The sequence below is a fragment of the Apteryx mantelli genome, chromosome 2, assembly GCF_036417845.1.
Source record: "Apteryx mantelli isolate bAptMan1 chromosome 2, bAptMan1.hap1, whole genome shotgun sequence".
NCBI lineage: Eukaryota > Metazoa > Chordata > Aves > Apterygiformes > Apterygidae > Apteryx > Apteryx mantelli.
Window position 1 is genome coordinate 63,080,961 of NC_089979.1, and position 72,089 is coordinate 63,153,049.

The 72,089-nt window shown below is 37.4% G+C and overlaps 1 protein-coding gene across 1 annotated transcript; it reads right to left on the reverse strand.

The window, feature by feature from the left end:
* Positions 1-4,664: 4,664 nt before the first annotated feature.
* On the reverse strand, positions 4,665-55,540 carry NETO1 (neuropilin and tolloid like 1). The gene is made up of 8 exons (XM_067292363.1): positions 55,364-55,540; positions 30,196-30,237; positions 29,962-30,089; positions 17,794-18,022; positions 10,045-10,158; positions 7,261-7,819; positions 6,006-6,080; positions 4,665-4,748 (listed from the first exon to the last, which is right to left on the reverse strand). Exons 1-7 carry the CDS (start codon positions 55,458-55,460, stop codon positions 6,020-6,022), a joined length of 1,230 nt encoding a protein of 409 aa, XP_067148464.1. The 5' UTR covers positions 55,461-55,540; the 3' UTR covers positions 4,665-4,748; positions 6,006-6,019.
* Between the last annotated feature and the right edge of the window lie 16,549 nt (positions 55,541-72,089).

Here is a 72,089-nt window from a genome sequence, read left to right on the forward strand (position 1 = left end):
TTCCTCTTCCTAGGAAAGAAAACGGAGGGAAAGCAGTGGCTCCTACTTCCCCTGGAAACTGATGCTCTCGCCTTGCCCAAGACAGCTGTGCCTAGCCATGGCAGGTGTTTGCCAGGCTAAACAGCACAAATGTGTCTTAAAAAGGGGTGTGAAGGGAGATAAGAAAGTGATTTACATTGTGTGAAAGGAGGTGCTAATACAAGTATAGCATAGGAGAAAACACAGAAGTGCTTGAAGTAAAACTTGGTTTAACGATGATGCAGGTATCACTAGGAAAAGGGAAGCAGTGGACATGAATTTCTCTTTGCAGCGCTTTGAGGTATGACTATAGCAGAGGATAGCCCAGAGGTAGATGGCACAGACAACCCTGACGCACAGTCATTAAGATACAAATCCAGTATCCCTAATAAGCCTGCACTCCACTCCGTGCCAATACATCTCCATAGTCTTGTTGTGCTATATAAGTTTAAGGTAACTGAGATGTGCTGCAATCACATATTTTCAGTCTGCTGTTTATAGACAAGGTAAGGTTAAATTGCTCTGAAGTGATCTATAAAGAAGAGTGGGGGGGTGCAAGAAGAAGAAACGGGAACATAAGGCCAGTGAGCTGATTTCAGCATTTTCAATGAATTTGTGGGAGAGAGGGGAACAGGGAAAAAATCACTGTGAATAGAAATGAAAGGTTGCAGAAAGAAAGACAGAGAATGATCATCAGAGGGTAGAGCTGATGCTAAAGTAACGATGAGAAGAGTCATGAGTCCAGGACTTCACATCAAATGCTGAGTCAGGAGTGAGGAGATAAGAGACTCCAGGATCAGATACAACGTTCAGTGTTAAAAGAGTTCAGATTTGTGCAGTTTTCTCTCTTTATGTCATTTAGCTCTGCAGTTCTGCTCCCTCAGCTGGAATATTCCTGCATGGTAGCAGGGAGTTTCCATGTAAGGAAAGCAGAGGACAAGCAGATACAGAGAGCCAGTTTCCTGTTTGCAGGACAGTGTTCCCATAAGGCAGAGGAAATACAATTCTCTTTTGGAGCTGGACAGGGACAGTACATTTTTATTTGGCAGCTGAAGAATGTATCTGTCCCAAAGATGTCTACAAATTTATGAATGGATATGAGAAACCATCCTCTTATTTTAATTAGCATACCTCACTTCTGTTTCTCTTCTTTGTCTCTGCCTTGCTTTGGTGTTAGTAATTTCTTCGGAGCAGGAAACCTTTCTACTTTCTCTTATTCCCTTCTCTTGACACAGCAGTGAGCTCTGAAATAGTTATTTTACTGTTTGTTACATCCTTTCCAGGTTTGAGAGTTAGTATCTCTGGCAGAAAAATGGAGAAAATAGAAGGATGAGGTATTAACATTTCTCAGAGTCATTTCTTTTCTTCAAGAAGTTTTCAGGATTGGGGAAAGACTGAGAGGCTTACATTGGGATGGATTAGAAATGGACTTCCTGGGATTTTTAAATGATGCTGCAGACCAGACTTCACAAACTGAAAAGGCCATATTCCCCAGAGGGGAGAAAGATGGGAAGTGCCATTTGTTCACACTATCGTCTAAAAAGTAAATACATAACTTAACAGCCATGGGAGAAAGGGGAAAAAGAAAAAGAAAAAGAAAAAGAAAAAGAAAAAGAAAAGAAAAGAAAAGAAAAGAAAAGAAAAGAAAAGAAAAGAAAAGAAAAGAAAAGAAAAACTCCGAACAATATGGCAATGCATTGCGATAACAAACACCCATCTTTAAAAAATATACTTGTTTAAGAATTAAGCATACTGAGAACATGGCTATACATCTCACACATTGCACCAATCAAACCAAAATGCTCCAGTAACTGCCATTCTCAGCCTTAGCTTAAGACAAACATGAGGTAAAATGCATGAAGCTAACAGTTGCAGCTCAGCTAATCCACACTAACTTACTCATATAAGAAATACATGTTAACTCAGCTAGCCACAGCTCCTTTCCATAAAATGGAAAGTGCATAATATGATAGGGAAATTTTCACTTGTACTCTGTATGCAAGTATAGCTAATTGAAAAACTTGCTTGAATGGTTTTCTGTTTTTAAAAATGGGGCTTCATAATAATAAAAAATACTCATAGTAAAATCAAAACATTTACTTTCAGCAAGAGTTCAATTCCTTTTAATTTTAATATTTTGAGTTTTATAGATCATGTTAAGATAGCCTACAATTTCGTGACATCACATACCAGTTATATTTACTGTTTGTAACATTGTGGACTAGGTTATTACTTACACTGACTACATATGGTTTATAGTTTCTTAAAATTAAACCTTTCAATTATAATATTTTAACTAGTTTTGAATTCATTTTTTCTTTAATAGATAATTTTATAATTTTATCATATTATCCCAGAATAGAGATATTTTGTTGTTTATAATTGTATTTTTGTTTAAGGGTATACCTAGCTCTTAGAAAACATTTTTATCAAGGAGTTTTCAAGATCTAGTAAACAAGTAAGCATTATCATTCTCAGTTTACAGATGTTTTTATGTCTCACTGATTTCCCCTGATGAAATTAGTCCATGTTTAAGAAAGCAAGGATGTGAATGCAACACAGATATTCATACCCATGTTTACTCCAGTTTAGTTATTTTAGTCAATGCTTCACTGGAAAAATCATAAAATGGATTTCAGTGTGCATGTCTAGTAGAAAGTAGACCCCTCTATATTTCAGTGGAATTTAGGCACTTAAATACATAGCAGCTTTGAAATTCAAGGCTTCAGCGTTTGTCTTTAGCATTTGATCAATATAATTCCCTCAAAGCTGAATTCCCATGTTTAGATTTCACCTTATATATTTATTTATACACTATTTCTATTAGCAAATATTTATAAATATCTGTGTGTGTGTGTGTGTGTGTGTGCACGTGCATGTGTGTGTGCACGCACACATGGAGGTGTGTGTGCATACCTTTTTTTCAGCATGTCTTTCATTCTCCCTTACTTCATTTTATAATAGAAAGCATTTGAGCATGGGCGTGGCAAAAATCTGATCATAATGCGTGTAAGAATTGATCTTAAAATAGGACTGGGAAAGATCAGGAAAAAAAACAGTAATAAAGTATCTGAACTTGGAAACAGACTGATTTAGAAATGACCTGTTAGCACATGTGGAAAATCCATGGAACTGAAAGATGTTCTCAGTGACTGCAAAGGAGGTAGGGCTGGGTTTCACAGCTAATAAGTGATAATAAAAAAAATAATCAAGCTAAAATTAGATTATGTAAAATACATTGCAAATATAGTGAACCAAAAGGAGACAAAGCACCTGAAACCCTTTTACTTATCATGTCATTCCTAAGTCATGTTTGTAGATACTGTTTTGTAGAAATCAGGTTTCCTGTATTTGTAATTATGTAAATTTTGTACCATATATTTAAAGAGATTATATAAATGACCTTATTTTTTATGTCAGGCTTTCATGTTTTGTCTTTTTTCAATCTATTTAAACTTTGGGAAGATCCATCGAATTCTTCCCACCTTTTCAATAAAACATAGCAGTAATACAGAAAAAAGTAATGAAAAAACATGAATGACACAATTCGTTTAAGAAGGAATTGAGATTTGTCTGAGACAATTTAGAAGATAACACTCTAAACTGGTAATCAAACTATGATTTTATGCATGGTTATTGAGGTCTTAAATAGAGCATTTTTTTAACTTTAAGTAATCTTGTGGCATTCCAGCCTACAATATTTTCTTCATAAACTAACCACTCAGGTTTAATTTAAATGTTGGTTACTAACATGTATGGCTGGAATTATAAACAGTACTTTATCTTGCAAGTGAAAGAGTATTGTGTATCTGCACCTCTAAACTTGAAGTTTAGCCACAACCTTTTTATAACTGATAACAATCTAATTTTATACTACACTGCAGCAAAGTTCCTAACAACTGCTATGAAAATAAATTAGTTAAGAGTGAAGAATTAACATGAAGGTTATCACACACCTTTTTAAATCAATTTCACTGAAATTAGGTGATCATCTTTATGTATTATGAATTCATTTAAATCTTAAGAAATTCATGTATTTTGTTAGTAAGTGAGGGATGGAAGAACTCATTCTCGGGAATCTGAGGTATCTAGGTTTTAAGCTCCTAAAATCTAAACTTTGAGTTTAAAATTGTGAATTATACCACAGGTTTTGTTTATTTAGTAAAAGAAAACATTGCCATTAAACTCAAGGTAAGAAATTATTATACATTGTTTTATGTATCTTTATATAAAAAGTTACAAGTAGCAAGCATATGACACAGAAATGGAACAGTAACAGCAATAATTGTGAATGCATGCTTTTTACAATGTGTTTAATCAAGGGATTTTTGCCAACTCAAATATTCAGTAACATGCATGCAGATTATTTTCTCAATGTCAAGTTCAGTCATATTGCTAGATGCTTATCCAACAAACATTTCTATTGAAGTGATTATGGATGGCTAAATACCTGATTTCAATAAATTGTTCCTGAAATTGGGAATTTTACTTGCAACCAAAAGAAGGAAGAGAGAAAAAAGAAAATGAGAAATGACTGATAAGCATAATAACCAAAGTCTTATTGCCTTCTAGTAATTTTACTCAACACTGTTTGCTGAATTTTGTCATGATATGAGAATAGCTGGTCAGAGAGTCCATAAAACCTCTAGCTGGTGTTTCCAAGGTCGATAGTTTCACATTTCATTGTAGCATGTTCAAAATCACCCAGGAGCGCACTATTCTCAAGCAGTCTATATAATGAAAACAATGTACATACAACAAAAGTTCAATGTAAATCTTCTTTCACATATCACGCAACATACAAGTAGATAACAAAGACATAAAACATATCAACTGAAATGAAACTAAGATAACAGCAACAACAAAAAGCTGGGACAGTCTCAGTCAGGAACTAATTTCTTCTTCAAGTTTCCAGCAAATCTCAAAATGTATTTAAAAACTAAGGAGCACTTGGTGGCCAGCAACCAAATTACAAAAGAAATATATTATTGTGCAATGGGAATAAGTTGTTGAGGAAGTAAAAAATGTCTGCAATTCTTAGGTTTGGATAAAGGCAGTGGAATGAATTTAGAAACATGTCCACTCTCTCTTTCAAACAGCTGAAATAGTTCACTATAGATTTTTCCATTCACAGTTCCCGTGATTGTATAAAAAGTTCTTCTCTGAAAGCAAAACAAAGTTAAAATGTTTTCCCTATTAAAAAAAAGACAGATATTTATCTAAACTACCTAGAAACAATAAAAGCATCTATATATTTTCTCCCAGTAAAATTGGTGTATACATATATACACATATAAACTTGTATGTACACATATAAACATGTATATACACATACCTATGCTTATACAGAGATAGAAATAAATTGTCAGACTCGGCTATCTGTAACTCCATTATAAAAAATTGGAGATTATATTTATTCAGATTAAATTTTGTTGATTATTTTGTACAAATTATGCAAAAATAAAGACCCTAGGAAAAGATCCAATGAAAATGAAGTGTAATTTGCAAATATTAACATTAGTACTACGGAGTCACTGAAGATAACAGTACTCCCACACACCCTTCCCCAACACTTCACAATGTTGAATGAACAAAATGAACTGAAAACAGATAGTTCTACATCTTTAAAACTTGGGTTAGATTTCCAAGTTTTACTTACATTTTCACATGCTGGGACTCTAAATTTTATTTTCATAAATAAAAAATAAATGAAACACCAGAGCCATGCAAAGCATCTGTCTTTATGATGTGTTTAGAATGCAGATTATATTTAGCTATGGGATGGTTACTGTCAGGAATAAGAATTTAATAGATTTTGCTTAGTTTATAATGTTAAAGTGGTCATGTGTATTCAAACCTGCCTCTCTCCATGCAAAGACTTATACAGAGTAGCATATAACTTGAGAACTAACAGACATTTTAACAATATAACAGATAAAATGGAATGCAACAGATGGTTCATTTGTTGTTTAGGTATCGTTACTTACCTCAGGTTTGTCTCTTAGACCCTAGTTGTGTTGTACTCAGACTCATGTTTGCTTAGAGACCCAATGAGGCAGAACCTGGAATGTTATGGCTATTTCATTCAACATAATAATGTTTGCATAGAAAAAAAGAAATATATGCATATAGATACTTAATAAACAGTACACCTTGATAATCTGATCGATATTCATGAAGTAATTCACACTGGCATGCAATTGGATTAAAATAATTAAATAACTACTTTTTTAAGAGACAGAAATGCCTTAACATGCAAAGAAAATATGGAGGGCATGTAAACAGTCACAAGAAGTGCATTAATAATGCATGCAAGACAAAACACAAATATATCTAAAGAGTTTCTGAGTATTCTTTTTCAAATAAATGGTTCATAATAGTTTCTGGTTTTCTTTTTCTTTTACTTGCAAACTTTTAATCATTCTTATTTACAGGCGTTCAAAGTGCAATATACAGTAGAAATAGCTCTTGTATTAAAAATATCATGGCAGTCTATCATTGATTAGAAAGATTTATTGTAACTGCATTCTTGTATGTAAATATATGAGTATTCTCTATTCACGATGCTTTCTCATAGTCTAAGTGATACATATATATATATTTTATATTTATATATATGCATGTTAATATGACAAGCTGAGATATTATGGTTAATAATAGAACAGATACAATAAAGTTTTGCAAATATTGCCATTCATTATGTAGAAAATAATGTTTTATAGGAAAAGGAGTTTCCTTATCCCAGGATAATGTTCCTCATTATTGTGCCATGCATCAAAATGGATAAATGTATTTTTTATTGATGTGTTGATTTAGATATGCTGGACCAATAGTGAATGGTACTCAAGGCCACCTCTTAGCTACAAGGAAACCACGTGCACATAGCTCTTTCAAAAACTAGATTTGCAGGAAATCTTCTTTGGTTTTTAAAATTTTTACCTGCTCTCTGTTGAACTGTGTGTGCATGTGCAGGGGTATGTGTATAAAATAGTAAAAGAAAAAGAAAGATATAAAGTAGAAAGGTAAAAACTGAGATACAAAAATTTTCAGGAAACTAGGGAAGAGATGGGTGAAAGGGGCAAAGGAAGAGAGATAATATAATGGTATGTGCTATCGGGAAATAGAAACTTAAACCATAAACGAAGAAGAAAGAGAATATGTCTATACTGAATAAAGAGTGATTATGTTTGAGCAATCAAGTCCTTACACAATAGTCTTCATCAAAAATCTATTGATACTGACCGCTGGACAGCTTTATCATGTCTTGACAGCCTGTGACTTGTGGTTGGTACCTCTTCAATTTCATCTATCTCACACGCATCTGCAGCATCTTGTGAGTAGCTATGCTTCATGACAAGGATATTTCTCCTGTTCATGGGCTGAATGAGGGGTTTTACAGGCTGTGGTTGTATTTCTGTCAAGACAGAAGCATCTCTTGTGCTGAGGTTACTACGGCTGCCCTTAGTGCTAGACAGTTGTGATCCACAGTGATGGTCATGAATGCATTTTGAAGATGATCTCCGCAGTTTATGATAATTTTCAAAGTCATCTGCAACATCAGCAAGGTCAGCGGTAGGCCCTGTCCCTCTAAGGGTGCATAACTCATAATGAGGAGGCTCAAACACCTCCTGGAACACTGTTTGATCAAAGTCTGTTTTCCTTTGGACAAATTTTTTACGAGGTTGCTTGATCTGTACTATAACAGAGATAACAATGAGGATGATCACAATGCAAGAGGTCACCCCAATTATAGTCCCACTGGTATTGGTAAGTTGGTCCAATAGGTTAGCTTTTCTTTTTTCTGTGTGACAGAAAAAAAAGCAGAGCATTAATTGCCGATTCAAGAGTGAACACAACCACGACAGGTTCACAGCTTACTGCAAAGTCGTGTCTAGTCTATGTCTGAGTTCACCTAATCAGTCTCACTGGGGAAAAAATCAGCTGGTCAGGAAAACCAAATAAACAACACATAATTGCCCCAGCCTTTTCTTTTGGAAGAATCACTTGATTTATTCAGGATGTATTATAAGCTTAATTAGATGAAAGGATTACTTAGGTTCCTTCAAAAAGCAATCGCCATAACAAACAGATGACTTTAATGTCACCTCTCAACTCCATTTGCCTGCTAAAGCCCCCAAGACTGTTATATGAGTTTTCTTCTTTACTTTCTGCCTCTTCCAGTAAATATATGCAGCTAGGAAAATAGAATCAATGATAGAGTTTACAAGAGTTTACAGGATTTAAAAAGAAATTTTTCTTTGCATTGGGAACTCCTCTGAACTCCTAATATCAACTGACTGGGGCCATTGGCAGTATTCAATAAAAAAGCTAAATCAGGAAAAAATAGAAAAGTTGTTCTAATTGAGATTTCACAAAGGAAAAGAAATCATGTGCAATTTGGATTAAGACCTATTAATTACCAGAACATTTCAAAATACCCATAGTCAAAATCCAAAAGCTGATCCTATGCCCTATCCTTTACCCAAGGGCTGGTAGGAAGTTAACCAACAAATTCAGTGTTGAGAAAGAAGAAAAATGGAATATACACAGTAAAATACTACAAAAGGAATGCAGTTTCACTCTACTGTTCTGCATATTTTTCTGTGGTTTGCTCTCAAATGGCTGCAGATACATGAGATGGTGACTGAGCCTTGCAGAAAACCAAGCTGAAAGCACTGGCATCAGTCAAGACTGGCACCTCCGATTAAATTTCAGCTCCCAGTTTAGCATAATTTTTCCTGGCAACCTAAAACATACCAAAGGACTTAATAAAAAGCCCTTGAAGTGAAATTTATTTGCACCAAAACAGTGACATCCATCTCTCTGTAATCTAGATACCAAAAGTGAACTTTTCAGTACTCCTCATTGCGTATGCTGGTAGATTCATTTGGAGTTTCTCTAACTGTCTGACAAAGACTCTGGGGGAGTATCTGATTTAGAAAAAGCAGCAGAGCAGCCAACAGCCTTTTTGTGGGACCCAGCAAACGTGATTATTTTTAATAAGAAATATAAGAAGAGGTAAATGCACAGGACTCAATAGGAAACCCAAATGAAAGATGGAAATTAAAGAGAGGGGAAGGGTTTCTGTTTTCCTCTTTGCTGAAGAAGAAGTGGAGATCAGATAATTCTTTCCCAATTGTATGCTTAGCTTTTTGAAGAATATTATTCCATGTCACAGTTTTGTTTTGTTCTTTTGAAATATGATTTCATTTCTGTTTTACTCTATTGCATTGCTTGTCAGGATTTTACAGGCTTCAGCAGACTTAGGGGCTGACTGCTAATCCACCTCATTCTGAATTTTTTCTTGATTGGTTCCTAAATTTGGCATATCCCATGTTTCCAGGAACAAATCTGCAGTAGCAGGGAGGGGGGAAAAAAAAGCTAACAGTCTCCCTAGCCTGTAATGCAAGTTAGTTAAGCTCTTTTTCTCTGAAAACAACACAGATGCTAATTTTTTTCAGAAATACAGAGCAATATTTGGAAACCACTGTCAACATCTGGTTGGGAACATCAATGCCTACCTATGAAATAGACGTTATGCCTGATTTCCTGTGCTTCTTCTTTGCACTTCAGCTTCACTGGAGGATTATAGGTGGATTTGGCTGCTTTTTATAGTGTCACTTCACCTGTGTTTTTTAGTGGTGTTATTATAGGCATGGCATGCAGCTAAAAGACACCTGCTACCCACATGCTATTCCACTACAAAGTTAATATGACAAAGGAACCAAAAGATGATTTTTAATTACATTTTAGATTGTACAGAAAACAGAAACCAAGTGATCAGAAAACCTGCCAGAAGGATATAACCAAGTCAAATTAACACCAAGCAAAACAAACGCAAACTGAAAGCAAAATCCGTCACTATTCCCACCTTTCTTCATTTTCTCCATTGCTTGATGTACACTGCCCCAAATTTACTCTTTCTTCGCTTTGACCCATCTGGCACATATCTAACAAGACACTAAGGATAATGATTCTGTATCCCATGCAGCCTGATAACTTGACAGTTGCAATTCTACACATTACCTTTGCAGTGGTTTTCATCCCAAGGATACACACAATTCTGGAGTCCGTTGCAGACCAATGTATTATTAATACACATATTACTGTGGCAAAAGAATGTGTTGGCTCCACAAGGGGCTGAAAACAAGAGAAAGAAAGCTGATATTAAGTAGTAAATCATTCAACTCTCCCCATCAAACACAGCTAAAAATGATCATGTAATCTTTAAGAGGAGAAAGCTATACAACAGAGATTCCTTCAGCGTATTTATTATTCCACATGTTGCACTGACAGCACTCGAGTCACACACTGTTTATTATTCTGTGGCATGGAATTTTCAATTGTGTCTAAGGTGGATGGACCTCCTTCTACTAGTTTGATTCTAATGGCAAAGAGTTCATTTTAAAGTTTGTTGCTGATATTCCAGTTTTATTTGACTACTTGTCATGTCATGACTGAATGAAGGTGTACTTTAGTGCCCATATCAATGGTGTCTGAGCATTTATACCCAGAGGAAATAAAATTGTTTTAAAAAAAATTTGATCTTAAGAGAGGCACCAGTAAAAAAGGTACCCTTTTGATTACAGGAGTAGAGATTAAAAACAGCAACAGTGTTCGTAGTGTCCCTGAAGCCCATGGTCTAGGAGAATCATGTCCCTAACGCTACCAAAGCTGCAGGATGAAAGTTTTACGGAAGGCCACATGTGAAGAAGCATCTTGGATGCCATCAGTAGGAATTGTACATGTTTCTAAACTATGCTACTCAAGTATTGTGAGATCTTTAGGTGTTCGGCTTGTAAAGATACCACTCCAAAATTGTATAACAATTTTTAATTTTATGGGTCAGGATTAGTGGGCAAACCAACACGGGCAACGTTGCAGTGAGTGTCTGCTACTGACCACCTGATCAGGCAGAAGAAGTAGATGAGGCTTTCTACAGACAACTGGAAGAAGCCTCACATTCACAGGCCCTAATCCTCACAGGGACTTTAACCAGTCTGATATTTGTTGGAGGCACAAGCAGTTCAGAAGGTTTCTACAGTGCATTGATGATAACTTTGTGACACTGGTGATCAAGGAACCGAGGAGGAGAAGGGCTCTGCTGGGCCTCATACTTGCAATCAGGAAAAAAATGGTTAGGGATGTGAAGATCAGGGGCAACCTTGGCTGCAGTGAGAGATGAGAGGTGGAGTTCAGGATCCTGAGAAGGAGGGAGAAAGGCAAAAAGCATGATCACAGCCCCGGGCTTCTGGAGAGCAGACTTTGGCCTCTTCAGGGATCTGCTTGGAAGAATCCCATGGGACATGGTCTGAGAAAGATGAGGGGTTGAGGAGAGCTGGTTAATTTTCAAGGATCACCTGCTCTAAGCTCAAGAAGGGTCCATCGTGACATGCAGGAAATCAAGCAAAGGTGGCAGGACATCTGCATGAATGAACAAGGATCTCCTGACTAAATTCGAACATAAAAAGGAAGCATAGAAGAGGTGGAAGTAGGGTCAGATGATGCAGCAAGAATATAGGGACACTGTCCAGTTGTGCAGGGAAGGGGTTAGGAAAGCCAAAGCCCACCTTCAGGTCAAGGGAGGTGACCCTCTATTTAACACTGGTGAGACCACTTCTGGAATGCTGGGTCCTGCTCTGGGCTTCCCAGTACAAAAGAGACACAGACATACTGAACGGAGTGCAGTGGAGGGTCACAAAAATGATGAAGGGACTGGAGCATCTCTCATACAAGGAGAGGCTGAGAGAGCTGGGACTGTTCAGCCTCAAGCAGAAAAGGCTTGAGGGAACCTATCAATGTGTATAAATACCAGGGTGGGAGAGTAAAGAAAAGGAAGCCAGACTCTTCTCTGTAGTGCCAGTGACAGGACAAGAAGCAATGGGCACAAACTGAAACACAGGAATTTCCTCTTAAATGCAAGAAAACCCTTTTTCACTGTGAGGGTGGTCAAAGACTAGAGCAGGTTCCCCAGAGAGGTTACGGAAATATTCAAAATCCAACTGGACATGGTCCTGGGCAACCTGTTCTAGCTGACCCTGCTTGAGCAGAGGATTGAACTAGGCAATATCCAGAGGTCCCTGCCAACTTCAATGATTCTTGGATTTTGTGAAAAGGTGACTTCACAATTTGATCAAAAGTTGCAGTTGGGATCATATGGTGATATTGTTTCTACTGTGCAGCTTGAATTAAGAGCTGCCAAGACATTAAATGGCCTAGACGTTAATGAGGTAACATTTTCAGCACAATGAACAATTCATAATGATTATAGCACAAAGGAGCAAATTATAATTATTCATATAATTCTACCTGATATTTTGATAACAGTCTTCCATAAATTATTGGATTTTTACAGCATGAAAATACTGTAATTTAAATTAAAGCACCAATTAAAGAAAAATTTTATCACCAAAAGGTCTATTTTGAGTTTGTATCTGAACCATTTAACATTTTCATAGAAAACTATAGTTTACATAACATATTTACAAAAAGAATAAGATTAACTGACTTTAAACAATCCCCTTTTACATTATTTTTAATTACAGTATTTCCTTTTGTAAAATGTATGTGGTGTGTGTAAGGATAATTTGTATCTTAATATACAAACGGATTTTATACTTATTGAACTAATTATATATGCAATGTCTTCTGCTTTGCAACAATTATGGATATTGAACACAAGGTGGAGCACTTATCCCAGAGGATATATAAGAGGATATATACTATAAAATAACATTATAATATTTATACAGAGATATGATATTGCTCTTCTAGCACTATAGCAACTAAACAATCTGTGCATTATTAATAGTTCTTATGCTGTTGCAATGTTATGACGTTAGCAATATAGTACATTGCCTTTGTGTGTGTAGAGCATAATTTTGCAGGGTTATACGATGGGTATAAAATGCAAGCATGGCCAGATCAAAATATTTGTATATGGTAAAGTCAAAAGCTGACTTTTTATGTACCTTTTTTGTGAAGCCTGGCTGTTCTGCTTCAAGGCAGAACTTTTCCCAGTGTTTTTATACTGTTCCTCAGCACTATGTAAAGTAAACATAACTCCATTGCTTCTGGGATGTGAACTAGCTCTAAGCAAGCTAGTTGGGATATCTATGTGATAGTTCATTGAACGTTGGGGACTTACCCTTGTAGCCTGTTTCAAGATAGGGATTTCCATCTGAGTCTCCCTAATCTTAGATGAATGCCCTGCCCTAACTGCTATTCTCAGGTTTCTCTCTCTTCCTCCCTTCTGTTCTTGTCACAATATTTTTGAGAAGTCTTGGTTTGTGCTTAGCATGAATGGGAAAAATCTGAAATCTTAATAACTGCTAAATGTGAGAAACATTTTCTGCTGAACTCATTACGTGTTTCATACAGACTCCTCATGTACTCAGTAGCTCACTGCATCATGCTCTGCACATTAATACTTTAAGTAGAGATCACCTGGAATTTCCCACTGTTCCTTACTGAAAAATATATCTTTCCTTTTTCTACAAGAGAAAGAAAAATGAAATTCCTCAGGCGTTCTTCACATCATCCTTGAAACAGAGGAAGAAGTTTTCTCTCAGCCTCCCTAGGGAAAAGTCCATCAGACATGCTGACAGACTGTTTCACTTACTTTATTAAAATTATAAAATTATTTAAACAGTTTAAGTAGTGTATACTACTATAAGTATGTGATTTAAAATAAAATTACTTATCTTTCCCTTTGCCACTAACCAAAAAAAAGCCTATTAAAAATTCAGCTCTCAGAAGTTTGGTAATAAACATTCTTAATATTGAATTTTCTTTCTCAGCCACATTCAAACAACTCTGTTCAAGATGAAAGTAACTTTGACTGATATTAATATGAGATAAACATTAATAGTCTAATCTTAAAAAAAACATATGTAGGTGGTTTGATAATTTTTTTAAATATGAACTCAACAGAGAATGGCCGCTTAGGAGCAAGTGTTTAAGGCACATGTTCAAAGCTCCATGCTGGATTGAGTATATGCGCTCTAAGCAGCACAGACAGTTATTTTGTTCAGGGACAGAGTGGCACTGGGATGCTTAGACCATCGGGGTGTTTTGCCTACAGATAGCTTTAAACAGCACAGAGGGGCAGAAAATCACAGATGAGTGCTGACAAGTAAGGAGGCAATCCCAATGTTGTTTTTATATATATATATATATATATATATATATATATGTATATATATATATATATAATGTGGAAACAGGGAGCAAAGACAGCAAGACCTTCATCTTCTTAGACTCCTAAGTCCTTCCAAGTGGAAACTCTCTCTTATTTGCCTATGTTGCACTTACCACACTGTTGTTCCCTTTCTCCCTTGTTCCCTTTGAACTACCACAATAAACATAGTTATTAATACTGAGTGCCTACAGTGACTTCTCTCCATTAGAGACTTGCCCTCACATTTGGATGATTATCATCAGGAAAGCTGGCTGTAAACAAGGACTTTGCTGTCACTTCATAAAGCTATGCATTGCTCCACTAAACATGGCCCTACATTTCCACTGGAAATGTAGGTTTGGGTTTATAAAAAGGAAATAGGAAGAAAGCTGCAGGCGACAAGGCTTTACAAACAGGCTCGGAGCTCAAAGTGGTGAGGAAATAAGAGGTGAAGGAGTGATATTTTCTAATGTGGGTTGGCTGAGAGGGATTCCCTTGCCACCGGGAATGTTTGGAGGGTGCAGGATTACAGATAGAGAGGACAGCAGTAGCACCAAATAGCTCTCAGAGGTGAGGGGATGAACATCATTTCTGCTGTGCATACAGAGAGGTTTTCTGTCATCCCATATGCCCAGGTTCAACGAATCTGCTTTTAGGTTAAAATGTAGGCGTGTCTGCTCAGAAGCAGCTCTTTGAAGAAGCTGTAGGTGTAGCATGTCTATCATTAATCAGGTTGGAGATCACTGTCAAAATCATGGAAAAAGAAATGAACTGTTAGGCAGTGGGTGAAAAAACATTCATTTTTCAAGTCTTTTTAACAGATGAGCAAACATCTTTTGACGATACCAGCTTTTTTTTTTTCTCACATCATTCTGATTCTTAAATTAGTTGATTAGATATTCAAAATCTGTTGTAGGCAGTGACTACCACACACAAAAATATGAAGTAGATATATATGCTTAGAAAACATATAAAACACTGAAAAGGCAAGGGCTTAAATGGACAAAACTCACAATGACATTTGGAATAGCTAATAATGCTCATCACAAAATACCTGATCATTCCTATAGATTATCAGCTATTAAGAATTAATTGATTATTAAATGCTACTTAGCTCTACTACTATTCTGATCATGTGAGAATCATCACTGATTTTCTGGAGTAATAAATTTAGCAACTTTCTGCATTGTATGCCTATTTTTTCTTCAGACATATGTATAGCACTGCTGTTCTGTAAAGCTTCACTGCTGAAGGTCTGGAAACTTGTAAGACAACTTTTTAAAGGCCAAAAAGGCAGACATGGCCATATTTCAAATGTAATTTGTTTCTTTTTATATATATAACAGTGCTGGAACATGCTGATCATGCTAACTAACCTGTTTCCACAAAAAATGCTTCCAATTCACAGAAGCTTGCATGATGAAAGACTGAAGGTATCAAGAACTTAATTCTGCAGACCGTGATGACACATGAAGAAAAGGAAGCCGGGAAGCTATACCTAGCGGTACCTCCTGATCATTCCTCCCACAGCAAGAGTAAACACAAGCATTTTACTTTGTCACTCTTTCACATGCACATAACCAAAACATAAATGACTTCTAGTTTTTTTTCTTTCTCAGCTCTAAGTGAACAAAACAGCTTTTTCTCTTTCTTTGTCCCTAAGTTGAGACACAGGTGTCCGTTCCCTAATGCCCACCTCTCTAAATGATGTCTGACTAGGAAAACTCACATCCCTTCCCTTCCATGCAGATGAGTTAACTATTCCCATATGCTGCCAAAAGACTTCACAATTTACGTGCTACATGCTGGGTGTACTTTGGAGATCTGCTCTCACTGACTTCTGACAGGCAGCACCAGTTTGCAGCAGTTAGAGATAACTGAAGGTACAACCAACATCACCTTTAAATCTTTAGAGTCAAGTTCCAGCTTTAAATACACAGATGCAGTTTCCACTAAAATTTATGAACAGGTTGTGTATGCGTGTCTCAAAGCACCATTTAGCCCTTAATAAATTTTTGTCTTTTAGCATGCAATAACCATTCAGCAGAAATTTACAGAAAACCCGACACATTAAGATTTTCAACCTCCCAGTCAGAATATTGTGTAATATAAACTATCAGCTGTTTACAAGAACAGGGCAGCTCGTCTGTTATAGTATGTCAGGTAAACGTATTACAAATACTGTAGGAGAAAAATAGTAACCATTATTTTTCCTTGCTTTCCTTTGAAATATGAAAGCCTTGCAAACATACACTTATTCAAACACTCATTTCAAGTTAGTCATCATAGTGCTTCACTCGCCAGTTCTTTATATGCTGTGAACCTCCAGTGTCTGTGCAGTTGTTTCTAAGGTAACAGATCAGGATGCCTTGTGAAAAAAAATGAATCAGATCTTGAATATTCAAGGCATCTCCAGTTTCAGAAATGAGAAAAGGGTACTAGCATCTCAACTAAGGGTTCTCACTACCTGTTAGACCCTGGCCTGTTTTATAGGCAAGAAAAATACAATCCATGCTAAGGCTACAGGGGGGACAATAGTGGCATATACAGTTTCAGGCATGTAGACTGTCAGAAATTTTTAATCAGAGCCATAATTAAGGAATAACAGAAGCTGATCTCAACAGAGTGTCATTGCATCGTTGCAGGGTACGCACAGAATACAGATGAAGAAGATGTTTGTGAGATTGCCCCTTCACTCCAACCACCAACAGCCACACAGAAATCTTCCTGACAGATGTTTGATGCACAAACCAAAGAATGCATTAAAAATGAGCATGAATCAGCATGCGTAAATAAATGCATATGTTCCTTCCTTAAGGGACCAAACGTGCATTATTTCTATTAAAAAAAACACACCGATGTCTTTCACAGCTGATTAACTGAATCAATCATTTTCAGCAGATGGGATTATTGTTTTTTAATACATCTGGAAATGACTACCTTTGTTTCTTTCAAAGGCTACTTTGCCTATTATCTGAGTCCAGGAAATGTGTAAACACATGAATGCAGGCAAGGTGCATAGTGTGAATATTAAGTTTGGAAACCAAAATATCCTGTAAAGTTTTCAGATAACTTCCATTACCACAAAAAAATAATCTAAATTCCTTGCTTAACAAGATCTGGCATATATATTTATAGATATATGCATTTTGGAACATGCACAAACACATCCATCATCCACGATAAAATAATCATAAGGGACTTTTTAAGTGCCCATCACACTAAGATCTCAAAAAATGAATTCATAGTAAAGGATTAGGTTTGATAAAAAAAAAATTCTAAGCTGCATTGTCTTCCACATTGTGTAAGGAAAAACTGAGACACAGAGTGGCCCCAAAGCTTGGGGAGCAGCTAAAGGTCCAGGTCATTGTGCATATTGATATCCTGCCTTCCTGCCTCCAAATCCTGTGGTCTATCTACTGCATTACAAATTATTGCAGACTATAAAAATGCATGGAATAAAAACTGCTCTGATGATTTACATAGCTTGTTCAGGAACATCCTTCTGTGCTTACTCTGCAAGAAAAAAGCATTAACAGTTTATGGGACTTGTACCATTTAGCAAACTGAAAGGTGGATACAGTGCTTAGTCTTACGTTCTTGGAAAGATGTGAAGAGCATCTGGAATCGGCTGCTTCGACTGCCTTCATCTGCCCACATGCGGATCACACCGAGACCCGTCCGCAGCATTACATCATTAGCAACAGTGCTGCAAAACTTTGCTTTCAAATCCTCCACTGAGCTACTTCCATCATAGACAGCCACAAAATTCCTTTTGCATTCATTGGAATTTTGCATCTCATAGTCCAAGAATCGTAAATATATCTATAAAACAAACAAACAAAAAGGCAACATGTACAGATATTCGAGAATGACTAAATAAACATTAAGCAATATTGCTCTGTCTTGTGGGAGAAAGACTATGCTATATCCCCATCAAAACAGTTTTGCTGGAGCTGATGATCCACAGGCCATTTCCATGGATGGGCATTAATACAGAAACTGAGCATTGTTTATACTTCCTCATATTTTCCCTCATTTCAAAGCTGAATCCAGAAGAAGATCTAGACTTTTTTTTCATTCTTTGCAGTAAGGCCCTTATTTTCAGATATGTACCCATCCATGAGAAGTATGCACAACAATCCTTCAAGCTGAAGGGCAGACAAGCTAGGAATTTCTTCTTTCACTGGCACAATATTGCTCTCTTACTTGCCTGACATGGAAAATAATATAGCAAATAATTGCTGCTCCCTCCTCAGAGTCAACATGTGCCATCTTTGTGTTGTGTCTCAGCCACTCTGATTCAGGAAGTGAGAATCTGCGAGGCAGGCAGAACTCAATCATTCATCTTTTTATGTTTCTTCAAGCAATTTGGCCACCATCTCTGTTTTTCTAAACAAAACCCTTATGGTATAAATCTTCATAACTTAATAGGGACAAAATCAAGAGTATTTCATAGAGACTACTAGAAACTTAGAAAGCTTCTTAGGAAATGATGCTTGCGTGGAAGCTAAGTTTCCTAGTTAATCTAATAGACGTCTGGCCCTTTGCAAAGAACTTCTTAAGCTTACCCAAAAAAGTGGGGGTGAGGAGAAAATGCTATTATTTGCTACTGAACTCTATATGGACCTTATTAGGGAAACACTCGTTTTCAAAGCAACATCAAATATTCTAGTAACAGAGAAAGTAAGTAGTGCTTTCAACAGACACACAATACGTAACCAAACTGCTAAGCATACCCAGGAGACTTCAGGGGAATAATACAGAAAGCCAAAGTAGGGCAGAAATAGCATCAAAAAGCCAGTGAACATACGCAGCATCCAGCTGCATGCATCTTTACTTGAAACAATAAGCAAAAAGAAACTCCAGCTGTATTAGACATCAGATATACTTCTGCACAAACAATCTTATTAACTTCAAATAGTTCTTTACATGCACAGAACAACTGCTTAAAGGGTTTTTCTAGATTTGCATAAAGTACTCAAACACAACATATCCTAGCAGCATAGAGGACACAGCACTTCACCTCACTGATATACTAAAACTCTTACGGTTTGAGAATTGTGGCATTATTAAGCAGCCTGCCACTGCTTAATAATAGCTCAGACTTTTAAAAGAGGGTTTTTTACATATTGTAATATAGTACTTTTTCGTTCCTTGTTATGCTCTGCAACTGGTCTCTCTGAGGACAATATTTGTAAGAGGATTTTTACTAGTAAAGAAATTTGGTGTATTAGTTTTCATTTTGCTTGTCTGACCTTTTTCAAATATGTTATTTATTACAGCATATTTTACTTATTATGCATATTATTTTCATAGCCATTTTGATTCCCAGTTCCAAACATAAATTTCAAACATTATTAATGGGGTCCTTTAACATGTTTGCACATGTTAATTTCTCTTTTTTAAATAAGGAAATTGAAAGTGATCACAGGACAAAACCGGTAGTGTACTAGTGACTGTGTCAATATTGAGAACTCTCAGTAAGCAATTACCAGCTACATTTCTATTACAGTGTTCCCATCCTGGAGAAGAACTGGGAGCAGTATATTTCAGTAGGATTGCTGCTAAGTGAATTCTACTTTCCCCATCTACTCAAAAAAATGCTATAATACTATACTTATATACAATATAAAAGGAAACTAGTTGCATTGATCTCTAAAAAATGGAATGTTTTACATTAATACACGAAGTAAACTTTGGATGGCAAAATCTTATATCATGGAATACTTTTTATAGTTTTTTTCATTTCATTGACCACTTGCTCCACCCATGAAGTGGACTGAAAAATTACTAGAGTTCTTTCTTCTGGGGTAGCTGAATTTTTCTCACAGTATCGACCACTTTTTTATACATGTATTGTCCTGAGAGCCATTTCCTCTCCTATTGGGGCTCATGTAACTTCAGTTCCTGCCAAAACAGAGCATCTACTTGCTTGGAAAAGTCACATTTAGAAGCTCCTTTGAACTCTGAAATTCTGCTTAATGCAGGAAATGTATTTCTAAAGTTCCCTTGCACTGCCTATATTCCTTTACAAGCTTTTCTTTCATTCTCTGCTCTGTCCTTCCCTTCTTTCTCTGACCAGTCTCATTGGTCTTTACCAGGTGCTCAGGCACCTCATCCTTCCTTTTCTCCTTCTCATGCTCCAAATCCTTGTTCTTGTTGTTGTCCAGCTATTCAGAGCATTTCTGTCTTGCTGATGCCTGACTACTTTAGTCCCTCAGGTAGTCCTAGTTTTCAGTGTGGCTTCTGCTCTTTTCCACTTATATAGGATCAGCCTCTTCCACTGTCATCAGGAGGATGGCTGACCTTTGCTTCTAGTTACTTCCCAGAAACTGTTTGATCTCTGATAGGAAGTGCATGAAAAGCTGGAGAAACAGGTGAAAAGAGCAGCAGAAGGCCAGCGAGGGAGCTGCAGACAAGCGTTTTGGACCAGTGAGAGTCTCAAATGCAGCCATGCAGAGTTGGGATGGGCAACCTGAGATGGACTCTTACCCCTCACTCCCCCATGTTTTGATGACATATTCTCATATCAGGGGTCCCTACATTACAGCTGGCATAGGCATGCCATCGTCCTGCCGGAGCAAGATTTTGCAAGAGGGAGGGATATATGGGAAGAGGCAGAGCCATGATACCCATGCTCAGAAACTAGCCATATGTGGGACACTCTGGAGAGCTGTCTCCTCTGCCCTAGGGACCACTCATTCCCTAAATAAGAGCATAACAGACTCATGAAACCCTGACACAGTCTCCTCTGTGAAGCTCCTCAGACAGTCCATCTCTACATAATATTTCACTTATAAGGGGGAGTTAAATGTGCATCTTACTTTCCTTTCCTCCACTAGCAGAAGTAGCTTGCCTCAGATGGGCACTTCAGTGCTTGCCAGATTTGTCACAGATAATGCAATAAAATTCTACTGCAGTTGATTACATGCAATATTGTATACACATGACTGTTTTCCAGGAAACGAAGCAAGTCTACATAACTAATCTCGAAGCAACATACCCTATAGGAAAGAACAGAAGGCTTCCAACATATTAGTATCATGAATAATTATGCTTATGCCATATATGTCTGTCATATGTAAGCCATTATTATTATATATATGCTATACTATATATTTATTTTACCATATAAATTCCTTATTTATATCTTATTCCACTATTCATGAAAACTCTCATCTACTCCAGAAAAAATTACCTTTAGCTGACTGCAGAAATATAGCAAAACTATCATTCATCTAACAGGGAAAGGAAGTCTCATACTTGCTCGCTTGTTCTCTCTCCCGTGCCTTCTGTCTTGTATAAAAACATATATGTGTGTGTACATATATATATAAGCACACATATTTGCACACTGCGTTCCCTTTCAGTATTTAGATGTAATTCATATCAGTTTTCATTCCAACAAGAAATGTGAGCTAATTCTCACTAATATTATAAAATACCAGCTCTCACAGCAATTTCCAGTACTCATCAGTCATTCCTGCTCTGTTAAATATAACATTCATATAACAGTACAGCCATAGTCTTATTCATATAAGCTTGTCATTTGACATTCTCTAGTTTCTTGTGTCATGCTAGCCTCATAAAACAGTAAAATATTTCTTGGAGTAGGCAGTTATATATGCTAGGAAGGAACCAAGAGGACAATAACTTAGCATTTCACTTTCATTCTTTCAGTCAAAAAGCCAATACTTTAAGTTCTTCCCAGGTCTGAATTCTGCTGTCAGTCACACCAGTTCATCTCTGTGTGTGATAAATTCAATTGGGATCAAAAATTGTTATAGGAAATACAGATTTGAAGAGTACCAGGACTATCAGAAAGAAATATTTGCCTTCAAAATCTATGTCAATCCTTCAGAAGGAAGATGGCAGCTTCTACAATGGCATGAAGTTTCATAAATTAGATATAATAAATTCCTGATATTCTGAGGTGACCTGGAATTTCATTCTCATAATCTTCCTTGGAGCTGTCTATGCCCAGAACTTTGTAAAAATAATGAAGACTTGATCCAAAGCTCACTGAAACCAAGGGGTATCTTTCCATTAACTTAAGTTGATTTGGATCAGACCCATGGATTAAGACTGGAGTGATTTAGTACATTTTTAAAAACTGGAAACAGATTACACAGACTGACAACCTGATATAGAATCAGATTTTATTTTGAAGAGCTGAAAGTAATTTAATTGCATCTGCACGCCTCTGCCAATTTTTATAGTTTTATTACACTATTTTTGCCATTGTCCCTGCCATTGGGTGTAAGACCCGCACTGGCAGAGAAAAATGACTAATAAATTGAGGTCCCCATGGAAAGACTAAAACTGATTATCTGACAAACATTTAGCTAATGACAAACAGTTATCCAATGCACAATGTTCCTGATACATAGTTTTCTGAAATCAGTGGCAAAATTCTCATTACTTTCGCTGGTGTGAAGATCTTGCTAAAAGAAATTAAGCAGAAAGCGAGAGAAAATTTTTCAATATTTCTGATAATTTCATGTAGTTTGATCTTAGTCATTACTTCTACTAGCAGTAGATAAGAAACTGTGACATCCAACAAGCAAACAAACAAAAAAGAGATTACTTAAACTCAACAGCCATTTTCTGCCTTCACTAAGTCTCTGAGAATTTTGCCATTGATTCCAATGGGAGCACTGGCAATCATAATATTTCTGTAAGAACTGACACATTCATATTAGCATAATCACGACTTTCTTGTTTCAGAGAACATCTTACTGGAAAATAGAAGCACAACTGCTGTATCTTCTTCACATTTCTGTTGTAAAGTTTTAAGAAGACCCTTTCCCCAAATCATCAGTTTGACATTACTTTGAGAAAAAGAACAAACTGCTAATGCACAGGTACTAGCTTTTACTGAGTTTTGAGATGTCACTGCAAATGCCATTAACAACAAAAGTGACAAAGCTTCACTGCAACTGTGGCATATATAATTTACATTTTAGTTTAAATAATTGTCTTGTCACCTTAAGGTTTGTATTGTCATCATAATAATGGAAAAGGAAATGCTGGCTAAGTTGTACTATTTTTTATTTAAATTTGAAAGCAACAGAAACCCCTGACTGCACATATTAGAAAAACAGAATGGTTGCAAACTATGAATAATATATCACTTCAGTAAAATGGTCAGATTATAATCTCTTCATAGTGAATCACTTTTGATGAGTTCTGCTTTTTAATCAATCACTGAAGGTTAGGGCTGACAACATGATTGATCAGGCCAGTCAAGAAAAGCTTCAAACCATATCCCAGCATATCAGACTTAATATATGTGCACAAACATTCAGTCCCTTATAATACATCAAAACAAAACAAAACAAAAAAAAAAGGCAGCAAAAAAGTGCTCATTCAACTGCCAAAAATAATTTGGATATAGGACAAAAACCTGCTCTTATCAGGGCCTAGCTTCCAGATTTTGCACATTCAGCTTCTAGGTTCAGCTGATTCCCCTGTAAGCACAGGCCTTGCGGTCCTCTGCCCTTCTCCATTGATCTGTGACCAGGTATAATCCGTGCTTTATTCTGCATCTGATCCAGCCATGTGTGATCAGCATTAGACCTTCAAGATAGTATTGTATGATAGTATGCCAGTATTTTGATCTGAGAAGTCCACTTTTTAAAAACAGATTGTGCTATACGAACAAGAAAAGACCAACATATACACATTACAGAAGTACACCAGCCTGAAAAGCCAGCTTACTAACAATACTGAATTTCTTTATGAAGCAGCCTATCCTGTTGCTTAGACCCTAACAGTTTCCTTGGAAAATCAGTATTACTTCAGCTGGGAAGCGTTAACAGTACGTGATTGGGGATGGGGGCGTTGACATTTTTGGGCTCCCAAATCTCAGTCTGCCTCAGCCTGCTGTTTCCTGTCGGAGACCACGCTGTGCAAACAGAGAACTCCATACTTCTTTTTTTTCTCTCTACTGAGGCCTGGAGAATATTGTCTAAGGTAACAGCCTTATATGGTACTTCTAAAACCACTGTGATTCGGAGCCAGTTTTAGACATCAAAATGCCATTCTCCTGGTCAGATGAAACTCTTTAGACTTTTCTGCTTTGTCCTCTATGTTTCTTCAGACTTCTGTGAGTCCCCAGCAACTGAAATTTATTCTAACCACTGAGACATTCTCATTTTTCTCTTGAATGGTGGCAAAACGCTGGCAAGCGACAACCTTTACAGGTCCTCAGTGCTGTTCTGCTTTTTAACACTGATAACTGTAGATCCCATTCTGATTCTGCTGTTCTCTTTGGTATGTGTTTTACTACTTTTTATCAGTAGCTTTTTTAATGCATTTCCTAACAACTGGTTGGACTGATGATGTTGAGATTGGTTGTATTTCTAAACCTGAATGGCATAGCTTCACACTACCTTAACACTGGTTTGTTGTCAGTGTTACTCTGTCATGTATATTATATATCTGCTAGAAGAGATTCTACATACACAATAGCTTGGCTTGAGGCATCATTTAACAAAACTGTTTCAAAGAAGTGATTTTAACAGCCTAACTTAAGTAAACAGTATTTCCTACCTGTTTAAAAACAATTTGTCCTGCCTGTTCCCAAGAACCAACTTTGAATATGCTATTAAAATGTTTTTTTAAATTCATATTATTTACATTATTTGCATGTGAGCAAACTTCAATAGCTTCTTCAAAGACAGAGTTCGTTTGAAGCCAGTGCAAAATGTCTCTGGTTCTTAGGTGCTTCAGTCTCTAAATTACTCCTATTTCCCTGTAACATTGAAGGAATCATCACCTAAATGCCTCCCATTACATTTTAGCATACTCCTTAAAGCTTCTCTTCTGCATCGGATTAAGAAGCCTCCAAAAACTAGAGATATGCTACTCTGCTAGTGAGACAGTTTAAACTGTTTTTCTTGTAGGTATCATTCCAGAACATGAGACTTCACTTTCCACATGAGAACAGAAAATGTTTTATTTTAATCAGATTGGTTTATACAGAATTGTAGCTCTGGAATTTGCTTCGCTATACGGTTTTTCCCTAACAGTCTAGGAAATGCATGTGCAACCACCAAATCTCTCTCAAGATTACATTCAATCTGAAAATCAGGCGTTTGTAATTGAAAACATCGTCTCTATATTTGGTTGGATAAGACGATACAGGGTCTGTTTTGAGAATGGTGATAAGTGATTTATAGCCCCTAGCAGCTAGTAGCATGGCCATTTGTAAATAAATACTTAAGTGTCTTTGTTATACCTTCTTTCTCTACTTGAGCACAGCAATACTGGCTTTTGCTAGCATGTCTGATAAATTAAGCAACGGTGTCCAACTTTGATTGCTCTTGTCAGGGTCCTGAGTGCAAGGGCAAGCTCTGCAAACTTTTTCCTCCCAGGGCTTCAGCTGCTTGTCCTGAAATTCGGCTCTGATTCAGCACAGCGGTGCATCCTTGGCTCAGACTGCTGGGAAAACAGCTCAGTTGTGAGAAAAGGATGTGAGGAGCCTCAGCCGGCGTGTTTCAGCTCGGACCCGTGGCCAGTCCTGGCCCACATGCTGCTGCAGGGCCACCTGCACCCAGCCTGGCGCCTTGCTGGCTCTGACCTCACCTTGTCGAGTTGACTTCATGGCTTGACCTCATCACTGCAGACTTGCTGGGTGACAATTGCACTCTTGGCCAACCCTGGTTGCTGTCACCCATCCTGCTCTGCTCTTCCTGGGGTGCTGCAGAGCTGCACCCCTTGCCAGCAAGCTCCCTGCCCTGCCTGCCCTTAATGATATATGTCAGAATTAGGGCCTTGTTAATCAATCTTTCTGTTTCTTAAACTTTTTATTGTCTTGCATCCTACAACCAAGAGATATCTTTGCCTAGTGGCATGCTCAGACGAGGTGACAAAATTAGGCATGATTTTACCTACTTAGCTTACAACTTCATTATAATTCTTGTGGTAAGCATACTGAGAACGGCCTCAGTATTTGCCCGTTTGAAATATACTTCTTGCTTGTTCCACCTGAATAGATGCCTTCCACTGGACAGAATTCAAAATAATACTTGTCCATCTGTAATCTGGCAGCTCTTGCTCTTTCCCAAGCTGCCCAGAACTTCTGATTATAAGCTTTCTTATTTTTCCCCGAAATCAGAATATCATCTCTGTAAGTGTTTTAGTGCTTGTACCGTCAAATTCGGATGTCTTTTTTTTCTATGAAACTTCTCAGTGGTCACATATGATACAATGGTAGCTTGTTGGAACAATTTTCTATCAAAAGGAGCATTAAATGAGCACAGACATGTATTCTGTTTTCCTAAGGGTCCTTGTCAGAACTCTGTTGACACATCCAAAATAGAAAAATGCTTATTGTTGGTCTTTTTCTTCTGTAGGACTTCACCCTCTGTAGATAGTGAGAAAACACCAACATTCTTTTTAATTCCTTTCTGTCTATCCACAAATGAAGGATACTTTCTTCTTCCACTACTGTAATCAATGATATCTCTGAAGTTATTCAAATTCCAGTGCAATAAGCTTATCCAGTTCCTCTTTTGGGCTTTGTTTTACAATGAAGGGCCCTGAATTTTGGAACAGCCCTTCCGGGTAGCTCTTTACTGCACTGGTAGGTTGGCATTCCCAGATTCAGTCAGCAGCTCTCTTCTTCATTTTCGATGCTTATTCTGTACTGATGGAAATCCATTTCGACGTGAAGTGCAGATCCCCCAGTACTTTTGAACTCCAGATTCACAGCTACCTTACTCAGCAGGAATTGAATTGGAACAATTAAATGAATCACACACTTCATAACCAGTCACTGTCAAAAATAAGGCTGCAGGGTTGCATACAGAGTGCAGTAATGTTTAAGCTGCCTTCTGTGGTCTACTGCACTTCAGAAAGTTTCAGTTCTGCCTGCAATTTCAGCATTTTACTTCTTGCATATAGGATAGTTGGTGATGACTCAGCATTTAAAGTGCGTGCAAGGAATTTTCCCTTCTCTGTCCCATTCCAAATTGCTGAGCTTAGCAGTAGTGTTACACCCAGACTGTCAGGTTCAAGCTCAGGCTTACAGCTCTCAAATGCAGACTCCTTGACTGATCTCTTTGCTTATATGTTGAGCTCAGACTTGGCTTGAATCTGCAATTGCAAAGCATGGAGGGGACTTGCTTCTGCAGAAGTTTAGATTGGATGAGCTAAAGCCAAATGAAATTGCACAGTCTAATTAAGAAACTAAAGATGCAAAGATCCAACCCAAACTCTGTCTGAGAAACTCAGGCCTTTTAGGCATAGTTCCCAGTAATGAATTGTGCAGCCCAAAGCAGAGGAACATGTGGAGATAAAGACGGCTGTTGAGTTCTTACTGTTCTTAGCTGGGGAGTAGCCTGTTCTCATAGGTGCAAGCTGCCATAAATTAGAATGATGTCACTGATTTATTACAATGAATATGCCAGCAGTTCAAGGTTAGATACGTACAAAAGAAGTCAGCTGTAAAATATGGACTCTAGAATCCAGTGCAATAGAATCAGGCCCATAAACATTCTCTCTGTAGCTCCTACTTCATAGAAGGTTTCTCTAAATTTTATCCACTAATTCCTTCCTTAATATCTGGAAACTTTTTCACCTTTCACAGTATGGCAATAGCAAAACTGTATACATATAAAATATATATGAAAACCACACTATGAATGTTCAAGTGCATAAATTGAAGCTACACGTCTAAGCTGAATCCTAGATTTCCTCACTGGTGGCTTTTCCTCCGTATGTTAGGAAACACTGATTTATATGCCTTTGTATTGCCCTGTCTCTCTGTCCAGATAATTGTGTAACAAGGAAGCAGGAGGATTCCTCAAGACATGATGCAGCCCACTCCTCTGCCTAAAGGTAGGATCAGCTTAATTTCTCTCATTCTTCACAGCTGTTTGTCAAACCTGCTCTTAAAGACTGTTAACAATGCTGACTGAACAAACTTCCTTAACCAGTCATTTATAATGCTCTCCTTGTTGTTTGAAATTTTCTTCCTTTAATACCTAAACTGAATCTTCCTGTTGCAATGCAAGACCATGACTTATCCTATAGAAATGGACATCAGAACACTGCTTTCTAAGAGGTTTTATTATACTAAGTCTGGCAACAGGCTTATCTTCTACATCACATTAAATAATTGCCGGTCTTTCATCATGTTTTCCAGAACTGTCTCATTGCTCTCCTTTCCAGATGTTCTTCAGTTGGTCCATACTTTTTGAAATGAAACATAGCTAAATCCAGGTATAGAAGTTCATAAAGAACCAAAAGATCTTTAACCCTCTATTAACAGTGACAGTGTGGGCATTCTTTTGCTACATGTTGTGGTTATGGTCATATAGCTGCACAGTTTGTATTTTTACATCAAGACTAAAGTCTGGATGAATCCTACAGGTAAACAAATATGGGATTTCTAGCAGGACTTTGAGTCATGTAGAACTTCAGAGTTAGATCTGATAAGAACATTACAACGACATTATCTGGCAAACTAAGTATGAACTGAAATTAAGACTATAAGGCAACTGCATTAACGTATTTAGTTGTGCTGATAGTAAGATTTTTACGTGTTTATGTGTTTTCTCACCTACTAACTTTCCTCACCTGTGTACTTACACAGTGTAGTGCAATAATCATTCATGAGTTCAACCATTTCACATCTATAACTACTTACTCTAGCAGAATGGAAACCTCACCTATTTAATTGAAAACTTCTATAAATATTGCATTTATCCAAAAGTAAAAAGTATGAGATTAAAGTATATTCTGAAAATAATCTGTATCTGTATTCTTTATGAGCCAGCTATTCAACTCCTCTCCTAAATTTTCACCATAGAAAAATGCTGAAGCAAATGAACAGTTTAGTTTTTCTTTTCTGGAAACCCTTCCTCCTGTAACAGTCAGATGTATTCAGTACAGTCTGCTCCGGGATTACACAAAAAAACATCTCCTTAAAGGTTGCAGAGATGGATGGATATATAAGTTCTAGTTTGTAAAACCTTTCTTGTCGAACAGAAGACAGCTAGTAAAAATACACTGTGGAGTTGCCTTTAGTGGAGTGAATGAAAGTAGGTGGGAGGCACAAAGCTGTTCCAATTGCAAAGGAGGAGAAATGGTAGTGTAGCCAGCAAAAATTAATCCAAACAATAACTGATAAACTGTGGATAAAAGAGGAACTCAAATAGAATCCAAGAAAAGAATCATTAAATTCATTGGAGCCCTCTCCTTCTGTTTGTTAAAAAGACACGGCTTGCTGACTGCTGTGGGAGAAAAACAAGAACAAACTGCTTCTTTTTGTCAGTGGCTCTAAAACAAAGGAACCAAAGGCCTCATTCAAAGGAATGTGAATTTACCTTGGCTCCATTTTTGCAGTTCACAAATGAGAAATAAGGATGACCTTAGGGAGCCAGCAATGTTCCCTAAGTAGTCTCTCTGTTAGATATTTGAAATATATTGAAAAGTAAAGTGATAAGCTTACCTCTCAGGTAACTAGACATGCTGATTCTTTTAAAATATGAGTAAAATTAAAGATGAGTTCCAGCAAATTACTTATGGCACAAAAACCACATTAATGCTGCCCACATCATTATTTATAGAGAAAGAGGTTATTTTGGCTGAGGTGAAAAATTACCCTTCAACAGCAGAAGGAAAAAATAGTTTACAAGTTCAAGCCTTAAAGTTATTAAGCAAGATCTGTCTGTACTAAGAAATGCACACAATATTAGAAAAGTCAATTTCTTAAATTAAGTGGCAAATCAGCAAGTGGATGAAGGACTGACCTTGGATCGGGGTGGTGCTCGGATGTACCATTTACAGTCTACTGCTTCAGTTTCAGAAGCTTTTCCTTCTTTGACAATTTGCACAGATTCCACAATTCCTTCAGGTCCTCCCATCTCAAACTCACAAACTGAATAACAAAATACCAGAAAAATGAAACCTGAACAGCAAACAAAACTATTTTCTACAGCAGAGCGCAAAGGCCTCCAAATTTTATGAAAAACCACCATACCAACCTGGCAAGGGTTTCAAAACGCCAAGGTCCTTAAAATCTGGATCTTAAAAATTGAGAAAGAGAAAATCAGTTTTGTTCAATATCCTGGTTATAACATCAGTTTGCTACAATTTGACAATGCACTTCAATGATAATAATTACACATGTATGTGGGGGGAATGTGCCTTGCTTTTAAGACATGTTTAAATAAACTATGGCAATACACATTAATGCAGAAAGTATTGATGCTGTCATACAAAGCTCTTTTTATTTTCCATTATGAAAACCTCCTTTGGTCACAATTTCCTGTGTCTCATTCTCTCTTTCAGAAGAGTTCAAAAATATTCCTGCACACACCAGCAGGCAAGAAGGTTACACAGCTACCCACTTGATATTTTAATACATCAGTTTAATGAAGGAGGATATATTTACAGATCCATTCAGGATCACTTTGCCTATTTTACATTTCCCAGTATGATTATAACACTGAACTCAACTAGAGAAATCTAGACTTCATTCTGTGCTTATGAATACTCTGCCATCCCCCATTGACTGTGAGGAGCCACTTTCTTTGTCAGAATACCCATTTATTCTTCCAAGAATAAATACCATAAGGATTTACCATAGAATTTATTGGGTTAACAAAGTTACTAAGTGCAATACATATTTTTGACCAGACAAACATGATTATTTTTACTGTCTAAGATGCTTTGTGTTATGCTTTTATAGCCAAGTTCATCACTTACATAAAATGAGTTTGGTCTTAGATCTATGCCCCAATAGACAAGTATCCATAGACCAATCAGCATTTAACAAAATTTGGCCCAGGTTGAAGATGCTGCCTAAAAACAAAAATGTGAAAAAGACTAAATTATTTGAAGAGAAGATGATCTCTTCAAAATAAAGTAGTCTTGTTTTGGAGTTTTTGTCTCTTGTACTGCCATTCTTCCTAGCATGTATACTCTGTACTTTCTTTCACCTTCAGGATAAAGAAAACAAGAAATAAAATTGCTGGCCTCTACATTTTTTGTGGAAATTTGATAGGATCTGGTCTTCTAAAATCGGTGAAAAACATTTATAAACAAACACTGCATTAAGCTTCTCCTGGGTTACTTTCTGCTCAAGCCTCAAAAGGATTTCACAAGAAGAAAACCAGAGTAGAGTGTGAGCCATGCAGTCTACTCATGGAACTGATTTCATTGCTCCAGGTTTGGGTCAGTGTATCAAAAGCTATAAATAAAACAATGAACAGAAATTTGGGAATTAAGAAATATATGAAATGGAGAAAAAAAATTCTGCTGTTCCCCTCTTGCCTCAGTCTATTCCATACAGTGAGAATCATAACCAAATGATATCATGAGAAACAGAAAGTTTAATGCTGTATGAGGAAGATCAGCCTTTTTAACCTGACCAGTGAGAATACACTGACTTCAAAACTGGAAGTGTAAAAACATCCTTTTAAACTGTCTCTCTCTATAGCCGGGCAGCCTTTGCTCTTCCCAGCTATCTTTTATGGTTGCACAATATAAATCTTAAGTAAATACTCCTGAACCTAAGGGACTGAAAATATAACTGAGCAGGCAATTAGCATTAATTGTTAAGCAGTTTAATAGATTGGAAGATAGATATAATAACCAACAACATGTAATGTAATTAAATATTTCAGTTAATGTACTCAGATGTTCATACCTACTGCTGAAAGCAAGACACTTAAAGGAAATCTACTTTAACTACTAGTTCAAATTAATGTCCAAACCATATATAATGTAGCCCCTGCATGTCTTCTGATTGCTGGCCTAGAGTTTGCGTAGGATGGCTCTGATCTACTGAAAGTACCACATCAGCAGAGTAGAGAGAGAGAAGGAAGGAGGACAAGACCCTGATAGGATTTCTCCTATACGAAGAAGTTTTCACATAAAGGAGTGTTGGTAGAGAGACTCCACATGCCTTGCTGCTTCAGCTGACATTACCATTCAAGAAGTATAGGATGGTGGGGGAGAGGATTGGAGACAAGCTGTGTGTCAGAAAGGGAAGGTGAATGACTTTCTCCTTTGAAGTTTCTGAGTCTGAGCTACGCTCTAATGAGCGCACATCAGCTCTTCACCAAGGTGTGCAGGCTCCCAGAGGTATGGGCATGGGAGACAGACCTGGCTCACTGTGCAGTGCTCGGGATACAGTCTAGATACAGAGTCCCTGAGCACTTGTGGTTGTCCCCCCACGCTCCCTGTGTGGCTGGGATGCTTTGTGGTAGGAGTGGCAACAAGGTCCCCTCTCTGTTTTTGATAAAGTGGGTTTGGAAGTCTAATTCTTTATGATCTACACAAATTTTTTGTTCAAAAAATTAATATTAACATTTTGGCCACTGGAGGCAATGCAAGCCCTTTTCTAAATTAAGTTTGAGACAGTGTTCATATCTAAACATATGTTCTTGTGAAGTGTTTGCAAGCTGTAGCTGCTTCCACAGCTGGGGGAAGGGTACTGAGGACAAAGCCTCTGCCCAGGTCCTCAGAGTCTCTGGGCAGCTCCCACACCAGAGGGAAGCAGCGACTGGGAAAGCAGTGGCAGCCTTTCACCATAATAGTATATAGAGTGAAGGAACAGAAAATTCACTGAGCTGAACCTGAGAAAGAGGTCTCAGTTAGTGAGTGCCTGACAGAAGCAGAGTGGGAAGTATTCCACTCTGTAAATAAAGACTGTTATCCTGGTAAGGATATAAAATATGGATATTTTGGTAATAAAAAATACTATCTTTTTTAAAAATGTATTAAACTGGAGGAAAACAACATTGGTCCAACTCTATTTAAAAAAAAAAAAAAGGAACAACTTTGTTTTCTAGATGCAAAACTCATTCTACCTGCTATTTCACTATATACTGTTTATTTGCAAAATGTCTTCCCTCAGAATACTTAATATGGCTGAAGTATAATCCAGGTCACATAATTTGACCTACAAAAAGCTGAAAGTATGTTCTCATTTGTTAACAATACAAGCCTAACAAAACCACATACAAGTGCAGAGCCCAATAAAGCCCTAGAAATACAGTAGACTACCTTGGCCACATAAATGCTCAGCTTTGAAAAATGATTCTTTTGCAGCTTTTCAGCGTTATGAGAGTAATAGTCAAATAAAATGTATGACACCTGAGGTGCCCATATATTGAGGCAACGCATTTCATTAAACATTAATAATATACCAATATTATTATAACAAAAACAACAATCTGGAAGTAAGGCATTATCAGAGATGCTGAAATTTCAACCATTTTTGAGCATACTTACCGACCAAATGTTTGTTTTTTAAATAATCTACTATAAAATGATTATTCTTTAGCAGCTCTTCTTTATGTAATTCAATCAAACAGTTATTATCAGTCTGTCTGAGTCAGAACCCTTTAAAGATTTATAAACACTGACTGGTTAAATCTTCTAATAGACAGATAGTCCTTTTTTTGCAGCTGATGAAAACCAAGGGAAAATTAGGGAAATCTTTCTGAGGAAAATCAGATTGATCACCACAATGAGAGAGAAAAATAGGAGACTTAGGGGACTGCAACACATGAAGACTTTTTAAAGGAGGGGGTCTCCCTAATGGGAAAGTGAAATGTGGAAAGAGGAAATGGAGAATTTACACGAGAAATCTGAAAATGTGTATAAGTTATGTAAATAGAAGACCTTGCCAGCCAAAGTAAGTTCTGTGGCTCTTTGCTGAAGCTTTGAATGTCTGGAAAAAATGAAGGTATCTCAAAATTTCCTTTAGTGACATATTACAACCCATTTCACAAATAATATATTCCTGAAATATTAAGTTAACATTTTCTGTAAAGTCTCTGTAAAGCACAGAATTGCATTTGAAGCTTCTTATGAAACAGAAAAATTTGTGCCAGGTTATTTAATTATTGGAAAACAAGCAGAATGAAGAACTTCTGAGTGGTCCAAGGAGAAAATGGTGATAATCTGTAGATTTCCTTAACCAGTAAAAGATAACCAAACACTGGAACTGCCTGATAGTGAAACTGCTATTCAAAAAATAAATCTAAGGTAATTGCAGAGGTTAGACAAATCTCTAACAGGATGCAGACCTGGTTTGATGGATTTTGCTGTGAGACATGGAAATATACATGTCCAAAAAGGAAAAATCTGTAGTATTTAGGACTAGTTTCAAATGAATCCACTAGGTCTTCATGAAGGCTTCTGAAGGTGTTTTGGATGCAGACTGTGAGATCTGTTCTACACCCAACTCATGGAAACCACGTTGCTTTCTTTATTTTTACAGTTCAAGTAAGTCTGTTTTTTCTAAGCTGCTGGCAGGTGTGAAATTTAAATGCAGGGAAAGTTATAAAACAAGAGGATAATTGTCATGAGTTAGGAGGCCTGATTGCTCAAACAGCTTATGAAATAAAGTAGGAAAATTATAAATTACAAAGGGATTGTAGATTGACTGGATTAACTCTTCCAAAAGTGTATAAATAATTTTGTTTTCCATAAAGTGCAGCCTCTTATGTGGCTGCCCATCTGTGGCATATCCACCCAGAGACATACTTACCCGCCTTTGCATGCATTTATGTACACAGTTTCTCACTCTACTCCACTGACGCTCACTCCAGACTGGCCAGCTACCCCTGCCTAACATTTTATTCCATTTTCCTAAAAATAATACCTGGTTCACTTTTTCTCTTTAATAACAGCAAAAACCAAAGGTAAACTCTCCGTGAATGTTGATTGTCCTTATCGCTCTCAGACTTCAGTAAACACCAAACAAACATACAACGGTCAAGCTTGCATTACAAGTCAACAAATAATTAGGTTTCATTTCAACACAGTTTAGGTGTGATGATATAAGCAGAGAGGTTATGGCAGAAAACACTGTTAATTAGAAATTGTTTCAATTCACACACGGCAAGAAGTCCAAAAAAAGTGCAATTACCACACTTTAAAAACATTCATGCAACAAAAATTCTGTAATGTGCACTAAATTATTTCTAGCCTCTGTTCATCACCAGCATGATTCTGCAGACTTGAAAAAGTAATTGCACAAAACATGCCTAACATATATTCTTCAGTGAGCGTACACGCACAGATATCTTTTCCTCTTGCACTTAATATCAGTCATACAATATACAGGCCATGACGCAGGAGATGTTGGTTATCACAATATTGCATGACAATTTGAAAAGCAAATTCATATCACCATAGCGCACAGACTTCATAAACGTCCTAAACTTAACCTAACATTTTATTCTATTCCAGAACTTGTGTCGCTCCACAAGGGATTCATTTCACCCAATGTTAGAGGTTCAGTCCAAGTTAGCTGCCTATGTTCTCTGTACATTCAACAGTCATAGTAGATGGATGCCTTTGGAAAACAACACATTCCAACTTCAGATATTTGCCAAAAGCAGGATGAACAGCTTTCTGGATCTCTTGCTCCATTGACTGTAGAAGTAGGTATAGATTCATTTGAATAAATACCTACATGTTAGAATTAGGTATGATAAATCCTACTGTACATGTTCTGTGCTAGTAATTTATTTAGAGTATGTGTTGAGTGTTTTTTTCTGCACCTAAAAGTGCAACATGTTTCAGAATATTTGAGAATCAGTGTTGTATTGTCTATCTTCATTCTTATCATTCTTACCAAAAAGGAGGGGGATACATCTAACTCTTTAAATAGTTGGAAAACATGAACTACAAGTAAAAATAGTTATCTGAGAAAAAAATCAGATTTGTAATTGTAAATTACATGTGTGATACAGAATTACTATCTTAGGAAATAAGATCCAGTTCATTTTTCTTAATATATATAGCCAAAAGTAAAGTCAAATTCTTTAAAATTCTGTTACCTCAGTGATGTCAATAACAGCCAGGTAGATAGTGTCTAATAGAAACAGGGCAAAATGCATAAAGTTCAAGCTAACTACTTGCAACAAGATGTTATGCTGGAAAGCTTTAATATGGATCTATTTAAAAAGGCAGATCAAATTTTGAAAAAATCCACAGTTATCAAAATTATTTAATCTGTGCTCAAATACAGAATCTGCAAGGCATTTAAAGTAATCATAAGTCATACAGAAAAAATATAGTATATCCTTTCTTACATATACACAAATTTGTGAGTAAACCTCTCATATTTTATTCATCTGTCTTTAACTTTTCACGCAAAGTTCATATGCAACCTTTCTTACACTGCCAATGTCTAACCTGTTACTTGTACTGATATCAAAAAAACCTTGACACCTGACACCTGGAAGTCAAATCATTTAAGTCAATAGATGTTTCAATATCTTTTTCTAAATATGGAATATTAACCTGGAATTTTTCTTACCATATCTGGCCTACAATCTAGTCAATTACAAATAACTGTTGATATCTGAAGTATGTACAGCCAAAAATATGAGCAACTACTGTGTGGTCGTAAGTCAAGATGAAGGAAATATGTGTGCAGACATGAGACCTGATTTGCAAATAACTTGTGAGACATTTTGCTTTCTGTTGTTCTGTAAAAAAAAATGAAGGAGATATTCAAACAGGTTATACATGGTAAAGGCTCAATGTTTGAAACATAAAGAAGTTTTGGGTTGGTTTGAGGCTCAGGAATACAAAAAAATTAAACAGTTTGTTTCCAGTTTTTTAATGGATGCATACACAAAGCAGTCACAACATGTAGAAACCATATGTTCCTAACGATGAATAAGGAAACTGTTCAATTTTACTCATTGAACAGACAGATAAAGCTATGCCTTTTCATTTTGCTGTCTTTGTACAACTAGAAATAAGCATTCAAGCTTCAACCAATGCATACGTGTACTTCTCTGTCATAGAACTATCAGAGACCTGCTTTTAGATACAAATGTGCATGGAAAGTAAACAGAAATGCAGTATTCAGAGAACCACCACTTATTTTCAAGTTTATGGAGTCAGATGTCTTTTGCAAAGATTTCTAGGAGCCTAAAGCAGTGCTGCATTCTTGAGGCATTTATCATCATTCTGCTCTACAAAAGCAGAGCTTGCACAACTCAGCACAGAATAGCAGGTTGTCTCTTAATAATGATGATATAGTGAAAATATTGGAAGATAATGAGTGAAAGATTTTAAAAGAAAAATAAAAATATCCTCAAGCATCACAAAGTAAAATAAAAGTTTCTATAAATAAACATTCTTTTCAGGTGTACAAAAAAGAGAACTTAGCTATTCTGCTGGGGAGAGTGAGGGAAAAGTGCTAATTAAAAAATACTAAGAGAAATGGATATGTAAAAATATATGCAAGTTATTGTCTTGTTAGCTGAAAAGGAAATTTGTTCTGATTAATCTTTTCAACTCCATAGCCATGCTGAAACTTCAATAAATATGTCTTTGTAAAAAAAAAAGCAAAGTATATAGTTTGCTAGACACCCTGAAAAAAAGGTTCTATAATTATTACAGCTGGTAATAGTATGCACTGCATTTACTCTTTGTTTTCTGTGTACTGTCTTTTAAGAACAACAGTGTGAGCAAGGGCAGCTATTCTGGAGGCTACATATTTATAATCTAAAGCAATGCTTCTCAAACTGTTCACTAGCAAGGGCAGGAAAGAATTCAAAGGTGGTAAGTGCAAATGCAAAAGTGACTCTTAGTATTTCACCTTTAAGTTCTATCTGATATTTAGATCACCAAGAAGTCACATGAAGACAAATAAGCCAAAATGGGTTTGTATGCTGGAGAAGTTTGAGAAACATTGGTTTGGAAGATGCAGTTCCATAAGGAGACACACCTTTGTCTTGCTTTTGGTGTTGTGACTCACAATAAAACTACACAGTTGCTATTTGTGTTAGGAAGAAATTTGATAAATGGATCCTGCAAGTATAAAGGGAAGTAAAATCATTGAACACATCATATAACGCTCATAGTCACAGAAAAAAGAAATGAAATCAACATACATTAGTTTACATTTTAGCCAGATTTCTTCTAATATTGTTAAAATAGTACAAACTACCTCTCAGAAGTATGATTTCTAAAAGTAGATTTTTTAGGGTTTTTTATGTCACATTTACTAATCTCAGTTTATATTCACAAAGTTTCCCTATACTGTAATTAGTTTATTATACCACATAAGTGTGCGTATGTATATATATGTAGAGCATATTATAATACTATCCCCTCTTTCTCCCTGACTTACAAACTACACAACTATGATGGCCTCAGTAAGATGGGCTATATTGCAAATATTAGCAATAGCTAGGCATTTATATACCAAAAGTTAGTTCTTGTTTCTTTGATATAATTTTGGGAATGAAAAGGCAATATCATTAGAAAAAGAAAATTCAAATCCTTGTCTTCATGTCTTTACATAATTTCTTAGCTCTATTTGGCATAAATCTTAAATAAATAAATAAATAAATAAAACTGTGCAATAGGTAGACTTTATCCTAACCTGTTACTAAGACTGGTCAAATTGAGTAGGCAAGAAGTGACCTGAATGAATTCCACTGGGAAAAAGCACTTGGATACAGATGTTGCATCTAGATTTCTCTTTTCATGCACACAATGGCATGCTTTGAGATCTTAGCCTGCTTCACTCACTTGTCTATTCTGTCACATATTTAGCATAGGCTATTTCGCCAATGTAAATTTTGTATAGGCAGGAACCACATCAGAAAGTAAGAGGACTCTTGCTAGCCTGGGTCTCATCCTCATATTGGACATTATTTTGGACATATTTGGACATTATTATTTGAGACGTGCACCTAAATCACAGAAGTGAGAAGTGCTTCTTGGTACTGCATTACAGACGCAGTCAGAGAGGAGAGCAAGAATTGGCAACAGTGTCATTTTCTAAGACTGGTGAGCAAAAAAAAAGAAGTCTGGGAGCCTTCTTGATGATCTGGGTGGAATTATTTGGCCGACAATTTTTGTTATATCAAATATTTATACTAGCAACTGGATGCCCAAATTAGGAACCAGATTCCCCCCTTGTGCAGCATGCTGTGTGTGTGCAAACACAAGACCACCCCCTTTGAGCTCTCCAGCCAAGGAACCTCTGCTAGGACCATGCAGCTGACCTAACCGCTGGGACTGTCTGTCTGTCTGTCTGTCTGTCATCACAGGCAGTATCTCTTACGCATCTTCCCAAGACAATATCCCGGCAGCTTCTTGTGTTTGACTAATGGTCTCTGAACCTGACTAGGAAGAAAGATGTCTAACATAAGAGCACTATGGAGCTTTTCCTGAATGATGCTAAATACTAAGTAGGGCCTAGTTATGGAATTTCAGCATCATACTACTGAGGCTTGGGATTTGTCTCATTGATTTGTTAGAGATGCTCCTAGCCCAGCCTAAGGAAATAATACTTCTGGTTCACTGCAGAAGTAGTGGGGAAAATAATTCAGAGTGTTTAGCCACAACTGCTTGCTAGGCATTACTTCTCCAGATTGAATCAATTTATATATGGTTTCTGCTTGCTACAGTTGTGTGATAACTCTGCATATCCTTTCAGAGGGCTGTTCATGCTGTATCAATCCATAGGGTGTATTTCCCAGGACAGAGGGAAGTTATTGGGAATAACTTGGCAATATAAAGTAACCTTTGTTACTTTAAGATAGGGGAAAGGCTTTCTCGTAGTTTTACCTCAGAAGCCTGGATTTAGCTTTTATTTAAAAAATAATTTCCAGAACCTACAACAAAACAAACAATACATTCACCACAATGTTACTATTTTTTTTAAAGATACATTTTTATCAACTATTATATTCAACAGAGTATATTTGCCATTACTTGTGCTACTTCAGATAGTACTGAATAAACCTGTAGCTGACCCCACATTAAGACGCATTGCCAACAGAAACATCGGCTTAAGATTTACACCTACTCACACTCCCTTGCTGCAGCCTGCCACGCCAGCTATGGCAGGTAGGCTATGACATCCTTGTGAAGACAACTGTCTCACATGAAACGTTAAAATATTTCATCTAGTTCACTTCCTTGAAGTGACCATCTCTGGCTTTCAACAGGAGACTTCATGTTCTGTCTCCAAATATTTTCTCTTATTTTCTAGCAAAGCACTAGGTGGACACTGGCTTAAAGTGAATAACTTTATCAGATAACACTGAAAGGGATCCAAGCTGTGTCTGAAAAAACAACTGACTGCTTAATCATCTGGCCCTATAAGATACCAGAAAGAGATAAAGCAGACATAATACTCCTGAAAATAGGATCCTTATACGAGAAAGTGGAATAGCTATAAAAAACAGTCATTCATTAGTTTACTGTGCAACTGGAAATTTTTTTTAAGTTATTGGATGAATTTTACTGTAGAGCTCTCTTATAACAAAGTAATTTTATGCTCCCAAAGTCAATGTCACAGGATGTAGAAATTTATTTGATATCTGGAATAGAAATCTGTAGATGTTTAGCACCAAGCGAGAATTCAGGACTTTCACCTCACTCCACTGGAACATGACTGTTCTGTTTCTAAAGCAAAAAGTCAAAGCAAGAAGGCATTCATTGTGTTTAGTAAACCAAATCTTCAACTCTAATTGCTATTATGTGTCCCTACCACAGATAATGCAATAGACCTTAAATCAACACTTTCAGTGACCAAGAAGAGGAACTCTAAAAGCCAGTGTAGCCCAATGAATTGCTGAGGCAGGCATGTTAATGCTAAGAAGAAACATCTGTAGGAAAAATAAATCTTCTGTCCTGTCCTTTTAGCACACGTAAAAGTAAAGCTTTCAGAGAAAACAGTTTTGCTGCTCTTTCTGCCACCTTTTGAAGGATTTTTTTTCCTGAAAATGTTGTTTCAGGGAGTACACATCCTCTGACCCCAGCAGGTTTCCCAAATCTACAAAGCTCTCTCTACAGGATAAGAACATTGGCTTTCATCCACTTTATCTGCAGAGATATTGTGGACCTGCCTTGGAGACAGATATTCTTACTCGCACTTTATTTTGCTTCTCCATCTTTTCAGCAGCACAGGGTAGCAGTTTTCTCTAGCGAGAGAGTTTCAGTATAGTCCAGTTCTCAGAAAGAAGGTATCCCTTTTTAACACTATAAGTGATAAACTATGAACTCTTACTTAAATTATCGCATTACTTATTAATTTTACATTTAATTATACGTTCAGATATTTAAAGGCTACAAATATTACTTGGGAAGGGAGCAATAACCCTTCCACGCTTTCCAGTATTATGTGATTCAACTTTTCCTGAGATTTTGGAGGAAAACCTAAGTCTTTACAGCTAGGTCTTTGGCCTTAAAGTTCAGCTGTTGTTGCCTACAACTTCATGGGAGTGACCTCCCCTTTCATTCAAATAGATCATTTTGCTCCAACTTCAAGCAATTAAAAATGCCAGAGAACAGTACAAACCATGCTTAATTGCTAGTACTGTCACAGCATAGACATAGCCTGTTAGAAACAAAACACTAGATCTGCTGACACTTTTATCATTCTGATGACGAAAGCCCTACTGTATGCTTTACAGTGTATTTGACTAAAACAAATATAATTTATACCAACCTTAGCCCAAAATGGTTTTCATTTAAATAAACAAATAAAAATTGTAACTCATCAGTAGCAGTAGGAGATGTTTTGCTGTATGCCCTCATGAAAAAATCAACAGGATGGTGAATTCTAAATAAAGGATCTTCAACCTCTTTAACTGTTTTTTTTTTCATTTGTTTGTTTTTTAACAACAAGAACCTGTAATGGATCCTCACTCCTCTCTGAGTACTCATTTATGCTACACACATACTTGTGTCCACTAACTGATTCTCAAACTGTTTTGTTCTCAGCAAAAATGGACCTGTGAACAACTGGGGATCTCTAATCTAGGGTTTGAATAGATTAAGATTTATGTCTAACAAAAACTCAATTACCTCTGACTTCCCCTCACCCCAGAAACCCTACTGCCAGTTAGCTCTAAAACAATGATTATATTCAGTATATCTTATCTATATTTCAAATTCTATTGTCACAACTTAGGAATTTAGAGTTAAAAATGATAGTTTCCGTGAAATTTAATACATCTGCAGTTTTTCTTCCCTATTCAGAAACTACTACTGTGAGACATCAATGCAATTTCCACTGGATTTACTGGCAGTTTTGGTATTGATTCTAACAGAAGTAAGTTTAGGCCTACAATCTAACTGGAATTTAGCAACCGATTTATTGAGTGCTACACTGGTTCAGCCTCACGTGGAGAATGAAAACTGGTCTTTCATATCACATTCACCATGAAATGACCATTGTGATCCAATGGGTCACTCTTTGGAAAAGTGCTGTTCCTAAGTACTTATGTCTACTTCATACCATATCCAATATTGTCATTAACTGGCTGAACAGAAGCCTGGGAAAAGAATGGCAAACTGGGTACTGATTAGACATTGTCCAGTTCTTCTGTTCATGGGGTGATATTTAGAAGAAATGAGGTATCTGGGCAGTTTTCACTTTCAGCAGCATGTCAAACATGGATGGTGAGTCACAGTACTTGGGATTTTTAAGTATAGGTCAGCAGCTTATCCAACAGGCAGGCAATGATTAAATTTCATTTGACCAGATCAAGTTTTTGGCTGCCAAACAACAGGATTTTTCCTAGCTTGATTTGAAACAGTCATTTAAAGCTATAGTGCTAAAAAAAAATCTCAACTATAAATAAAACCTTTCATTTAAAAGCATTTGGTAAATCACTGATATATTCATTTTAATATCACTGAAATGCAATATTCTAGCACACAAAAATAATTTTAATGCTAAGAATAATCATTGTGGGGAGAGAACTACAATTACAAAGACTCAAATTAACCAAATCTGATTTTTAAACAATTAAGGCAGTATAGGCTCTATAAAAAAACTATAAAGTTATTTTACTTAATTTCAGTTTGGACTTCATAGTTGGTAGCAGTTAAGAACCGAATGTCTAATCCACATAATGAAATCAGCATTATAGAAGAAAATATTTTTGAGATATTGCTACAGTCTCTTTAAAATTAATTTCCACATATGGGAGAGAAATGAGCTACAGAAAAGGAGGAGAGGAAAAAATCAAGAGCAAACAAGAAATGGTATGATACAATCTTTTATTAACCCACATACTGCAACCAGCAGATTTGATAACATTGTCTCTTGAGCTTCAACTATCAGATAACATCTGGCAAATGATGTTTGTAAGTCCTGTTACACAACATCTTCTGGCTTCTCAGTGTCATCTAGGGGACTGATATGTGACTAGAATAACACATTTTAGACTGCCTGCTTCTGTCATGCTAGTACAGATTTTCAATAATGGATATGCCACAGAGATCAGTTTATTTGACTCCGACTTCTCAAAAAATATTTGGCAATTCTGTTCTCATAATCTTGCTTGTGACTCGAGCAATCTTTCTTAACATGATATTAGATGTAGTCCTTTGACAACAAAGTATTTAAATAACCTTTATATATCTTTAATGTGCAACAATCTCTGAAGCAATATTTTTTAAATATTGGTCAGAAGCATTTATTCACATATATCTACAATTTTGCAATGACTTTCTGTCCTTTCAGATGGTATTGTGGGTTGTTTGGTAGATTTTATTACCCTAAACTTAAAAAAAATTCTTTAATCAAGCATCCATTTTAGTCTGTGTAGCATAGACCAAAACATTTTGTCTCTCTGAAGTTAAATTCTCCTCCACAAATCTATTTGAGGAAACACTAATATGTCAGACACTCATTTACCCAGTGAGATGCAGAGTACACTGTGATCACACAAACAACGTGCATTTTACATAACTGAGTAGAGTCTTCAGAGCAAGAATAATATGAGGGCCTTGGGTCTCTTGATTTAAAAAGGTAGCAAATATTTGTGGTATTTATTATACCATGTATTTTTAATACGAAACTGAAAATGTCTGTCTTGAGAATTGCTCTCTAAGGGCAGATGTAGTTTTGCTGACAGTAATGTTACATGATTTGATTATGAATGACTAGCACATTTTTAACGAAAGGTCCTGAATTAGAATGTACGTCCACGCCATTGTGCAGAGCTCTTAAATCAGCTGGGAAATACCATGGCAGATTCAAGTACAAGGGCAAATCCAGCCTGTCTGATCATGCATCTGACTTCATTGATGTGAACAGAGTTGCACCCTTAAACCAGAGAAGAATTTGCTCTGTGTAGCTGAAATCTACTCTTTTCTGTATTGTATAAAGTTGGAGATATTGCTTTTATGCATCAGATTGTAGTTATTAAATAAACACTAGAATTCAGTGAAACTATTTTGGTTAAAAAAAAAAAAGGACTTTAAACTTTAGGAAGACAAGAGGGGTTAAGGAAGCCTGTAGTCCTCATGCAGTAATCACAAAAGCCAGTTTTAAAGTAGTTTTAAGTATCTTCTTATTTGCTTAAATTTAAAATATGACTTTTTTAATTATAGCATACAATTTCTAGCAAATAATTAAGGGTTGTTTTGTTTTTTAATCAAAGGAACAGAAAGGAAATCAGCCAGCCAATACAAATATAAAAAAGGTAATTGAATGATAATGAGGGGCAGGTTCACAAGGACACTAAACTTCTTAAATCATATTTTTCCTAAATCCCATTCTTCTGCTTAAATTCTTATTTACTTCAATCAGTGTCTCACCACCTAAATGTCATTATGCTTGGTCCTAAATGAATTGAGAAAATAAATGAAATGAGAACATAGGTATTTTCAGTTGTCTGCAGATTGCTGAATAAATGGTTGAGGTTACTAAAGAGCAAATAAATTAGTGATAAATAGCCATAGCTGTCAATGATATATAGCATGGAAGACAAAGGCACCCTTCCTTGAAAGATGTGCAGCTGAGCTAGCTCGTGGTCAAGAGCTCTGAGCTTCTCCATTTTGGGAAAGGGATGTGATAGAGGTAGCTACTTCTGCATTTTGACTTGTATCTGCAGAGAGCAGAAGACACTAAAGATCTCTGTGGCTTTTTCTAGGTACCTCCATTTGGGGAGCTTTTGCCTGGGAGCTTAACTTTCAATTTTAGAAAAAGCTAGTTCAATACTAAAAAAAAAAAAAAAGCCCCTTTTCCTGTCAATAAATGATCATTCTTCTCAAAAAGTTGTTCTCAAGTGCATCTCCACTTTAATTTTAAGAAGCCCAGTTGGCAATGCATGAGGTACCATAGCTTTAAGTAGCAGAAATGTGATAAAAATCCACAGGAAAGCTTATTTTATATTCAAAACATAAAATCCAAGGACAGGAACCAGTAATCATTGCAAATTGTTGCAGAAACAGTATCAATTAATTTTACAAGTAGCAAACCTGATCAACACACTGAATTAGACTGAAAAACTTAACAGAATGAATTTAGTTACAAGCATAGGTGAAGAAAATCATACGTATTTACATACAGAGAATACATTCATTTCAGACAATTCTGAGGTGTTTTGGGGGGACAGGTGTAGCTAGAAGAGTAGCACAGAAAGACAGACAAATTGCTAATTACAATGTTCTAACTCCAAACAAAAAATTCAATTTACTGTAGCAGAATATGAAAATAGGGGAAAACAGGAAGTTAATGAATGAGCTGAGCCTTATAAAGGCTATATTAACTTTGATTGAATAGACAAACACAAAACTGATATATATTACAGAATGACACAGAATTACAAAATAGTTGGCTTAGAAAGGACCTTTGGAGATTGTCTGATCCAGCCACCCTGCTCAAACAGGGTCTGCTAGAGCAGATTGCCCAGGACCATGTCCAGTTGGGTTTTGAATGTCTCCAAGGACATAGACTTCACAACCTTTCTGGGTAACCTGCACCAGTGTTCAACCACCCTCACCATGAAAAAGTGTTTTCTTATCTACCTTTCTATCTCTTTCTTCTCTATATTGACCATATCATTTGAATAAAGGTATAAAACTAGCTTTTAGTTTGTGAAAAGAGTTGAAGAAATGGTAGTTTGGTTCTCCAAAATAAACAAATATTTCTGTTTGACTCAATTCAGTAGATGGCAGGTGGAGGAGAGTATTTGAACATGCATACTTTTAAGTAAGTTCTCAAGTCTAGAGATTTCAGAGATTTAGGCACATGCTTAAAGGTAGCCTTGTCCTTAAATTCTTTGCCAAATAGAGGCTAGTTTTAGTGGCTTTTCTGTGCATACTGTAAGCTTAAGCAAATGTTCTTTGGAATTATCCTTGGGCATATAAGAAAGTAGTTTCAGAGATTTTTTGATGGATTCACAGTGTTAATCTATAGTAGCTGTTATTCTTATCTGGCCTGAGAGCCTCAATGAAACAAAACCTTTTCGCAGAGAAAAAAACAGACACCTAACATTTGAACTTGCAACAATAAAAAATATGCACAAATTGAAAATATCTACACATTGAATATAAATTGAACAAAGATGACTTATCGACTTTCCCCAAAAAAGAAAAGTAATGGTCAAACTAATGGCATTCAGCAGGTGAAGATGTTTTCAAAGATTTACAGGAATGAAAATTATATGACAATTTTTTTGAAAGCTATCTAATAAAACACCTACAAGATGCAATGGAAATTACATTATTTGAAATTATAGAAACAGACCACATGGGGCTGGCAGCTTCTGGAGCTTTACATAGGGATGTCATACTCTTGTGACATCCTATATTTGGTGACTGAACTTTTTGTCAACCCTACCCTGTTGTCCTGAAAAATTTGCTAGTTATGAGATTTTAAGGGTGTATCTCTACACAATGGTAACGAATATTAGAATTAAAAGAATCTTTAGCTTACCCTGGATTCACAAACATTCAACAGCGCTCATAATAATCAGACAACTCTTGCATGGACCAGTTTTTGTCGTCATATGCCTCTTAGTTATACATTCCCATGTTTTAAAGTTTGGATTATTTTAGGTTGGGCTTAAAAGATGCAACTGCTCATTTCCTCAATTTGTCATGTTCATTTTTAGAATAATTATGCCTGCATTAATTATATACATATGGATATCATAAACTAGTTAAAGTTACTGAGATAGAGTTTATTCATAACTTCTTAGTGTATATATAAGGTAAAGATCTTTATATATGGTAAAGTTGTCAGTAACTTGAGGTAGAATAAAATTATACACAGAAAGAGAGAAAAAAATACAGATAGGGATAAGCAGATAGAAATTTGGTCAGGCTCTTGATTTTCCACAGACTTCTTGTGTAGTTGTACACAGATTGCCTAGAATCAGCAGTACAGATGAGATCTTCCTCTCTGAAATCTTTCTATCAGTGTTCCTCAAATGGAAAAAAAAAAAAAAAAAGGTAGTATTTCACTATCCTACAAGAGTAGTATGATAGTATATATATTAAAGATTGTAAGCTCTAGAATATAACAATAAAAAGAGAGAGGAAGAGAAAGAGTGGGAGAGATGAAATGTGTAGAAGTTCTAATGGGCCAGTTAAAAGTTTAATTAAAAATAAGATAGGGCAAATATCTGTTAAAGCTAAAGTAAACATGATTTACTTTTGGACATGAGCACCAAAGAATCTCGAATGTGATATTGAAGATGAAAGAATTACACAGTCTACATTTCTCAACAATCAATAAACAAATCAACATTGATCATGTCCATCAATATCACAAAAGATAAGGTGACAACATACACTCACTAGAATTACAAATATACAAAAAGACTTTTCAATAACAGTCACCAAGTATTGCTAAGCAGAAGAGACTCTCTGGATTGATCACTTGACAAATATATTGGTAAGTACTACCCTAAGAAAATGAACCAATGCTGAACAGTTATTAAGTGTACACACTGAAGGCTGAGGTACCATATGTTTGAATTTAATACACATAACTAACTATTGCACATTACACAAATATTAAATTCTAGAAATAGAAGCATGACTGACTTCCTGAAAGACTACAACATGAAGAATCAGAGCCCCTAATTACTGGGCAACAAACTCTTTTTTCTTAGTTACAGAGCACTGGGAGCTTTCTAACAAGGGTTTGCATACATCTCTTTAAAGGGAATTAGGGAGCTAGAAGAGCTTTTCAAAGAGTAAAAAATCTGTCAAGAAAAGCTAAATACGTCTTTAAAGAGCCATACCTATTGTTGTCAGAACTGAGAAATACTTCAATAAAAGAACTGATGATAACAGAAAAATCAACACAGTTACTCAAACCTATGCAATTGTTTTTGTATCTAACATAAAAACACCATTTCCTGTATGGCCAGCTGAAGAATCGGGCCACTTGCAATTCTGCACCAGAATAGAAAACAGTTTCTCTGCCTAACAGAAGGGCCACAGTCATGCTGATTAGACAAAAGCACTGAGGTGATTGTCAAGATTTATTGGCTACACTCGTAACACCTCAGAAACTTGTAGATACAGTGCATAAAGATGAAAATTCAACCCCTTAAGGAATGGATAAGGAAAGAAAGAGAATTCAGCGTCAGCAGAATCTCTGCGGATATCCACATCACCAAGGTCACCAAGGGAAACTGTTACAGACAACAGCATTGCCAGGAGGAGGCCACAATACAATCATCCGAAAGTGTATCCCAGTAAGAGCTAATAGAAAATATGCCAGATTTGGAAGTCAAATGAACTATAACAAACTGAAATAACTTTGAAAAGTATTCAAAAACTCCTCGCTCATTACATATTGGGGAAAAGTTTCTCATTTTTTCCCAGAAGAAGTATATGTTAAAATGTTTGGAGGAGAAATACAAAGTGAGATACATAGCAAGTTTTGGAGGCACTCTTCTGAATACATATATTAATAGTGAAAAAGCTCATTAAGAACCAAGTTGTTTTCAAGAACTCATGGAAGAAGCATACCCAGGCTTTCTGTTCTGTACACGTTCCATGTTATCTTCCCTGCTCTGCCATTTCCAAGAGCTTCGCAGACATTACAGATAAATCAAGAATTAATAGGGGAAAAGGCATAGTCCTGGCCTTACCAGTCGTTTCCACATCTAGCAACAGTGCTTAAAGCAAAGAAAAATCTCTCCAGATCAGACCTGAAGCCCACCTAACTCAGTATTGTATCTATGCAAAGCCAAAAGGGGAAAGAGAATAAGAAAAGGACCATATGTTAGGAAAATCCTCCCCTTCCTCTAAGATTCAGTTTTCATTATTCTGTAACACATAAACTATTTTGAAAATAATGGGAATGGTGTCGTAAAAATATAGCTTGGTCTAAAGCTTTGTTTTTTCTAATATTATTTTTGAATACACATCTAAGTTTGTTAAAGGTTTCTCCCAGATGTTTCTGAAGAGCCAGACTCTGTCAGAGGCATGTGGGTCCTCTGTAAATAATACTTAGCCATGTGACACCATAATCACCTATACTCTGTGTCAAGAGGAGTATTTCCTGTGGAGGTAGGAAAGAATCACTCATGCCTGTACTACTGTTCAATATCCTAGTGAAATCTCATCTGGAAGTCTCTGTTCAGCTTGTCATCTGGAAGTCTGTGTTCAACTTGTCATTCCAGGAAGATGAACTGAAACTGGAACAGATATAGAAAAGGGATTTGAGGGAGGAGGGGAGTACTGACGACAGGGGAAAAAGAGCTTATGTCACAAAATGATAGTAGAAGACATTGGCTTGCATAGTCAAGCAAACTGAAATCTTAAAAAGGATATGACTGCCATCTCTAAGCCCATGTTGCAATGCCGTGTACTCCTGGTGAGAAAAGAGCTATCAAAGCTAACAAGTGGTGTTGGTACAAGAATAAAGACATACGGGGGCACCTAATGAGGAATAATTTTAGATAAACAATCAGGAGAACACTCCTAATAGTTACAGCACTGGGTCCTGGGAATGGCTTTCCATGGGAATGGTTGAAGCAAAAATAACCTCAACAAGAACAACAAACTGAAATTCTTTTAACATCCATCAACAAGGGGATATGAATTGGACATTTATGACGGGAGTTAGAAACTTGCTGTCTGCAGTCCCAGAGTTAGGCAGCACTAGTTGATTTAGAAGATCCCTTCACTCCTATGTTTATATACAGTAAATGCAATTGCAACCTTAATGTCCCTAGTTAATGCATCTCTTACTAAACCATGGGATAGGGACTTTTTTTTCTTCTAATTTTAGAATATTTAAAACCATATTTTTTATTTCTATTTTTGTTATATTTATAATGAAGCTCAGCACAGTAGTCATTTTTAAGTTTTCAGCTTCTTTTGGTAAGAAATATGATATTCCAGCATTCAGGGATTTCTAAAACAGGAATTTCTGTAGTTGTCTTTTGAGTACTATATAAATAAAAATGTAACTATGCAATTATGTGCATAAAAGGGGGCTATATGAGACTTGAGAATCCTATGAGATCTTTTAGATATTAATTTGCTCTGCACAAGGAATTCTTTTTCACTTAAAATTTAAAATAAACATATTATCCTATTAGCTTCTCATATCTATTGTACTGACATATTCTGTGCATAGTCCTGCAGTTCATGGAAGTTCATGGAACTTATGGAACCACACAGTGCAAACCAAATTCCCTTGAAATGGCAATATTTATGTAGCTGATCATGATTTTCATTGCAACACATAAATGCATTGTCCTAGAAGTTACAGTGAAATCATTCTTGTTCATAAGACCAGAAGGCCTAATACATTATAAATGACAATATAGTGGTGCCAGATCATTGAATATTTGTATGAACACAATAAAAATTCACAGCCCAAGGAAGCTGCATATAACAATTTGAATTGCTGACGACTAGAATCCTGAATAATCAAATAAAACAAATTCACACTTTTCTAAAAACATCAGATCTACTTTGCTGGCTCAAAAGTTTAAAGGAAGGGTTATAATGAGTCATTTCTCACAATTTCAAACACACTGTGAAAAGAGCTCACAAAGCAAAAGATCGATTCAGTCACAATCACATGGCTCTGAGATAGCTTATTGTTTCTTGAGAAGCTTAATTGGAATTAAAAGTCAGTTGAAAAATATTGTCACTGATGTTAACTTCGAAAAAACAAGACCAAATTCAGAAGAGAACAAGAAAATAAATAAAGCAAGCCAGTTCCCAGAAGTATTTTTCAGCTGTCTCAAGAGCCTGGGAAATTCCCCTTCCCTAAATACACACAAGAGAGGACGTGGACATTCGATGACAAAATGTATTAGACAATATTTTATTTCAGTGCTTTAGAATTGCCTGTATAGATTCACATAAAATTTTTCTTGAATCCTAAAATCTGGAACTTCTCCTCAGTCTGAATCGGGAAGAATCACTCAGCTGGTTTTTGGATTGTTTTTTTTATCAAGATAGATGACATCATTATACTATCAGCCTGATTTTCTATAGCTACTTGCACCAATGTAATGTGGATGTAAAAGTACTGTTATTCTGATCAGACAGTGTTTTACGTCCCACTTTTCGGGGCATAAGAGTATAAAGCCTTTTCTGTTTCCACAATCAAACAGTTGAACAAAAACATTACAGACTGACTGTTATATTAATGAGGCTAAAGAAAAACACAGATGGTTTCTACTAAGTGATGGAACTGAAAGTAATGATGTGCTATCTTAAGCCACTGTCCTGCAAAATCAGAGACCAGGATAAACAGAAATCTGATTATTCTAGCTGAGTAAGAAAGCTCAAATAAACACATCGTCTCTCTGTCTGAATCCTTGCCTACACTGAAAAATTGACTCATTTTAAAGACTTGTTGTCAGGAACAAGCCCCCTTGAAATAATGCTTGAAACATTGAGATTGGGCTAGCCAAAAAAAATGACTCAACACCATCTCAGAAAAAGATTTTGAGACATAACTTTTAGGAGAAGTGAGGATAACAGATCAAGTAGAAGGAACCAGAGATGTGAAATGAATTTTCTTCTGTAGGCCTTTCAGTAGTCCAGAGCATGACAAAACAAGAGCAAGAAAGGAATAGCATGTGATTTGTCCCATGTGTCCTTCCCTAGTCAATCTAATCTGCATTCAAAATGAACCAAAGAGCAACCTGAAAATATTTTAGAATCTGAAGTGTTATCTATTTTACATATAAGATTTGCAAAAAAAAAGCTTGTATTCATTTATGAATTAAGTTCATAAGTTCAGAAAATGACTAAAATAATTAACAATTAAAAATTAAAATAAAATTAAAATAACAAGTAAGGAGTAAATTTGTTCTGTTTTGATTTTTTAACTTTCATGTATACAAAATGGTTGACATGTTCTTTTACATCTAACTTGCATCCTGTTACTACTAGTATTTAGCCATAATAATATAAACAAAAAAGATAACTGCTTCTTCCCTTAGCCCAGAATTTTGACATTTCAAATAGTTGATCATTATACCATACATACAGCTTCATTAAACCACATGCCACTTAACCACATAATTTATAAAATCACAGAATTAATAAGGACTTATTTGCACAATTTTCAGTAGTTCTAGCACTTATTAGAACTAGACAGGCATGGCTGTGTTTGTGTTATTTGTGTGTGTATTTCTGGAATTATTTGTCATGAAAGTTGCTTCTTCTACTAGACCTCATCTTTTAGAGCACTAAAAAGTACTCAGAAAAACATAAGCACAGTTCTATTTAAACAGAATGGAATGTATGACAAAGGAGTCATATCTGTTTCAAGATGCCCGAACCCCCAATCTGCTAAAGAGGGAAATCCCGAGTGACTTGTGAAATTCCAAAGGCATTTTACACAGACACATAGAGAACAATCTATGTGCACAGTTTACAATTCCAACCATTACTCCAACTCCATAACTCCAGGAGTCAAACAAATTAGCATATAGAAAAGGTCTAGTAATCAAAAAATATTACTCTATTCCTTAGCCAGGACTCTTCCAGGTAATTTCTTTTTTTAGGCCTTAATCCAAACTAGTTTTAAAATGCCTCAGGTGACAGGACTCTTTCCATAACAGAGCTTCATTGGAACATTTTTCCAAATAGCCTAACTGATATATTTTTTTCAAACGCATCCAGTTAGCTGGTTTTGTACACCCTGAGGACATAGCAAATAATTTCTTTCCCTGCCTCTCCATTCAAATAATTATAAATGGCTAGAGCTTCAGCTTAGCCAAGTTCACTTACTTAGTTCTTTAAATCTTGCCCCGCACACCCCCTCCCACACGCTCTCAACATCACGCTTCTTGTCCTCACCGTCAGACCAGAAAGCCTATGCAGGCTGCGGGTCAGCAGAGCCCGCTGACAGGTGGAGGCACCAAAACACATCTTCCCTGGGCATTTGGCTACCCTAGACACCTGGAGCCTTTGCTTGTGATCACATCCTTGTGATTCTTTAAAGAGAGATTAGCTGAGAATTTTCTTGTGATCCCTGCTTTGTAAATAGTGTAGTTGCAGGCGTAGTTACTACCCAAGATGGAGCTAAGATGGCTCAGGTGATAATTTCTGGAGGCAACTGAATTCCTCTCTATGTTACTGTTTTATACATTCTTGGAAGTTGTCATCTTTTTTGGTGAGTTGACAGTCACTCCTTCCACTGCAGACATTTGGACAAGAGATTAACCCATGCCTGGATAATAAAGGACTGGTCAAGCAATTCAGACAGAATGAAAACTGTATCCTGTTACTGGCGATCAGGGAGGCAGCAGTGCTATTTTGCACTTGCCAGGTTAATCATATTCTCATTTTGGCCAATATTCCTAGAAACTCGTTTATCATTTGCAAAGCTTCATTTTGAAAGCTATGAAAAGAAAAGAGATAGCTATTCCATCTGAAGTCTGGAATAATTTATGCTGCTACAGCAATTTACCGGCATTGATCTTTGTGTAGAAATCCACCTTACATCAGTACAAGAGGAATGAGGATAAAACATGGTGCCTGAAATTGTTTTTCACTTGAGGGTTTTTTAGACAGAACAAGTTGCAGACTGTGCTGTGAGCAATCTTTTCAACCGTTATACATATCCCTCTGAAACAAGGACATGAAATCTAAAGCAAAGGACTTTGGAGGGAGGTGGGAAGGAAAATGATAGAAGCCAACAGAGCTCTGGTAACAGAGATAAAAATTTAACTCACTTTTCAGAGACAAGTATGTGTGTATATAGTAAAATTTCACCTATGGTCTTTGCATTTACAACAGGTACGTATGTCTGGCTAGCAGATTAATGGCTTGTTCTCTACAGAAATTCTGTTGCTGTTTGAATCTTCAAAATATACCTTCCCTCTGGAAAATAGTATCCTTGACTTAAAAAACAAAACAAAACAAAAAAACCCACTACTACTCCGGCTAATTTTATAACTATTTTCCTTGCATCAGAGAAATAAAGCTGCATAGAGGAACACTTAAGTAGTCCTGGTATCTTCTGTGATACTACCGGAATAATTAAGCAAGCAGAATTTGGGGCCAGTTAATTTTAGCAAATATTCTAAAGAATATTGTTCCACGTAACACAACAATTTAACTAAAACAATAGGTACATAATTGACAAAATTACATAATAATTACAGTGCTTCAGAGCAAGCTATATTAAGGTATGACTCATCACTCAATACATAAGAAGGTACAGAACTACGTCAAATCCAGCAGTGCAGGGCAGTGTAGTGTAGCTGCAGCCAAAAAGGAAGTTTAAGATCAGCAATCTCTTGCTAGGAAGGGGAGGGGGGAATATTTAACTGGAAGTATGACTATGAGTTTTGTTTTACTTTAAATGAATTAAATTAAAAATTTGACAAAGAAGGAATAACTGTATGATTATAATTAAGATGTTACATCTTTTTTCAGAAATATTTAATCCATGTTGCTATTTGAACCTCACGGTTCCTCTGGCAATATATGCAATAGTTTGTTTTATTGGAAAGGGAGAACTATTCCACTCCTCAATCGGGCAAATGACTGGTGAAGTGAAAAGGCAATGATAGAATTTTCTGAGATAATTACATTTTTTTATTAGAATACTTTATCAACGATCATTTTGAAGGAAAAGCTGTGCAGCAATCCAGCACAAACCACACACCTTCCCATGTAATATTTTGAATGATTTTCTATAATAGAATTCTACTGAAAACAATTCTTTTAAAAACTGCATGCACTGAATATATGCATCTTAGACAGAAATGTATTGAAAATTTCTTTGAATGAGCCTGATTTCTTATGCAAAAGATATACACCTTATATCTTTTTCCTATCTTTTAATAGTTTCTTTAATATCAAACATAGTCCCTATTATAAGTATTATTCAGTAGCAGAATTATCCATCATTAGCAAAGTTATTGTGCTAAGCTTTTTCTTCCAAAAAGTGTAAAATTTTGTACTCACCAGGTGTAAAATTATATCGAGCAGAAAAACCCATAGATTCCAGCTCGCCATCAGCAAAAAATTTAATCCATAGGAATCTGCCACTGGATTTTATCATAGGTGGATTTTGCTGTCCACAGAAACGTCCAATGATTGGGGAAAAGCCAAAAGGTCCATCGCGTACTTCAATATGGTCAAATTTACACTCCCAGGAAGGCTCTATGGAATATTTTTCATCGAAGTGTAGTTCAATACATTGTCTAGGGGCAGCTAGAGGTGAAAACAAAATGATATTATTATTTTCTGAACCAACACCCTTCAAACTTGAAATAGAATTAAATCAAAAATAAAATTAAATATCAAAAATTAAACAGAATCAAATATTCCAATTTTCTATTTTTCCTTAAAAACAATACTTTCTATGTTTGACAATTATGACATCTGTGCCTTTATAGATTTTACACCATTAGCTTACTTGTCTATTCTTCTCCTTTAAATAAGTGTTCACGATACTAGTTCTTAGGGAAACTAGGAGAGTTATCTACAATGTAAAGCAAAAATATGTTTTAGGAACAATTGGTTCAAATGAAAAATCTCTTTAAGAATCTTCTTTAACTGGAAAACCAGTCTTTTCAGATATTTGGGGGGGAAAGTTAATCAGAATATTTTTTACCTAGTACTCACAAAGATGAAGAAATGTCTGATCAGGACTGTAATATAACAGTAAGGACAAATTTTGTCCCTATATGTACTGAAGTCAATAACAGGCCTGAGTATAAATGCTACAGCAGAATTATTTATCATTTCATTTGAAACAGAAGAAAAGTACAGGAAATTGTCATGTAAAAAACTAAATAAAAATGAAGCAAAATTAATTATCTAACTAAGGATTATACAGTATTCTACCGAAAACGTTGAAGAAACTCTGAAGTGATCACTTAATTAGACATAAAAAATCTTTATTGATAGATATTAAGGCCAGTGGAGATCACAATGGTCTCTTACAAAGCAAAAGGGGCATAATTGCCCTGGCATCCCCTGTACAAAGAGAAATAAATGATTGGTGGAACTACGGCCTTTTGTTAAACAGGAAAACAAAAACCAACAAAGTTTTGTCTAAAAATTTTAAAACATGCAACATCCCTGGGATGTGCTGCCCCTATCCTTAATCCCTTCCACAGCTAAAAATGTGTGCCTTCAGCGTGCAGCCCCCGGATCATGGTAGGATACACGTTTTTCCTGATAGACTCATCCACTAAGGCAAGAGTTTCCTGTATCACTGCATTCCCTGCCTCTCATGCGATCATGTCCTTAGCTTTGCACATATTGAAAGAGGTTGGAATTACTACGAGCTTTGCCCGAATTACCATTCTTGTCACATTAAAGCATGCAAGACCAAACTTCAAGCCTAGCGCGTGAGCTTAACATAGCAACTACTGCCACTCATGTAGTCAGTATCCTTTCATTTCTTTCGTCAGGAATAACAAAGAAAGTATCAGAGGCCATTGCTGCGCAATCAAAACCTAGATCATATGTATAATTTGAAATGCTTTAAACTGCAAATTTTTGGAATAAACTCATTACTTACTTAAGAAGGCAGGCTAATTAGAATGAACTAAATAAGTAGACATTAGGTATAGCTTACAATCTGTACATAAGAGCACACAGTCAGATCCCATTTACAACTATACCATGTAAACAAGTGTGATATCATTTTATGAGACTCATTGAAGAAATGAATTAATAGCATATTCAGGCTGACTTGGAAGAAAGATCTGTTTTACTAGCTTTATATTTAATATTAGTATAAATGGGTGACTCATTTATTTAAATATTTATTTTAAAGTAGAAAAGAAACTTTAGCTACTGCTATCAATTTGAAGAAATTTGCTGTTAGGAGAGTGTCTACTATTAACCCTTTGCTATTTAAACAAATTCATGGGAAACTGAGATTGTGATCTTTGTGCCCATACAAATTCAACTGCAAAATCAAAACCTAAAACTTTATGTAGAAATGCGTAAAATATACAGCTCCTAGAAATGAAAATACTTTGCAAGTGTGAAAAAATTTTACTAAATTACATTGAGAGAATAAAGTTTGTAAAGAAGATCTTATCAATGCTACCATGGGTGAGGTCTGAAGACCAAAGTGGATGTTTTAGATTACAGTGAGAGACTGAATAACTGGAAGACATCATTGATTAATTTTGTTCAGATATTTCTACCCTTAACGTCACATATTTATAACAAATATTGATTAAAAACTTAACTAAGCAATGCTAGGGGAGCTGAGAGCACCTGTTAGCCCTAGACCATATATTGCATGCTCTTATTCCGTTTAAGAAGATTTGTTGAGAACTACTCATCATTGATCTAGAGACTGCAGAGTCAGGTGTCAGAAACTCCAAGCTAGCAAGGCTTAATCTTAAGGTAATCTTAAAAATGCTCATTAAGTTCTGAACATCTTATATACTCACTATTCAAATAAAACATTATTAACCTACCTAAACCTACTTTATTCTAGCGTTACAAACTAAGCATGAGGACAAATTCTGATGGTATTGTTAGTGTTGAATAGCATCTTACCACAGTGTATGGCTACCCTGCTTTCCATGGCAACAAAGAAACATATCTGCTTCAAAAATGACCTTTGCCATTGTTCTTGTATATATGCCGTTAGGATAACGTGTTTGTTCTTACTAAACTTCCTATGTTAGGAATTCACTATTTCATTTCATAGTAAGAGGAGGCTTATCAGCACTGGTCCGAAGTCAAATGCTTAACAGACCTTCCCTGAATCCAAGATTTATTTAACACATGTTAAAAATGGGCATAAGGCCCCTTTCTGAGTTATAGCAAGTTCATCTGATGTGATTTTGATTTTGATAATGAGCTTTAAAGTCCATTATAGATTAGTGTAATATAAAAGGAGTCTTTGTGGGTAAATGAGAATCAGGCCTACAGACCCAGGCGTAAAGATCTATTGAATCAGTGGAAACATGGCCTGAAAAAAGACTGAACAACTTTCACATACTTCATACAGCACTCGGAATCTTACATTGCCAGCTAGTTTTAGGATCAAAATACGGCTGCAGTTTGCTTGCTTTTATTTATTTTTCAACAAAGTCAAGACAGGGCTTTTCCTAGTGAAGCTCAGTGCTTGGTAAAGAATCAGAGAGAATCACATCAGCTTGAGGAGTGCTCAAGGAGGTTTCTGCTTTCCCCCTGAGCTCTCATGTGCAGAGGCTGCTCCACTTTAAGAATGGAGCATCGACTATTCATTAGGGCTGGGTCTCCATTGATAAATAAACTGAGGCAGGGAGTGAGCCTGGGGACGGGACTACTGGTTGTTCACACTCCTTATTCATTAAAATGACCCCCTTGGCATGATTTTGGCCCATGCCAATCAGAACTGCCAAAACATATTCTTAGACATGATGTGGGGTTTGCACCAGCCAAGGACCATTCCCAATAAGAAGTCTTGATGTGTACTCTGTGCCAGGGAAGGTAAAAGAAATTTAGCTGTATACATGTGGTTATACCAGTCAGCCGCAAGGCCAGAGATCGATTCCTGACCTGTTTTAGGCACTAGCATAGGCACAGCCTGTGTTCCCGCTTGCTATGCAAGCTAGTCCCCAAAGGGCTGGGGCGGGGGGTCCCCAAGTCTCACAAGGAATGCAAGACTTTGTGCTTCTGGAACTGTGAGAACTGTGGGGATCACAATAGACTGGGTAAGGGGAGGAAGGGATCCTATACAAGCTCTGTGCACCCTTGCAGTGTGGTGCATTTCATGATGTGCTTTTAAGTGCACCTCCTTGCTTCATTGAACAAATTTAGAGCTAAAGTATTATTCTACTCTTCAGAGCTAAAAGTTACAGGTTTTGGTTGCAACAGTCTACGTAAAAAACAAAATGATTCAAATCTTCCTGGAAATGACCGTAGGGGATGAAAACACACAATTCAAAATCCCCACTTCAACTTTCTTTTGGCAAATAAGATATCTTCTAGTAGTTATATTCTGACTTTAGCGAAGGGTTTCTTTACTAAAAGTAAGCTAAGAAAGTATTATACAAATACACTTCTTGCAGACACTCAACTTGCTCTTCTGCAACAAAGTGTCTGCAATTGTGATCACAGTGAAACTTGTGGAAATACAGGGAAAACAAGCCCAGAATGATGACTAATAAATGTATAATTACAGAGGGAAAAAAAGAACAAAAAATATGCATTTCTTCCAAACTGGACTGAACATCTAATCAAAAAGGGATGGATGGAGTGATCATTTCTGGCATCCCCATTCACAGGTAAGTTCCATTCGTATCTTCCAAACTTTTTCTGTAGCTACAATGTCAGGATGTCAGGAAAAGTTGCTGTAAAGTCCAAATGAAATATACTGAAGCTATCTCATAAAGCGCTTTTACTTCAAATCTTAAAAATCTTTCATGTTTAGCTTCCAATAATCTTTCTTCAAAAATGTTTAATGCCATAGAAAGACTACTTAATGTTGCATGTCTTGTCATCTTTTTGATCTAATTATCTTATACAAGTGCTGTCTGGAGATTTTACATTCACTGGAAAAAAAAAAAAAAAAAGGCATTGAGTTCCAGCTTGCAATAGAGGAACAGTTGCAGCAAAAGCACACAATTAAGGTTTTAATTCTGATCAGCCTCTAAGTCTGTGTAACTGACAGCTAAAGTTAAGCAAAAAATCTGTTTGAATTTACCAGGCTGCCCGAAAATGAGACATTGAACTAAACGCCTACCCCCATCTATCCAAGTTTCTACATCACTAACAGTTTTGAATAATCCTTGATATTTCAAGTTACTCGGCTATTGTGGATAGGGAAGCCACCTATGGACTCCTTTAAAAGAGGATTCTTTTCTTTGTTTTGATAAACACATTTTGAACCCCAAAATTTCCATGAAATACCTTAGACAAATGAACTTTTAGCAGACATTCTTAGTTCCATGATACATGGCCACTTGATAACACCTGTGGCATTCTAGGAACAAGGAGAGTTTAATGATGTTCAGAAGAATGTGGACGGCCTTCAAGACAGTTATGTCTAAATATCCACAAACATGCAAAGTGGGACATTTATTTCATATCTCCATAAAGCAATCCTAGCCCATATTTATAAATAAGTATTCAATTATTAAAAACCTGATAGAAACATGCAAGTAATATGATTCCAGATTTTTTTTCCTCAACTGCTGATATGTATTGTGTCAAGTATGGCCATCCCAATCCCACTCCACAAACAAAAGACTTTGCTCATATGAATTCTCCTATGCAAATTTCCCTTTGGAGCACACATGCCAAATTTTCTGCAGCCTGGCAAAGGCTAATGTTGCTTCTGCGGCTGTGGTTGTTTCTGGCAGCTGTGAATTTTGCTAGGTGAGAGATGTGCATATGTGAACCAAGGGTAAAACTGGACTCAACAAGGGAATGTAATGTGTACGCTCAGCTATTTCCTACATTTTCTATATGCCAAATAAGGTGAAAAAGAAGAACTTTACAACGCATTTCAAAAGACAGATGGAACTCAGCAGAAGCTCCTTTATAGCTTAATTATTTTTGTACTGAGTCCATGACTTCTGGATGACCTAAAGGATTTCTTTTAGAAAGGCATCCAATCTGGACTTCAAAATTTCTAGTTGTTCCAATGGTTAATGATTATTACTACCAAAATAGAAAGACAAGAAAAAAAAAGGAAAGAAAAAGAAACTTCTAGCTGTTTGATCTGCTTATGCCTTTGACTGCTAGGATAGAATCCTCTGCAATCAGAAATCCTCTTCTCTTATAGAGACTCACAGTGTACGATCACAGCAATTTTTGCCAGATCCTTTACTTCACCAAAGTATTTTTGAAATGATAAAAGATTGCATATATTTAAGATGAGCTACAATATGGAAAAATATATATATATCATGAGATGAAATTCAATTTTATTACAACAAACTACATACCAGAGCCCTCACTCAAGGCTGTTAAAGTCAGCAGGAATTGTGTTTGAGGGAAGCCATCATAATTCAGCCTAAATTATGTTTGATAGTAAAAAATGAAGGAAAGAAAGCAAGCAGGCAGAAAAGAACCTGGTGATCCAAATGCATATTTAAACTCACATCACACAGCTGTCACTACCCCATGGTCCTAGAATGCAGAACTCTAAAAATATGAACAGGAGATAGCAACGTATGAATGATATTTTGGATCACATTGATAGTCCCCCTAGTCTGGTACTTGATATTCAAGAGTAGCTAGAAGTTATTCCAAGGGTGTTGGAATCTTAATAATAAATATAGGAAATAAGATGCATATAGAGATGTTTCTGGCTTACTCTAAAATGTAGTGGATGTTTATGCATCCACTATGCTAAATTAGCAAGGATTATCCACTTTATAGATGCTTACCCCAAAATGTTATTCAGACATCTTAGTAATTCTCTATTTATTTTAGTGGCTTTTTTCAGAAATAGCTATTCCTGATTCTTTTTTAGAAGACAGAAATAGATAGAGTGAGATCAGAGCTGAAAATCTTGTGCAACATGCATCATTCTAACCAAATTATTTACTGATATAACTGTCATCATGGTAGGTTTTAAATATACAAGTATGATCCAAATTTTTTCACCATGTTTGGACAGGAAGCAGAAGACTTCAGTGTTGTAAAAAATTATCTGGAACTATTTTTCATCTCATTGACTTTTACCAGTTTTCTTAAAATATAACAGGATGTCTGTGGAATTCAGATTATTCTTCATACTACACATTACTCTGCACTTGTCAACATGGAATATCATCTTCTTCATACAACCTGTTTTATTAAATCATTTCTTCTTAAATTGTCCCTAGACGTTTCTGCTTCGAGCTAAATCAGTCTCTTCTAAATTAATCTTTCAATATTCCAACATCAATATTTTGCCACCTTTCAGCTTAATAACTATCTTTTTGTAAGTAGTTAATTAATATAATAAAGACAAATATCTTTACAATAAAGGTCTTTCAGGCACCTTCTTACTAAGAGAAGGATCACCTTATGGCTTAAGATACTGGATTAGGGTTTACAAAAAGAGTCATATTTCATTTCTTCCATAGCCTTGCTCTTTAAAGATAAAGCATGTCTCTCTACCTCAGTGCCCTGAACATAAAATAGCCCATAACATAAAATATTTCTTCCCAGTTTCACAGAACTGTTAGAAAGATAATTTGTATGCAAGAAGACCTGGGTCTAGGAACATAAATGTAACAAAAATGGAACATTAAATAGTACATATTGAACCTAAATATTTAGTATTTATTTTGGTTTTATTTTGTTTTAAACAAATTTCTAAACCATGAAGGAATTTAAATGCTTATCATACAACTGCTTAAATTCCAGTCTCAAGCAGGAAGAGTTCTGGAAGATTGGACAAGCATAAATTTTTCCTTAAAAGGCTTGTTTGATTCAGTTTTTTATAATCACATCTTTACTTGTGATTTCAGCCAGTTTATCTAGCTCTAAAGTATAATTCAGAGATCCGTAATTACCTCAGACATTTTGCTATGGTGTTTTTTCCTAAAGAATAGAAACAATATTTACCACTCATCATTTCTCTGGAAGATTGTTATGAAATAATATATTTCTATTAGTAATTTGGGGCTATATTTGGAAAGACAGAGAAGTTTCTAAAAATGCCTAGTGGGGTTTTCTAAAGCAGCTAGTTTCATTTGAATTAACCATGCACCTTTGAAAATCTCTCTTGGAACTATCTGTATCTTTAATAAAGTAAATATTTCTATAATTCCCTGTTTCCCTCATTTGTAGCTAATAATTCCATCCAACTAACTATGGATAGCGCAATCATCAGTGTTACATTTGCACGTATTCCTAATTCATGCATGAATCTTTTTGGTCCCAATGCCTTACCGTTCTGTTTCTGCATCTTTTCTGTTACTAAGCTCTAACAGGATCTAATCTTTATTACCTTTCACAGATTCATTTTTACAGGTATCTCTTCTATATCCATTGTGCTAAGACTCATGAAAAGAAACCATGTAACTTGCTTGTAATATACCTCCGGCCTTTCATACATCACTTTCATACTGCAATTATCTGTTCTTTAAAAATTGTGTCTTACAGCTGATTGATATTAATATTTGTTCTTTTCTGTTTGCTTTATTTGTTTTCATTTCTCATGAACTATTGGGCTGAAAATAATTTTTACTCTTACTATATTGTTGTTTTTGGTATGACCTTCTTTATTGTATTTTGTCTAGCTATACTTGTCTTCCTTGATTCACTTGTGATAAACTTAAAAAACCTATATGAGAAGTCAAAAGCATTTAACTTTCTTGTGTTTACTCTCTTTACTCATTTTTAAACATTCTTTCTTTGAAAGCATCATGCTACTGCATTTTAGGTTCTACCCATTTTCCAGATATACTGAAATTAATTATACTGTGTTTATTACTGACTGACTCATCCATACTTACCACCTGAACTGATTTATGAATGTACCTTCTAAAGATTTTTTTCCCAAAAAGTAATAATTTAAGTGCTGTGGTATAGCTTCCCTGAATCTTGTTTCTTAGAAATATTTATCATAATCATATAGGCTTTACCCACTGTTCAGATATGGTGAAATGAAAGACATCATTGTTTTTTGAAACAGTTGCTGAGATTATTGAGTTATTGAGATTCTTTGGCTGGTCACCTTCTATAATGTAGACACACTCTCTGTCAGGAGGATACTTGTTGGGATAATTGGGAGAAGTGAAGATTCCTCCTTCTGCATATTTTGTCCAAGTTCCACATTGCACTGGTTTCTGTCCTTCGGAAGTAGTTTGCTTTTCTGTAAAACGATCACATTAAACGTTATATAATTAGCTCATAAATTATTATGTCTCTCTGACACTTAGAACACTCTTGCAGGTTAAAACAGTCCCTTCTGCTAGTGGCATAAGGTTTTTTCCTGTTAAGACGAAGAGTATCACCACTGACTTGGGGAAAACGAAGCTGTCCTTTAGGGGTTAAAAAATATCTAATTCTTACTCAAAATATCTTTTCATTCACGATTGATTTCAGAGGATCAAAGGGGCTTGGATGTCTAGGGGAAGACACGTTTATATTGCTTTTGAAATAATACCCTGTGGGGAAAGCACCTGCTCAAGAAATGGGAGACACCACTTTTGCATTTATATGTCTCAAAAGACTCGAGCATGTGCCCTATCAGCAAGCTATATGCCGTGGGCAGAAAAATATCAGAGTCATGGAATCAGGGAAAAAACATGTGGAATTCAGATAGAATATACAAATTGTTTTTAATCCACAGCAGCTTGGCTCTACATCCACCTGACAGAGATGGATGGAGGGAATTTCTGGATTCTGGTTCTAAGATTATCTTTATTTTTAACTTGCTGTTTGCTGCAAAAATGTATAAATAGCTCTGGGGCCAGGAACCAGAGTCCAGAACTTCCCTTCTCCTAGGCTAATCATTAGAGAGCAGTCAGTCGCTCGTTTGCTTTCTTCCTAGCCCTGAAACTCTTGCACCCCTTTCTGCACATTGACACAGAGCCTGGAGATAAAGGCTGAAGAAAGGGAAGAATCACTTCCTGGGTGTCATGCTTTAATAGTTAGGCTATAATAAGATGGGTGCTGCTATAATCTGATCAGTTTTAGGGAGAAAAAAAAAACTAGGCAGGTATTACAAGGAAGGATTCCAGGTTCTAGACCTCACACAGGTGTCCCAGGAAGCTCCTGTATAATGGAAGCTCAAAATCTATCTATGTCTAAGAAGAACTGTTCCACCTAACTTAGGCTACTGACCTTTAGCACCAAATCATTAGAGGCCCCTTCAATCAATCAATGGAGGAAGACAGACACCTCCCAAGGATGATTTTAACCACCTGATATATGACCTATACCCTGCAAGTATTTCTCTTTCTTCATTGTTTGTATCTGAGCTGAGGATAATTCCTGATTTCCCGAAATGAATTCAGACACAACTTCAGACACCCTCTGGGCTCAGCATCTCTCACTGCTTGGCTCATGCCACACTTAGCAGCCAGGTTTTTTAAGAATCTCCTCCTATCCTCACCCTGCACAAGGAGCTAGGATGCCTAATTCCAGATTTTGAATTCTGCTTCAACAAGCAAAGGCTTCTAAAAGCCAGCTATTTCAATTCCCAATCTATATGTACCTGTGTCTTTAATTAAACCTAACCAAGGATCAGACTACCCACTTGTTAAGACGAGTACCATTGGATTTTTATCAGTCCACAGGCACACTAATACTAAAAACAAATGAACAAAAGCCAGGCCCTGGAAGTAGGTGTGCTATTAAAAACTAACAATTCAAATCCATACTTTAAACTCTAACGTAATGTTTGAAATAATGTCTGAAGTCTACATACCTGTTCCTTTTTTGGTTGCCCCAGACAAATGTAGGATGATTAGACTTGCTACAACTGAAAGAGAAAAATAAATTGGATATCACAGTGTGCTAGTGTCTGCAATCAAACAACTGTAAACATCTATCTCAGAATACAAGTTTAATAGAATTACTGCACAAAAACAATGTTTCATGTTTACTTGCATCTTTAAATTAAATTTCTTGTATGAACACATCTCTCTGTGATCTGCCCATAGAAGGATTTTTCTTTGTAAATGTATCCCAATAAAGAGCAGATCTTGGTTAAAATAAAAAATCCCCAAGCATTGGTGTTTCCCTCCATTTTTTTCCTTTCTAAATATTAGAGCAAAACATTTAACCAATATTTATGTAATCATAATAATAAAATAATAATTAATAATAATAAAAAAATAGTGGTTGCTTCTAACAGAGGGAGACAAAAGCCTGCTAAGCTTCAGTGCCAGTAATCTTTCTTACTGTGGCATATTAAAATTTGAAAATGGATATTGTGACTATGAAAGAAATGAGGGGTTGAGTTCTTCACATCCATCAAGACATTTGCAAATTCCCAGTGAAATAAATTATTGTATGTGCTTAACAGTCCCATTAATCTAGTTTGTGTGACTCTCTCAGAGCCTGTTGTTTTATGCTGCAATGAATCTGCAGCCTGTTTTACAAATAAAAATTTCCTATCTCCAACCATGACAGGACATCTGTGCCTGTTGAGAATAAATGTGGTCTTTCTTAGTTTGACTTCAAGCTCTCCAGCCTAATTCCTGAGTTCCTAGGAGTTACAGAATATGAAATCTTGACTGGAAAAAGGCTGAGAGAGACATGCTTAGGCCACTAGTAGTGAGTTTGCTTTGGAAGAGCAAGGCAGAAAACATCTTGGTCACTAGCTATCTATCTGATGAAGAAACCATCTACTGAGGGTAGTGTTTTCTCATTACCTATATCTTGCTCAGCTGTTGAAGAAAGTGGGCTAGTAAGAGCAGAAGAGAACAGATCCATCAGTTCCTGGAGTGCTGAGGGTTTCTGACCCCAGCTAGTTTGGCATTCAGCCTGGACATAGTGCCCAGACCTCACTCAAGCTAAAGTACAGATGAACTTGCATGTTTATCCTGATTACTTCGGATCGATGGGTTGCCATTTGTAGTGTTGACTATGAGGAATTAATAGACTTGTGGTCTTTAACAAATATAATTGAATGGCATACTTTCCTCTTCCTACCCCCAAGAGACACCAAAAGGCATCACAGGCTAGTAACCAGCTGCCCAAATAGTCCCTTCTCAGATGGTGTTGCATCATTTTCATATTTTATACTGCAAATTGTGTGCAATTTTAACCATGAAGAAGGCCAATTTCTCCATATTTCCAGTATTCTAATGGCATTGAGATCTATATTTTGATGCCTTTGACTCTTCCCATGTGACAGACAGTTTCAGACATGGAGGATGGCTACCTTATTAAACAGGGAAAGGTTGAAAGGCTGGGAAAATGAAGACTTGGCAGCATGCTCACTGTTTCTTGGTCAGGCTCACCACCCCTGTGCCTTTTGAATCCCCGGCTAACAGAGATGGTTGCTGGCAGAGCAGGTAGTTAAAAACTCTTCTGTGTCATGTGCATTCAGCGAGAACATTACATCTGCTACTCAGATCTGGATGTTACCCAACCATTCATGCCCTCACTCTCCTCAGAGATGGATTCTGGAAATGCGTGCTAGCTAGGACTCCACCCTTCGGCTATGTCAGAATCTGAAGGCAATGAAGGATTTGCCTGTTTACTAAGTTGCTCATTTACTTAGCTGTGTTTCCTACAGCGAACATTTTGCATCTATGCCTATAATCCTCACCAGCCAAAATTAAATTTCTCAGTAGTGTAAAGTGTTAGACTATGGAGCCAGCTGCAGGCATTCTTTCTTCCCACTAATTTATGGGAGCTAGAATAGGAGACACAACAGCTAAGTAAACTCATGGCTAAGTCAGAGACATTTCTTATTAGGCAGTTAATAAGAACTCATACCTTATTCTTATAGATTCCTTTCAAGCACCTTTAAGTATTATCTCTTCCCTCTTTTTCTATATGGAAAAACTGAAGTTCAGAGAAATAAAGTTGTTCAAGTCACCAGAATATTATTGCAAAGATGATAAAAAAAAAAAACACAGGTCATTTCAATTTCAGTCACAGCCACTGGAAATAATGCTTCCAAGTCACAGAGCCATGTCGCTCCAAAGCAAGGAGCTCTACTTAAACATCATCATGCCAGTATTCATTACTAATTAGGAGCTGAAATAATTTTGAAAATAAAATGTAATAGACAAGAAGAAACTAAAATACTCTGAGTTTTTTCTTGATATATCAAAGACATTTGGGTACACAGAGTGAGATACTTCTCCCATATTAAAAAAGAGAGTGAGAGCGCGCCACTTGATTTAGCGTCATTAAAACCATCATTACCAAAACACGTATATTGCCAGAAAGTAATTAAAATTATGGGCTTTATGGGAAAAGATAACACAACATGTTTCATTCAAGTTTCAAGACAATCCCGTTTATTCTATGACCCCTCTCCTTTTTCATCTCAAACCACAGGAAAAGAAAAAAAGAACCCCAGGAGCTCAATCGTGTAGTCTTTACTCAGGCACTGTCACTCAGGAACCTCTGACGATAGAACAACAATATTGGCGTTACCTGGTTTTGGGAACTATTTCAAAGTCGTTTCCACCAAATTTCTTGTTGCACTCTCTGCCTTCCTCCTCCCTGTTTCTCTCCTAATCATCAGTCTAGTTATAATCATGCTTTCTAGTACCACTCTTATGACGCATCTGTGGGGATCTCTGCATTTTTCCATTGCAAGCCATACATTAAAAGGTCTCTCTCTTGGCCAGGCAGCTTCTGGAGGCTATGGTTTGGCCTGGATGTGGTTTAACCCGGCGAAGAGTTGTTGGAAAACATTACCACCACGGCGTTGCTGTTTTACAGGTCTGGGCATACAGAAAGGTGCTGAAGGGAACTGTGCCCGCCCAAGCCTCTTCAAGGGGGTGGACGCTATGCAGAATTGGGGCGGGGGGACATAGTTGCATGCAGGCAGCCTGAGGCCCCTGGGGATCGTCGTCGAATAATACATTTATTTCGGTGCCTCCCTCCTGCTCCCGGAGGATTTTTCCCGAGGGGGCCGCCCCCATCCCGAAGCCCGCTAGCGGGGGCGCCGCGGCTGGTGCGCGCAGCGGCCCGCAGCCGCGCCGGGAACCCCATCCGGGTTGGCCGCCCCCGCCGCGGCACTCGGCGCAGCCCCGCGTTCCCGGCCCGCGCCGGGGTGCCGCCGGTTCGAGTCCCGCCTGCGGCTACACCGCACCGTCGCGAAAAGCGAGGGGAGTCGTGTCCCCCTCCCCCCACCCGTCACTTCCAAAGCCATTAGACACATAGCGCCCAGGCGAAAGCCTGCAGCCTGCACAAACACGGACCACTCCCCGCCCCTTATCACCGTGCAAACTCCAGCTACCGACCTCCCTCTGCTGCACCGCACAGTGGTGGGGATGGAGAGAGGGGGAGAAAGTTTACCCCTACGCCATGCAGGTCTGGGCGTCCCGTTATCCAAGTTGCGGAGACAGCACAAGGTATCCCCCCGCCGTGCGCGAAAGCAGAGCAAAGCCGGAGGGGATGGCAAGAGGGGGAGATACTCACTGTGAAAGAAGCTGCGCCCATGGGTCATGTCTGTTCCTTACACAAGGGGCTTCGGTCTCCACTAATTCCATTTAGACACGGGAGGGCTTCCAGCGGCGGGGAGAGGATAGAAGTAGGAAAAGAAGAAGAAAAAAAAAATCCTAAAGCCCACACACAGCAGAGCGGAGCAGCCCTTCCTCTCGCTCGCTCTCCCTCGCCGCCTTCAAATAATCACCGCCGGCTCAACCACATCACACCCGGGCTACCATCCTCACCACCGTGAGCATTGCATCGCGGCGGGCACGGCGGCGGCGGCGGCCCGCGCATCCAGGTGCCGACGGGCGGCGGCGGCGGGGCGAGCCGAGCCCCTAGTCACCAGTTTCATACAAAACCAAAAGCAGATGGAAGCATTTCCTGCAGGACTCCGAGCCCAGCGACTTCCAGCCCTTCGGCTTCTTTTGATGCATTGAAGAAGGGATTAATGGGTCCGTCATCAGCTCCCTGTGCTTGCTTCTCTGAAGGGGTGGGGGCGGGCGGGAGGGAACCCAAAGAGGAGGGGAGAAAGATTTACCAGATAGGGGATTTAGTCATATTTGTGTGCAATGCGATCCTTATTAGAGAAGAAATCCTTTAAAAACGAGCAAATCCATTTTACAAAACCCTCTCCCTGCGTGTTGCATAGTATTAAGCGGTAGCCGCGGCAAGAGGCTAAAAACACATTGCACCGTCTCAAATCCTCTCGGGAATGGATGAAGCGAAATAGAGATGGATGAGGGTAGAGAGCTGTCCCCTCACTCCTCCAGTCCAGGGCGAGGAGCAGAAACAAGCCCTGGAGACTCTTCCATTCATTCAGCGCAGGGGAAGGACGGGCGGGCGGCGGTGGTGGGGAAAGAATGATTTCAAAACTGGGAAAGGAAGAGTGAGAGGAGAGGGATTTTTTGCCCTCCCCTGATCAGTTTACGGACTAGACAAAACGCTCGTGGGTTGCCCCTTGAACTGCACCTGTCAAAAGGAAGCAGAGAAGATATCCCCCTTTGAGTGGAGACTTCTCCACGCACACACGCACACACAGGCACACACACGCAAAAGGGAGCAATAAAAGTTTAGCTGTTAATCCTCCGGCCGCAGATACAAGGATTGCCTCTTCCAATCAGCCCAGAGACGACGGCAAAATCTCTCCCGTTCCCTCCCCTCTCCAGGTTTATACCCCCCCGCTACATCTCACCCCAAACACCCATCCTTTGAGGAGGCTGCGGAGGGCTGGTGGAGGGGGGATGAGAAAGAGTAGGGCAAAAAATAGGAAGAAGAGTAGCGGGAAGAGCTGAAATGATCGAGGAGAGGGAGAAGGAGAGGGAGAGGAGGGCAGCGTCCCTTCCTCGCCTGCCCTCTCGCCTGCAGGCCCGCGGCAGCCGGGAGCTGCCGCCCGCAGCGCCGCGGGCGCCCCTCGCCCGCCCGGGCCGCGGGGGGCGGCGGCGACAGGAAGGGAGGGCGAGGGACAGGGACAGGGAAGACCCGCGCCGCCCAAGCGCGAGGGGACGGGATCCCCCCGGGACGTGCTGCGGGGCAGCGGGGGCAGGCGCACCCCCAGCCCCTTCCCCGGCGCCTCCGCGGCGGGGCCGCCCCGCTCCGCGCACCTGCTGCTCCGGCCGTCTGCGAAGAGAAAAGTGCGACTGCACGGCCGGGGGACGGGCACGGCGGGCGGCGGACAAGGCGGGCGGCGGGGAGGGAAGGGCTGCAAAAAAAATAAAACCGAAATGCAATCCCGGACCCACCTGTGAGGAGCAGAGGTAACGGGAGGGCGAGCCCCGGGCCGGGCGGCGCCCGCCGGCGCTTGCAGGCGTGCGCGCCCGCGGAGCCGGGCTGCCGCCGCCTCCCCCGCCGCCGCCGCGGCCCAGAGCCTGCGCGGGCGCCTCCGCACGGGGCTGCCGCTTACCTGGAGGGCAAGACCCTGCTCGGGCGACCTGTTGTCTGCAGGGCAGCGTTTTAGCGAGGCAGGTGTCTCTCCTCCCCTCGGGGCAGCGGGGCATCGTGCAACTGCTAATCCGGAAGGGGACGGGTGAGAAAAGCCTCGGTTTTTCAGTAAATCACGGTGTTTTAACAAAGAACCTTGATTTTTCTTTTTAGCCTGTGGATTGTCTGTCTGCTCTGTACTCTGAAATCAAGGAAGTATCTTCCATTGATACTTAGGAATTCAGACAGTCAGCAATAGCGACACGCACATTAAGATAAATGTGAGGTGAACTTGGCTAGCAGAATTCATGCATCCAGTTATCCATCCAGCCATCAGTCCAGCCAGCCTGTCTTTGAGCATTTAAAAATCCTGCTGGGTGACAAGGGCACAAGATGCAGCTACAGGGCTCTACAGTAAACTCTTTCTAATAAGGAATATAGAGGAAACAAGACTCCGTGAAAGGATTCATCTATGTTTTGTGTCATCTATCTTGCCATTAGCAGCACCAAGACTGCAGCTGTTAATCTTAATAAACTGTCCCACTCTGCTTTCCAACACTCTCAGCACTTCCTCTGACCTTCCCTACTCCTTCCCGCCTCCAGTAAAAGAACCTTATTTGTGCAGTAATTGAAAATCACCCGATTTATCCATAGGATCTACTTCTATAATACAGGTGTGCAGAGCCTCCCTTATTCAAGCGACAGTAGAGCAACTGGAAAAGGGTAGTGGTGAAAACAGTCA

Excerpts from the sequence above, each read along its gene's own strand:
- NETO1 (XM_067292363.1), bottom strand. The coding sequence starts at position 55,460 with ATGATAAAATCCAGTGGCAGATTCCTATGGATTAAATTTTTTGCTGAT. Across the intron at positions 30,238-55,363 it reads TCGATATAATTTTACACCTG|ATCCAGATTTTAAGGACCTT; the intron begins GTGAGTACAAAA and ends TCAATTTTTAAG. Across the intron at positions 7,820-10,044 it reads GGATGAAAACCACTGCAAAG|AAAAAAGAAAAGCTAACCTA; the intron begins GTAATGTGTAGA and ends TCTGTCACACAG.